At 37.1% G+C, this 72,089-nt stretch overlaps 5 protein-coding genes and 1 pseudogene across 5 annotated transcripts; 4 read left to right on the top strand and 2 right to left on the bottom strand.

The window, feature by feature from the left end:
- The first annotated feature begins 27,785 nt into the window (after positions 1-27,785).
- On the top strand, positions 27,786-35,498 carry LOC137725036 (laccase-11-like; annotated as a pseudogene).
- A 10,437-nt stretch (positions 35,499-45,935) lies between these two features.
- Positions 45,936-47,487, bottom strand: LOC137725035 (protein EI24 homolog). Its single transcript, XM_068463645.1, has 6 exons — positions 47,414-47,487; positions 47,019-47,071; positions 46,602-46,715; positions 46,401-46,464; positions 46,131-46,216; positions 45,936-46,050 (listed from the first exon to the last, which is right to left on the bottom strand). The coding sequence occupies exons 3-6, from the start codon at positions 46,679-46,681 to the stop codon at positions 45,936-45,938; spliced, it is 345 nt and encodes a 114-aa protein (XP_068319746.1). The 5' UTR covers positions 46,682-46,715; positions 47,019-47,071; positions 47,414-47,487.
- A 1,460-nt stretch (positions 47,488-48,947) lies between these two features.
- On the top strand, positions 48,948-49,600 carry LOC137725034 (protein ALP1-like). The gene is made up of 2 exons (XM_068463643.1): positions 48,948-49,050; positions 49,143-49,600. The coding sequence occupies exons 1-2, from the start codon at positions 48,948-48,950 to the stop codon at positions 49,598-49,600; spliced, it is 561 nt and encodes a 186-aa protein (XP_068319744.1).
- Positions 49,601-49,740: 140 nt separating this feature from the next.
- Positions 49,741-51,142, top strand: LOC137727144 (uncharacterized). The gene is made up of 2 exons (XM_068466083.1): positions 49,741-50,097; positions 50,195-51,142. Exons 1-2 carry the CDS (start codon positions 49,741-49,743, stop codon positions 50,729-50,731), a joined length of 894 nt encoding a protein of 297 aa, XP_068322184.1. The 3' UTR covers positions 50,732-51,142.
- A 1,777-nt stretch (positions 51,143-52,919) lies between these two features.
- LOC137726958 (syntaxin-112-like) lies at positions 52,920-54,899 on the top strand. Its single transcript, XM_068465906.1, has 2 exons — positions 52,920-53,155; positions 53,414-54,899. Exon 2 carries the CDS (start codon positions 53,440-53,442, stop codon positions 54,331-54,333), a length of 894 nt encoding a protein of 297 aa, XP_068322007.1. The 5' UTR covers positions 52,920-53,155; positions 53,414-53,439; the 3' UTR covers positions 54,334-54,899.
- A 3,011-nt stretch (positions 54,900-57,910) lies between these two features.
- On the bottom strand, positions 57,911-61,746 carry LOC137726275 (laccase-11-like). The gene is made up of 6 exons (XM_068465177.1): positions 60,280-61,746; positions 60,043-60,194; positions 59,702-59,946; positions 59,479-59,607; positions 58,470-59,393; positions 57,911-58,347 (listed from the first exon to the last, which is right to left on the bottom strand). Exons 1-6 carry the CDS (start codon positions 60,436-60,438, stop codon positions 58,217-58,219), a joined length of 1,740 nt encoding a protein of 579 aa, XP_068321278.1. The 5' UTR covers positions 60,439-61,746; the 3' UTR covers positions 57,911-58,216.
- Positions 61,747-72,089: the final 10,343 nt, after the last annotated feature.

The following is a 72,089-nucleotide window of genomic DNA, read 5'->3' as shown; positions in this document are numbered from 1 at the left end:
TGATGTTCACTTCTAAAAGAGGTTACTGACCATTTCTTTTTGTAAATATTTTTACTAGAAACCTTGGGGATGTTCCAATCTCCAAAGTCGACACTGTCATTTGTTTGAAATTCTAATTTTTGTACTTCATTTACTATGTCTGGAATTCTACTTAAACTAGATCTGGAGCTAGTACTGGCCATTGAATTAGATCTAAATAATCTACTCATAATGCTCAAAATGCAGGTTTTCAATAAACAGAAATCTTACTGGCTTTACCTTCCTCGCATATTTGCTAAACTCTCTCACCGCTCATGCCAATCCTATGGACTTATTGTTTGGAACATGCCTTACTGTTTGGGTTAAGAGTAAACAATCCTAGTTAGAAGGTTAACAAATAACATAAACTGTACAGGAAAACTGAAGGATGAACAAAATGTAGTGATTATAAAGATGATAACTCAATTACCACTTATTTGGTATCAGGGCCAAGTGAGTGGTAATTGAGTTATCATCTTTATAATCACTACATTATGTTCATCCTTCAGTTTTCATTTACAGTTTATCTTATTTGTTAACCTTCTAAGTAGGATTGTTTACTCTCATCCCAAATAGTAAGGCGTGCTCCAAATAATAAGTCTATAGGATTGGCATGAGCGGATCACATGAATGGAGAGAGAGTTTGGCAAATATGCGAGGAAGGTAAAGCCAATAAGATTTATGTATTTTGAAAACCTGCATTTTGAGCATTATGAGTAGATTATTTAGATCTAACTCAATAGCCAGCACTAGCTCCAGATCTAGTTTAAGTAGAATTCCAAACATACTAAATGAAGAACAAAAATTAGAATTTCAAACAGATGACAATGTCGACTTTGGAGATTGGAATATCCCCAAGGTTTATAGTAAAAACATTTACAAAAAGAAATGGCCAATAACCTCTTTTAGAAGTGAACATCACGTTAAAACAATTGAAAGCGCTTATGCTCTTAGCAAAGAACATGAAACATGTCAGCTATTTACACCAAAACAAATCAAAACTCATTGAAAACATGGTTACATTTACATTCACATAGGTCTAGTCCAAATAGCAGTCAAGCTCTTAACAAGAAGAGGCCTTAATACCTCTATTTTGTTATGTCTCCAAGATGCAAGATTCACTGATGTCAATGATAACATCCTTGGAATGATTGAGTTAAGCCTTTACAGCGGACCAATTCATTTTGATTGTTTCCCAGATCTCGCGATAAGTGTTTCATATCCTCACATGCTGAAAGCACTCACATTAAACATCAAAACCTCAGGGTACCAAGTCCTTGATGGAGTCCAACCATTAGCCTTAATTTTTAGAGTTGACTACAAAGTCACAAGAACAAACATGAATTTCCAAGCCTTAGTCAAAAGTCCTAGAAACCATACATTCCTGATACAAACCAATCTAGAAAATGCCAATATAAAAATTCCAAGAACTATTAGGTGGTCAGATATCAATCTACCTTTAGATTGGTGTTTGATTAATGAAAGCAAACTAGTAAGCATACAAAATAGCTTAGTCAACTTAGACAACATAGAACAATATTTTGACAGCACATTTAAAATCAACTTCAAACCTCCAGCCAGATAGTCTAGTGTCCATTTACATGAGTTAGCCCAACCACACAAATCTTTAGAGCCAGATAGAAACTCTTTTTCTGGATCCACAACAGCTGACATAGTGGGTCAAGATCAAGATCTAATCAACTCCCTAGTCAACAAGAAATTAAAATCAATAGAAACAACCTCTCAGGTTACTCATCCAAGATACTAACCTAACACCCAAAATCAAGGATAACAAATTTCTCCAACAGAATCTGATTTCGAATCAAGTCAAGTCAACCACCAATTACTAGTCATAAATAAACCATTCAAACCTCGATGGAAGAAACTCAATGCTGACATCGAAGCAATTGAAAACATTCAGAAAAATATACAAAAGAACAAAATTGGACATTTACAATAAATGGACCAATTTCATGAAAAAGCACAGATTTCAAGTATTTTTCTTCGATTTCGTTGAAAAATATTACGAATCTGTAAAGAAGTTAGAAGTTATCACCAAAGAAAATTGGGTCAAAGAAGACAAAACCATAGTCTTCTCTAGTCACCCTTTAAAAGAAACAATTTTAATCACAACCGCAAACACACAGGTATCAGCTACTCCTTTCAAACTTCCCAAAGAAGATGTAGGAGTCAAGCCATTCATTGAACAAAATAATTTCACAAACCAGAGTCTGTACACCATAGGAAAACAGCTAGATAAAATAGAAACCAAAATAGACAGAATTTCACATCCCAAACCAACAATTAAGGAAAAACCCTTAGTCAACTTCCCAGAATCTTCCACTGAACAACCGCTTTGAAAACAATTTTCACAAGTCAAAAAATAGATCAAATGTTACAAGAATTAAAACAAGAAAAAATAGTCAATGTCTTGCGTCATGCAGAAGTATCTCAAGCAAAAACAATTTCTGCATTATGGGATTCAGAAGGTAAAAGTGAAACGAGTTCAATTAAGAAAGTAGAAGAAGCTTTTCAAAATCTTGAACTAAAACGAATCATAAAAAAAATGAGTCGATCCAACAACTCTTACCAAAAATTGGTATCCAAGGCCAACACCTCCAGATATTCAATTTGAGGAAAGAAACATCCAAAACCAATTCTCAGTCTCAGCTGATAAACTCTATGAATGGAACATAGATGGATTATCAGAACAAGAACTTTTGAATAAATTACAACACATCTCCATGGTTGCTAATAGTTATATCACTAATCATAAACTCAGTCAAACTCAAGTTCTCGACCTCTTGGCCACTGGATTTACAAGAATGCTCCAATCTTGGTGGGAAAAACATCTCACTGAACAATCAAAAAATGAAATTGAAAATGCAGTAAAAAAAGATGAAGATGGTACACCCATCTTTGATGAGCATATAGGATGAGGAGTCTCAGATACAGTCAACACATTACTTTTTACCATTATAGAACATTTCATAAGGACACCCAGTAATGTCACCTCCATAATTCATGACCAACTTAGTAACTTAAGATGTCCAACCCTAAGCGATTTTAGGTGGTACAAAGATGTTTTCATGTGCAGAGTCATGCTTAGAGAAGATAGTAATTAACCATTTTGGAAAGAAAAATTCATTAATGGATTACCAAATCTATTTGCCCATAAAATCATAAACGTTTTAGTTAATGAAGAAGGTATCGTACCATATCATACCCTTACTTATGGAAATATTATTAATATTATCCAGAAAGAAGGATTGAAAATGTGTATTGATATGAAAATTACGAAACAAGTCAACAAAGACAAGTCAATAGCCAAATACAAATTAGGAACATTTTGTGAACAATATGGATTACCTCCTATTGGTCCATCCAACAACAATAAAAAAAAAAAAAAAAAAATCAGAAGCCTACAATAGGTATCCAAATAGGTACTCCAGTATAAGACACCCCAAATATAACAAATTCAAAAATAAGAATCTTGAAACAAATAAATTTTACAAGAAACCCAAGTCCAACAAGTGGAAGAGGAAACCCTCAGGAAAAATCCATTCCAAAAACCAAGAACAAAAAGAAAATTGCTACAAGTGTGGCAAATTTGGTCATTATGCAAACAAATGTAGAGTTAAGAAAACAATCAACTAGTTGAAAATCTCTAAGGAAGAGAAAACTCAGTTAATCCAGGTCTTAGAATTAAGAGACACATACCATAGTCAATTCGAGGACGATTTAGAATCTAATTCATCTTCTCCCAATCACTCCTCAAGTAGCCTTTCATCCCATGACATAAAGATAGGATGCACAGATACTTGTTGTAAGAGAATTTCAGTCCTCAATAAACAAGAAGAGCAAGAAAATCTTCTTATCGAATTAATTAGTAAAGTAGATGACCCCTAGTTAAAATCATTTTACTTAAACAAGCTTAAGAAGTTAGTCTCCCAAGAAGAAGCTAGTACTAGTCAACCACAAGCAACCCCCAAAATCTATCTTAGCACAACCTTGGAAAGGTTTAATAAGGATAAGAAAGAAATTACAGTCAAAGACCTACAAAGAGAAGTCAACAAAATTAAGGAAGAAATTAAGTCCTTAAAATCAGAAAACATAGAAATCCGCTCACATCTCAATAGTATCCAAACACAAGCATTCCTTAACAATAATGATGAAGAACACAATAGTTCTTCCTCTGACCAAGAATCAGAATCCGAGTCCACAGAAAACCTAGTTTTAGGATTACTCCAAAAATTAGGATCCATAAATGGTATTCTAAAATAAAAATAATAATTGAAGACTTCTAGTTACAAACAATTGCCTTAATTGACTTAGGTGCATACTTGAATTGTATTCAAGAAGGTTTAATTCCCACTAAGTATTTTGATAAATCAACAGAAATCCTTAGTGCGGCAAACTAGTCACCAATGCAGTTGAAATATGAAATCCCAAAAGCCCATGTTTGTCAAAACAAAGTTTGTTTGGATAAAAAAACATTTTAGACCCAGTCATTTTAGGTCTCCCCTTCATAGCTCTCCTATATCCTTTTACGGTACACCATAACCGTATAATCACCAGAATGTTAGGACCAAAAATCACATTTGAATTATGCACGGAAATAGATCTCAAAAAAGTAAGACAATTACAAAAAGATTGTATCTCGAAAACCATCAATCTAGTCACCAAAAAATCACAACAAATTAATTTCTTAAAAGACGAAATTAATTACAAAAGAATTGAAGAAGAATTAACAAACAAATCTTTGTTACAAAGCATTGACAACTTTCAAAAGAAACTTGTTAATGAAATTTGTTCTGACATTCCCAATGTTTTCTAGCGCAGAAAGCAACACATTGTTAAACTTCCTTGCAATAAGGAATTTGATGAAAAGAAAATACCAGCAAAAGCCAGGCCAATTCAAATGAGTCAAGAAGTTATGGAATTTTGCAAAGTAGAAATTCAAGAACTTCTCAATAAAGGAATAATTAGAAAAAGTAAATCACCATGGTTTGTCCTGCTTTCTATGTCCAAAAGAATGCTGAATTAGAAAGAGGAACACCTAGGTTAGTCATTAATTACAAACATCTCAATGAAGTCTTGGAATGGATACGGTATCCAATTCCTAACAAAAGAGATTTAATTAAGAGACTTAATAAAGTTGTAATCTTCTCAAAATTAGACATGAAGTCTGGATTTTGGCAGATTCAAATTCATGAGGATGATAACTACAAAAAAACATTTGACACGCATTTTGGTCATTAAGAATGCACCCAGTGAATTTCAGAACATCATGAATGAAATATTTAATCAATAGAGTCATTTCTCAATTGTTTATATTGACAATGTTCTCATTTATTCCAAATCGACAGATGAGCATTGGAAACACTTAAATATGTTTGCTAGGATAAGTAAGTCAAATGGATTAGTTGTATCAGCAACCAAAATTAAGTTATTCCAGACCAAAATTAGGTTTTTAGGATACAATATCCATCAGTCAACCATTCAGCCAATAGATAGAGTAATTCAGTTCGCAGATAAGTTCCCAGATGAAATCATCGATAAAACCTAGTTACAAAGATTTTTAGGATCCTTAAATTATTATGCAAAATTTTATCCTCATCTTAGACAACAATGCAAACTTTGGTTTGATCATCTAAAAGAAAATCCCTCATTATGGTCCAATGCTTATACTTCCATAGTCAAACAAATCAAATCACATGTTAAGACTTTGCCCTGTTTTGGCATTCCAACTCCTAATTCCTTCAAAATTGCTGAAATTGATGCCTTTGAAATTGGTTATAGGGGTATTCTCAAACAGTCAATCTCTTCCAGATCTCCTAAACAAATTGTTCATTTCCATTCAGGAGTATGGAATCCAGCACAAAGTAATTGTAGTACTATTAAGAAAGAAATTTTATCTATAGTATTATGTATTAGTAAATTTCAAGATGATTTATCAAATCAAAAGTTTTTAGTCAGAGTCGATTGCAAATCTACAAAACATGTTTTACAAAAAGATGTTCAAAACATTGCATCAAAACAGATTTTTGCACGATGGCAAGCTATATTATGTATTTTTTATTTTGAAATCGAATACATCAAAGGTAGTCAAAATTGCATCCCTGATTTCCTAACCAGAGAATTTCTGCAAGGGAATAATGACAGCAAGAAAACCTGATGTCACATCCCGACCCGGGCCCCCACCATATCTCGGGCTTGACTCCACTATAACACGATATTGTCCACTTTGGGCCCCGACCATGCCCTCACGGTTTTGTTTCTGGGAACTCACATGAGAACTTCCCAGTAAGTCACCCATTATGGGATTGCTCTCGCGCCCAACTCGTTTAACTTCGGAGTTTCGATGGAACCCCAAGCCAGTGAGCTTCCAAAAGGCCTTATGTTAGGTAGATATGGGAATATACATATAAGGCTTACAAGATCCACTTCCCTGGGCGATGTGGGATGTTATAATCCACCTTCCTTAGGGGCTCAACGTCCTCGTCGGCATACTTTCGACCAGGGATTGGCTCTCATACCAAATTGTCACATCCCCGCCTGGGCCCCACCACATCCCGGGCTCGACTCCATCGTAGCATGATAATGTCTGCTTTGGGCCTCGACCACGCCCTCACGGTTTTGTTTCTGGGAACTCACACAAGAACTTCTCAGTGGGTCACCCATCATGGGATTGCTCTCGCGCCCAACTCGCTTAACTTCAGAGCTCTGATGGAACCCGAAACCAGTAAGCTCCCAAAAGGCCTCGTGCTAGGTAGAGATGGGAATATACATATAAGGCTTACAGGACCCACTCCCATGAGCGATGTGGGATGTTACACCTGATCCGATGAGGTTTCAAGCCATTCTACCACCACCACCAGTAAAACAAGAATCAAGCCCAGATTCTTCATTGACCTTAGCCATTACCAACTGTTTCACTCCCTTAGGCTCCATAATACGAAACCTTAGGCCAAATTACCAGTCACGTCCCAATTACCAAACGACATTAGTCAGTCAATATGATCCTTATTCAACCCTTACATACCAAATCATCATCATCCCAACCAGCCAGTTATACTAAAAAATCACCGTATGTCAAGAAAACTCCCAGTGAATATCTTTTTAGCATCTTTTTCAATCTCAATTAGGAACAAGCACCAGATAAATTAGCCAAAACCATCTTTCCACCAAATTTCCATTATCACCCTACAACACCACACAAAACACTGAAATATTATCAAGCCATTCTCAGCGAAACAGAGTCCATCTCTATCAAACCACTCCTTGTTTAATTCTTTTGAGTAATCGGATCCGTTTCCTCATTCCAGAATCTTTTCCCTTTTTCCACTCTATTCCAAAGAGTAACTAGGACCAATTTAGTCACAAATAATTGATTGAGTAGTAACTCGTAAACCACCTAAAAAGGAATATTTATTTTTATATCCCGACATAAGAAGTCCAATTGGATCAATACTAGAAATGGTAATCCATAAAAAAACACTAATATTGATATTTGCTAAAACAAGGTCATATCCAAAAGGAACTACTGTGCAGGAAAGGCCGAAAACCAATTTCAGGGAACAGTGAAGCTTCATAGGGTCTTTCTGTTCAGGTGTTGGTGGTTCGCATCTTCATAAACATGTTTATTTCACTAAGCCTCTGGCAAATACAACTCTTTTGATATCTTGCTCGGAGGACAAGCTACATCCAGTACTAGACCAATGATTTGAGCAATATGCCTTAAGTTTTTTGGGTTTGGGCCTTTCTTGCACAGCTTAGGTGAAAGGCAAAGGTCTCGTGGGGGGAGGAGGGCGATCAAGACCTAGGGGCCAAGGACAGTCTCAGGTAGAAACTGGACCACCTAATTGACACCAACGAGAAAAATCTCCTTGTGCTTCAAGACCCTATAATAACAACAACGAATGCACTAAACTATTAGGTGGAGTGGAAACTACCGCAGTTAAAAAGTTACATATTGAGATTAGAGAATCGAGCATTTCTGGAGATCTACAAATGGGTTATATGCTATTATTTTGATGTTACCGCTGAACAGTACTTGAAGCCATGCATTATTCTCAACAAATAATGATATAAATATTATAAGACATAACAATCAACAAAGAAATTAATGTGGTTGAGCTTGTAAGTTGGCAACGTTTCACTTGGGATCATGAGTTCAAAACATCTAATAGTCATCATTTTTATATTTTTGTTGGTAATAAGTCTGGTGGCCGCAAAAAGTTTTTGGTGATCTGTAACACTATGTTTGGATGAGGGAAATGAACTTGGAATTTTAGTAAAAGTCAGAATTTATAAATCGACATGCACTAATTCCCTTATTTGGATTCATAAACATAGAAATTTAGAATTTCCGCGTAGAAAAAAACTTGTAATTTGGGACCTCCAATTCCCAAGTTCAAATTCTATGTAAATAGGTGCCATTTTCCAATTTCTATTATTTACACTATGTTTGGATGAAGAAATTTAAAATTACTAAGGAATTTCAAAATGACAGAAATTGAAATGACGAGATTTTATTTTCTATAATTTGTGAATTTTCTTGTTTGGTTAAACTAAAAGAACAATGGAATTGAATACGGAATTTGTTATTTTTAAACTCTAAATCATGGAAATTGGAAAATGACACCTATTTATATGGAATTTGAACTTCGGAATTGGAGGTCCCAAATTCCAAGTTTTTTTTCCACGCGGAAATTCTAAATTTCTATGTTTATGAATCCAATCAAGGGAATTGGTGCATGTCAATTTATAAATTCTGACTTTTACTAAAATTCCAAGTTTATTTCCCTCATCCAAACATAGTTTTAGAGTTTAAAAATAATAAATTCTGTATTCAATTCCATTGTTCTTAGTTTAACCAAACAAGAAAATTTACAAATTATAGAAAATAAAATCTCATCATATCAATTTCCATCATTTTGAAATTCCGTAGTAATTTTAAATTTCTTCATCCAAACATAGTATTAATATTTAGGAGAATTTCTGGTGATAAGCTAGGTGGGCTTAGGTATTGTGCAATAGGGGCAAACATGTAAATGTACTATCTTTAAAATTTTCATGACCCACAAAATGTGGCTTAATGCACATAAAATTGGTTGGGCTTAGTACGTACTTTTCCTGAAAGTTCGTGTTTTTTCCTAAAAGCTCCATCTCACTAGCTTGATTTTTAATCCTAATTTACCTTATATCAAATCTGATAAGGACCTAATCAGATTCGAATCCGATGCTAATCGGATATCAATCGATCAGTCAGATCTGATGATCCAAATAGAATCCTAGAATCCGTTAATCTATTTATAGGTCTAATTGGCATGTGTTTATTTTATTTTATTTTTTAAAACAAACGATATTATCTACACTAAAAGGGTAGGAGAGGTAGACTAAGCCTCAAATAAGTTAGCAATAATACAGTTCAAATTCGTTTTTGGAAAGTTCGAACCTAAGACCTCTCAGTTATAAGTGAAGAGGAATACTAAGTGACTGCATGTGTGGCTTTTAGAATTCAATCAATGTGATTTTTTTACAGTGGATAAATGTGATTAAATAAGACGGTATGGAGAAAATTGACAATTTCCAATGATTTAGTGGAGAAATTGACCAAAAATGTAATTTTAAAATTGAAAGTGAAATCAATAACAATGGTCAATAATGTACAATTAAGTTCTGGGGAGATTTTATTTCTTCTTTTATTTATTTATTTATTTTGGATAGAAAATATCAGAAATCTGTAAATATTTTTGTTGTCTCAATCATTATATTTGTAACCCCACAACTAAATAAGTGAATGCATGGCGTACGCATCATTCGCCCACACAAACCCTTCGAGAAAGACTACTGAAACAAGATACTTTGCTCAATTTCTTACTATAAACTTGGACAGGATACGTATAATTCACACGTCCAAACAAATTATATTATTCAAAACAAAAACAAAATAAATTAAAATTTACGGAAATTTGCCATGCAGAGGCTCATGGTCGTGGTATCATGAGATGAGTTCAAAACTTCAAAATTGTTTTTGGTTTTAATTCATGCACTTTCCAATATTTATTTTTCAACTCTGGCATCCTTTTTTTTTTTTTTTTGGTTTCAATTTAACTCTTTCATCTTTCGTTTTTCATCGAAAACTCTCTCATCTGGTACATTTTAGTTGATGAGTGAGTCGATATTATATTTTATATTTTATCCTAATCTTAGTTATAATTTATTGGTTATGTTTATAGAACTTTGATACTTTGTTATGTATTTCAATGTAAGATATTCGACTTCCTCTTAAGCAAAAAGTGATCAAACGGATGAATTTGGAGTGATTTCAATTGGAGGATGTTTGTGAGTGTTTCAAGATGATTGTATCAAACAACTTGGTAGAAAAATCTGGAATTTTGATACAATCATCTTGAAACACTCACAAATATCCTCCAATTGGAATCACTCCAAAATTCATCCATTTGGTCACTTTTTGCTTAAGAGGAAATTGAATGTCCTAGATCGAAAAGACATAACAAAGTATCAAAGTTCTACCAAAATAACCAATAAATTATAACTAAGATTAGGATAAAATATAGGGTTCTTTAGATATAGATCCTTGCAACTCTTATTTCCTAGATAAAAACCCACCTAATTCTAAACATTCAAATAAAATCCAAATTTGAAAAAGCCTGCCAAATAGAAAAGTAATTGACCTATTATTACAAAATATTTACAACTTGTGCCACAATATTCAAATCAAATCAATAAATATTATTACTTACCTTAATTATAATGAACAAATAATTATTGCACATACTATTACCCTTATTTATATATATTTATATATATAAATACATTCAAAAGTATATCATGCTACTAAAAGTTCAATATACATATAATTTACCTATATGTACATAGTACTACTATACGTTCAAATATATATATATGCACAGTACTAACATATATGTTAATGTTGTAGTCCTATTAGATTAGAATGTGATTGTGTAAATCCTAGTATATCTTGGAATATCTCTTATATTCATATTAGGAGTGTTGTAATCCTAAAGGGTAAGTAATTAATCTTCCCTACTACTATAAATAAAGGCACAATGGGGTGGAATAACACACACCCACAATTACACATCTCTCTCTTCTTCTCTCTATTGCCGCCACACCTCTCTCTCTATGGCCTCTATGATTGTTCAGTAAATTATGCCTACAACACGTTATCAGCACCCTCTTGATGCTGCACTAACAAGAGAATTTATTCTTGAATCAAGGGAGTATTACGTTTTAATCATTCTTCTTATGATTAATTTAATTATTTTATTGAATTGATCTACCTTCTAATGATTCAATTTAATTTTTCTGCATCGAACGTGATACAATGCATTGGAGCATTGGAGATGCAATTCTGGCTTTCCGAGAAGGATCTTCTACAAATACAAAGGTTTTTATCGTTTTCTGCCAATCATGTACGCTTAAAATAAAGTAAGATATTTGAAACAACCTTGAAGTATGAAAACATTCCCCATGATGCATGAACCCCCTACATTTATATTTTCCTTCCGATATATATATATATATATATATATATATATATATATATTGTATATGTTCCATATATTTTTCAATATATATATACACACACACACACACACGTTTCATGCGTTATGCAATTAAATTGCTATGTGGAATTTGTGAGTCAAAGTATAAAATGAAATTAAAAGAAAATTTAAGGTTTCCTAAACCTTAGGGGATTTTGAAAAAAAAAAAAGGGAAACTATTGCGATGGACCTTGGCAGCAGCTTTGCTGTGAGCACATAGACACCCTAGGCCTCCGGCCTGGTTGGTTTGACTCGAGCCCGTAGCCCACCTTCATCAAGGAAGCCTACAGCTTTCCTTTTGGACCTACTCTATACTCTCAGCCCATACGAGCAAGCTGTCATGCTTGCTAGGCACTTGTCCAACACGTACCAAGGCTTGAAGCTTGCTTTGGTGTTAGCCCACATAATTAGGCTTGGTTCCCGCATGATGCCAGCCATATGGCGAGGCTCCCACACCTCAACTCACAGGCCAGCTATCACTGGGCCTTAACCCGTGCCCCCTACCCCCTTTCGGCCTAAACAAAAACGGGATGGGGTTCTTCCCACTCCCGTAGGACCTTGGGCCTATTTTTTTCATTGGACCTGTGGCCTGCATCCCACTCCCTAACTCTTTTGCTCACGACACCTAGCCCAAATATTTTTGGGGCTATATTTTCAACCTAATCATATTATTTTGCTTCCACTATCGATCCCGTTTGGTCCCGATCTATTGAATTAATTAAAAGTGACATGCAGTCCATTAATCTGATAATTAATCCAAAATTATTGGCCTGAAGATCACTTTTGGACATTAACAATTCAATAATTCATTTTTATACTTTGAACCGTTGACTCACTTTCGTAGTCCCGAAGCACTCACACTTGAGCTCCCAAAGAAATTCAAATCCACTACACTTAGTTGATATTGCATTTTGTGTTCTTGCATGAACCTCTCTTTTATCAACTAAACGTTCATAAACTAATTAAACATGTAGTTTCAAATTTAGTGCCCTTGAAACCCTGAAGATTTCATAAAACAATACACCCATGAAAACCCGACGTTTTTCATGAAAACCATGTCTTAGAACTCGAATGTTCTAACTTTGATGCTTATGGATGATTCATTCCCATAGCACCAATCACAATCTTGTTCCCTTCAATTCAATGGATTGTTGAACTGTCACAAGTTTGATTTCCCTTATTTGGACGTTTCTAATAGAAACCACTTTATGTGGGGTACAAGACGTGAATCTCCACTTGACTATTAAGAAGCTGAGAAACCATTGTATCAAACAATGGCATGGAAAAGCTGAATAAACCTCCGCCATGATCTTCATTCGAAGACTTATGCCCGAAGCATTACCAATGGAAGTACCTCATGACCGAGGATTCCATGGCTCTTTGGCTTGCTCCTATGGATTGTCTAATCATGACAGACATTGCCTAAAGCACACCATGATTACGTTTATGAATGAGTACAATTCTGAAGTTTATAAATCCGATCGAATTTTGACTAGAGAATACTTTTCTCGTCATTCCTTGTTTCTAACTTTCTCCTAAAGCAGTAGTGTAGAAAGCGAAAGTTTATCAAATTCTCAGATTTGATTCCTACCACAAACATATGGTAGAATCAAGGCTTGCCAAGGTGTGGCATCATGCCTGAAGCATGATCCTTGGCACCTAAGACCTAAAATTTTAGAATAAGGGATAATATTCCCGAACCTTAACCCTGCAGAATCTACTTCCGTCTCGATGGAATAGATCATTGGTTATGCACCTGTTCGTGCCCCTACCAATGTTCCTAAGGAGTACCATTCTAGTAGTCAATATGTGAGATTGATTTTGCTCTACCGAACATCGTTGGAAGAGCAGAATTTTGACATGATTGCCTTGTTGGCCGAATCCACCCCAGTAACTTTGGTTTACTTTGTAAACATTTTTCCATGTTCTTGGATTCAAGTTTGGTGTATGTTTTACTTATGGATAATCTTATTGATATTGTCCTCGAATATGAGTTAATTGAATCATGTTTCTTAATACATGTGGCCGATTTAATTAAACACGTGATCAGGTAGGAATGTGGGAAAGTTAGTTGTCTGGATGAATGTATATTACGCACACTAACTTTACACCTAAATCACATCTCTAACAACGACTACAGGTTTATCCAACCTGATTAAGAGCATTGGCACATTCCTCGTTGTATGAATGGTACCGAATTACCATTTAAAGGACCCTAAATTCTCCCTATCGTTGAGTTTTTAAGGATATTCGAGATGACAATGATCATAAATGAAACCATTGAAGAAAATAGAGTGAATATCTTTGCACCACCTCCAAAATGAGTCTGAAGCTTTGCTTTGGGGCCAATAGGCTGTCTCCGAACTAGGAATACACCACATATGGCCGGCCTGGAGCCTGGTGATTGAGCAGTTTACTTACTTTGATATAACCATTTGGGACACTTAGGTCGAACAATGATGCTACAACGCATCTCCTTACCCGAAGTAAGGATCTTGTGCCTACAAGCATACTTTGCCAAAACCCGCTTGTTTTAGGAAACTTGATTTTTATATCATCCCTGGCAAAGATAGGAAACGACTCATTTTTCATAGTGGATTCAAGGGAATATGTGTGGACTAATCCAACCAAAATGCGGACCATATAAATACTTACGGTTTTGGTTGATGAATTGATAAACTAGCCACATGTTTGTCCACACACATTGCTACTAAACCTTATGGACGATTAAGGGCTTACCACCCTACTTATCCCTTAAGGTCCAGGAGATTGGATAATGCCGGAGAGTTTATATCGACGGTTTTTTTATAAAGTATTGCATGTGTTTTGGGTTTATAATTGAACATCGAATTCCCATATTCACCCCAAATAGCCTCGCCTAGTGATCATAAAGCGTAATTTAAATGATCACTTGGATTTTGGTGAACGTAGCAAGTTTTCGATTTCTGCCTAGGGCTATGCAATCTTATACGCAGCTATGTTAGTCCGCCTTGAGGCCCATTGCCACCCAACCTATATGACATTACAGTTCGTTACTGGGTACGAACCTGACGATTTTCGTATTTACACATTTGGGTGCGCATTCCATGTGCCAAGTTGCGCCGCCGCAACGTACCAACTTAGGTCCTCAAAGAAGGATGTGTATTTTTTGTCGATGATGATTCTCCTTCACACTAGCTATCTTCGAGCCCTTGCATGCGATCTCTTTACCGCTCATTTGCGGGTTGTCACTTTAATGAGACAATGTTCCCGCTGTTAGAGGGAGATAAGAACGTCAACGTTCTTGGAGAACGGCGTGAATTTGTGTGGACGTTGCCCACTATGTCCCATCTCGATCCCCATACCGCACAAGCATGATAAGCAAGTGCGATGAATTCTAGATTTCAGAATGTTGCTCTAAATGCATTCTTCTGACCTAGCTAAAGTGATGATATCATATACCAGCTGCAAACATGCCTGGAAGGATAGTCGTACTCAATGGACGTCGAGTCAACATCCTTGGAGGGTGTGTCATCCTTGTTGGACGGTCCGGTACACCGGCGGATAGCCAATCAATATGTGTTGGCTTGGAGCATGACAGATCACTCAATTCATAAGATTTACTTCCCTAGAAGAGGAAGACACGACATAACAATGAATCCATACTTGATCGCTGTCTCAAATCATTTCCATCTCATGAGATTAATCTGGATTACTCCCGAGACTTGAAGTTCTTGGTCCAATATACTAGTTTGGATGAGCTAAATGGAATTGAAATGAGATTACCATTAATGATGTTTTCACTTATATGGTAGTTACCGAGATGAATGAAAAGCGACGATATCAAACCGTGTTCCGTTGATTAAGTGACAACATAGAACTGATTGGACAACCGAAATTACAATCTAGGTCAAATTCTTTACCAAAGTATGTATTAAACCTATCATTCCTACACTGCCCAAGGCAACCCTATTGTGTTACAAGTGGGAAAGGAAATGTTATGAGATGAATGAAATAGTGTGATATGATGCACGCCTTAAGACACAAGGTTTTTTTTCAAACATCCTGGATAACAGCATTACGAAATGTGGTTAGTGTTTTCTCCATGGGGATATAGATACAGAGATTTAAATGTAAGTTCTCAAAGAATTACATGAACTAGCTCAAATAGTTCCAAAAACCACATGAACTGGCTCCATGGGGATATAGTGTTTTCTCCGACGAATGTGGTATACCTGTCTAAGTGATTCTTTGATCAGTCAGGGATATGAATTATGCCCTTGTGTGTTAAACTATGAAGTCTTATTCTGAATTACTAGAGTGACAGTTTATGTCGTCGACACGAATCTCACTAAGACTCCGGAAGAGCTTGAGAAAATTACCTCGAACCTGAAGATGGAATTTGAGATGAAGGATCTTGGGAAAACTCTTTTATGCCTTGACCTGAATTTGAAGCATTGTTCTGACGGTATTTTGGTCTACCAATTGAACTACACCCCGAATATGTCACCCTTGAGTATACCTTTGATCGTCCATACATTATATGCAAATGAGACCCTTAAAAAGGTTATGGAATCCGAAATTCCAAATCTAAAATTCAACTTTGTGCTTCGTTGTACTTAGCTCATTGTATTAAGATAGGACATCTCATTCACTGTTGGTAAAGATGCAGCACCGCGCCTACATGCATCCACTGAATTGGTATTAAAGACGTAACCTGAAGGTATTACGAGGGCAAATCCCAACACATCTAGAGCGAATCCAACCCCCCTGATCCTCGAAATGATGCTTGCCTTGTTTGTTATGCTAACGCTGGTTACTTATCAAACTCGCATAAGGAAAAATCCCCAAATGGTTATGTCTTTACTGTTAGGGATATCGCAATATCTTGGAGGTCCACGATATGACCTTAGTTGCGAAATTTTCGAATCGTTCCAAGACTCACCTCACTTCACTATGCCACAAGTAAGACATGGTTAGAAGTTCTTGTTGAGCATATTTGAAGTACTTGTTGTGTTTTCATCCATCATTGAGTCCCAATGACGATCCATGAAGATTATGCCGCATGTATCCACCCGACCAAGACATGATACACCAATAAATTCAATGCCAAGACATATTATGTCTACGTTTACATCAGCAATGCATCAGGAGATTGAAGTCATCCAAGCCGATCCCAGACAACCTTGCCGACCTCTACATGACGTCACTACCGAAGTCAACCTTCCAGAAGCTTGTTCGAAGAATTGGTATGCCTAACTATCATATGCAATGCTTGTAGTTCTCCTTTGGAAGTTATGTCAAACTCAGGGGAAGTATCCAGAAGTATATTGACTTGATCTTAATGTACTCTCTTTCCATACGATTAGGAGCATTTTTCCCACTGGGTTTTTGCTAACTAACTAGGTTTTAACGAGGCACCCATCTTGGGCTGATCATACCCTTGTGAGCTATTCTACTTGCATCCAAAAGACTTTTCTCCTTAGACTATGGGTTTTTCTCCCACCTTGGGTTTTACCATAGCAAGGTTTTATGAGTTTTACCTTTTTATGCATTCTTCCGTTGATCTGAGACTCTTATTCGCACATTGTGCCAACGACTTCATCAACTTTACTTCATTGCTAAAGGCCTGATGTGCCATTTACTTGAGTATTTACAGGGAGTGTTGCAGTCCTATTATATTAGGAATATGATTGTGTAAATCCTAGTACATCTTGGAATATCTCTTATATTCTTCTCTCTATTGCCGCCGCACCTTTCTCTCTATGGCCTCTATAATTTTTCAGTAAATTATGGCTACAACTATTAAAAAATTATTATATGTAATTAATTTATCTATTTGTAAATTTATGATTAGCAAATAATAGATTTTGTAGGTAAATTAGTATTAAATAAAATAATATTTCTTTATTATGTAGGTAAATTATTTTGCATGTATTTTTCATATATTGGGTTTGTTTAGTATGTAGGTAAATTATTTTTCATGTATTTTACATAGATAGGGTAAATTATTTTGAGCAATATAACATTTTAAAATTTGAATTGTAGGTGCACCAGTTGAATCAAATAACATTTTTTTAGGTAAATTATTTTGAATGAAATTTTACATATATTAGTTGACACACCCCGACCTGGAATGTCCACAAGAACTCCGAATCGAGCTGTGCTGGCTTCTTCACCTTCCAAGTGTCGGCCAGCACAGCTCGATTCGGAGTCCTTGTGGACATTTCGGAATGGTTGACCCGGCTCAAGAAAAATACAGCTACTTAAACATTCCAAAATTATTTCAGTAATAAGCATTTCTTCTCATGGCCTTGCAAGCATTTGTTCTCAATAAACAGTATAAGCAATCAGATATTGAATAAAAATTTGATCGCAAAACTTAGAAGCAAGATTCTTGCTTGCTTTACCATATATTAAGGAACTTTAAATTTAAATAGTAAAATGAAAGCTATAAATCTGTGCTGTAAAATTTGTCGCTTTTATAAAATGCTTATGGACCGAGCGTACGTGTGGGAGCCACTTTTTATAGAGGTTTTGACGATTCTGTAAAGATATATTAGTTGTTCCAAATGATGACTAGTGTAAAGTTCCAGATGATGGCAAGTGTGCGTAGATTAGGTTGCCTATGTGATTAACTTTATTGTTGACAGTTAGCTTACTTATAAACTAAGAAAACCCTATATATATATATATATATATATATATATATATATATATCTTTGTAAGAATTCATTGATTCAATATACAAGCTACAATTTCTTCTCTCTAAAACTGTTATTCTCTCTCAATTGTTTCTCTCTCCATCAAGAACTCATATGAAGAACACTCATTTCCCTACATTCTAATATGGTATTTCTCTTAATCTTGAGCTGCTTCTTGCTTCCGCATTCATGATATGTATGTTTTGGTGTGATTTTCTGCTCTCATCTTTTTCTCCATAGAACTGCGAATTCTCTTCTCTGTTAAGTTGATCTGTAAAGTTTCTACAAGATTGTGCTCGCCTAGTGTTCGATCAATTGTGTGACTACAAGTTTTCTGGATCGGTATCAGTTTTCTTCTCACAAATCTATTTACAAGTCGAATTCTTCGTGTAAGTTTTCAAAATTTGTCCTCTGAAACCCTAATTTTGTGAATCTTTTGCAAATTCTCAATTTCTTGCATACTTTCCTCCACTGTTCTAAAAATCCCCGCCTAGAGTCACCTAAGCGCTAAGCGATTGGCCACTACCCCGATTAATGCCTAGGTGTTTGAAAATTAAGAAAGGACGCCTAGTCATGCTGAGGCACCCGCCTAAACCGTCTAGTCACCCGTCTAGCCCGCTTAGACACCCGCCTAGCCCGCCTAGGCACCCGCCTAGGTCACAACTCACTTATACAAAGAATATATAACTTTCGTTGTGTATTTCATTTTATTAATAAATTGTAAGTGACTTGTTGCATACTTAAATGAACACACTTTATATCCTTGTTCCTCATGTTTTCATTACGTTCCAATACTTTATAAAATATATATCATTCTATTTTTTAGTTTATGATGAAATTATATATATTTTAAGTATAAGCAGACACTTATTTACACGGAATATAATAGATTTAATTAAATCCGCCTAATCCGCTTAGGTGCTCGCCTAGGCCCTACCTAGCCACCTAGGCGTTAAGCCGCAGCCTGTTGGAACCTTGCTTTCCTCTGCAAACATGGTGACTACAGCACAATTACAAATTGTACAGTCTCCTATTACAAATCTCATCCTGAATGTCTCTAATTTTGTTATTGTGAAACTTGATGATACAAATTATTAATTAAATTTATCATTAGGGTTTCAATATATTTCTCTATATTCTTCTCTCATAGGAGGCAACACAAATATATACATACTCAATCCTTGTACTACAAGGAATATTAAAGACATAAAAAGAGAGTTATAGCCAAACTAGGAAACACAATTACATTCCTATTTTATTATTGTTGACTCACGCCAACACTCCCCCTCAAGTTGGTGCATAGATATCACCTAGGCCCAACTTGTCGAGTGAGTCTTGAAACCTTCTTGCAGAAACTGTATGAGTTAGAATATCTGCCAACTGTTCTTCTGTCTTCATAAACGGAATGTCAACCTACTTAACATCCAACTTTTCTTTGATAAAATGTCTATCCACCTCAATATGTTTGGTCTTATCATGCTGCACTAGATTGTTAGCTATCTTCCGTGCTGCTTGATTATCACAGTATAACAGCATAAAACCTTTTGGTTTAAACCCTATATCAGTGAGTAGTATTCGAAGCCATAGAAGCTCACAAATACCATGTGCCATTCTTTTGTACTCAACCTCGGCCGAAGACCTTGCCACCACATTTTGCTTCTTACTTCTCCATGTCATAAGATCACCAGTTGCAAATGTGAAGTATCCAAACTTAGACCGCCGATCGGTGATATTTCTAGCCTAATCTGCATTGGTATACCCTTTCACTCCCATATGCCCATGCTTTCTATACATCAACCCTTTTCTTGGAGCTCCTTTTAAGTAACACAGAATCCACATTATTGCTACCATATGATCTTTACTAGGAGCATGCATAAATTGACTCACCAAACTTACTACATAAGCAATATTTGGCCTTGTAAGCGACAAATAAATCAACCGCCCAACCAATCTTTGATACCTTTCCCTATTCATTAGGACTTGATCTTGATAAATTGCTAGATGATGATTCTACACAATAGGTGTATCCACTGGTTTACACCCTAACATACCAATTTCAGACAAAAGATCCAATAAGTACTTTCTCTGAGATAAGTATATTCCTTCCTGAGACCTAGCCACTTCAACTCCTAAGAAGTATTTAAGTCCTCCAAGATCTTTCATCTCAAACTCAGAAGACAAATGCCCTTCCAGACATTCGATTTCCATTGTATCATCTACACATATGATAAACAAAATTACCTTAACATCCTTGCGTTTGATGAACAACGTATGGTCTACGTTTCCTTGTCGATACCCATACTTCTTCATTACTTGGGTGAACCTCCCAAACCACGCTATGGGTGACTGTTTAAGGCCATACAGTGCCTTCCGAAGTCTACACACTTTCCCACTGGAGTTCGCAGCGCCATAACCAGGAGGAATATCCATGTATACCTCTTCCTCTAAATCACCAAGTAGAAAAGCATTCTTAACATTAAACTGTCTTAGAGGCTAGTCATGGTTCACCGCAAAAGATAATAAAACTCTAATAGTATTCATCTTTGCAACAGGAGCGAAGGTCTCGTGATAATCAATCCCAAAGGCTTGGATAAAACCTTTAGCCACTAGCCTCGCCTTGTGTATATCAATTGTTCCATCTTCCTTATGTTTAATAGTGAACATCCACTTGCACCCCACAGATTTTTTTCCTTTGGGAAGTGGGACCACACTCCATGTATTATTCTTTTGTAGTGCTTTCATTTCAACTTCCATTGCTTCTGCCCATTTCGAATCTTTCAAAGCTTCCTCAACTCTGGTAGGTATTTTGATGCTTTCTATTTGCTGAACAAATGCACAGTATTTCGGTGAAAGTCGATGAGTAGAGACATAGTTTGAAATGGAATACCGCACATTTCCTTTTGGAAAGTATATGTCTGGTGGTTTTCCTCGATTTTGTTGAGGAGGCAACATATAAGATGGTTCAATAATTTCGAAGTGGGTACTTACCTCGGGAATATCCGTTGGAGTATGAGGGAGTTTGTTACTGTCTTTACTCACTGGAACTATTACTCAAACTTGGGCTGGCAACAGCAGATGGACAGACAACAGCAACAACGTCATCATGCAACCTATCATTATTCTCACTGGGTACAACATGTGGCCCACTTGGGCAAGCATCACAAGGTCTAACCCATTCCCTCTGCCATGGTCAGCACGACCATCAAGGCAGTCACAGTTAGCTTCATTTGGACTAGTTTGGTCAGTAGCATCTGGGCCAATTTGGTATAAAAGCCCATTTGGGCTATTTACAGAAGCAGTAAGCATAATATCGAACTAGCCATAATCTTCAAATAAGGTTGTCTACCCTTGAGAAGTATGGCTAGGAGGAAAAAATAATTCATCCTCTGAGAAGGTAACATCCATGAGACGTACGTATGTCAAGTGGATGGATGATAACATCTATAGCCTTTTTGTTGAGGATTAAAGCCAAGGAACACACACTGCACTACACACGGATCAAGTTTGCTTCTTTGATTTTTGTGAAGATGAACATATGCCATACAACCAAAAACTCAGGGTTCGAGATGAAGAGTGGAAATGAGCAAAACATGATCAGCAAGCACGGCTAAAGGGGTTCTAAAAGAGAGAACACACAATGGCATTCGATTCATGATATAAATAGCATAAGTGACTGCATCATTCATGATATAAATAGCATAAGTGATTGCATCAGCCTAATATGTCTTAGGTGCACAGCTACCAATAAGAAGGGCACGAGTAATCTTAAGGATGTGTCGATTTTTTCGTTCGGCAACTCCATTTTGTTGTGGGGTATAAGGACACGTAGTTTCATGAAGAATGCCTTTTTCTGTAAAAAACTGAGAAAGATCCTAATTAAGATACTCACCACCATTGTCTGACCGAAACACTTTAACAGGGAGTGAATACTGATTATAGACCATGTGATAAAACGCTTTGAAGATGTCACCCACATCACTTTTATTTTTCATGAGGTACAACCAAGTCATCCTAGTGCAATCATCAACAAATGTTACAAACCAACACACACCATGCTGAGTAGTAACCGAAGATGGGCCCCGCAACATTATGCACACCAAGTCATCCTAGTGCAATCATCAACAATTGTTCTCTGAGTCAAACTTTGAGAATAAAATGCCCGATGACTTTTAGCTAATGTGCAAAAATTACACTTTAATGATGAATCTGGAATATTACGAAATAATGACGGAAGTAATTTTCTTAAATAACCAAAAGAAGCATAACCAAGACGACGATGCCATAACTGAACAATCTTCAACCTTTTAGTATTACGACCTTGAACTTGATGTACACGTCCTTGTGCAACATCATCAACATAGTACAACCCTCTCCGTTTAGTACCACGCCCAACGATTGCTTGAGTCCGGATATCTTGAAGTAAACAAAAAGATGAAAACATGAGCACAACACAGTCTAATTGTTTAGTGACCTGTCCCACAGATAACAAAAGGCTAGAGAGTGAGGGAACAAGTAAGCAGTTGTGTAGGAAAAGAGTATGAGTGAATGTTATCGAACCTACCCCCATAACTGGAGCAATACCACCATAAGCAATGACTGTACTATCTCGTGGTGGTTGTGTTGTCGAATTAAAAAGAGTACGATCATAAGTCATATGATCAGTGGCTCCAGAGTCAATAATCCAAGCAGTGTCAAGATCAACAGATGCAATTAAAGTTGTGCTCATGTTTCCTGGATCATTGGATTGCCCTTGAGAATTAATTAAATTTAAAAAGGATAGCTCCTGGCCTAGACTGTCTAAGTCCAAATTCTGTACACGGCTGCTATCTGTCAATAGCCAATTGGGCCTACACCCACCTTGTTATTCTTGTCCATATTAGATCGCTGTTTTACTGGATATTGGGCTCTAAGCTTTACAAGCCCAGCCCATTGAAGATCACTATCGCATGGCCTGCTAGATGATTCATTCAAGGGAGTTGCTGACTCCAAGGAGGTAATCATGGCTTGGTTGTCTGTCATGGAAGAAAACTGTTGGTGCTTTAGTGTTTTAGATTTCTAGGTTTTTTTTTCCTTCTTCTTCTTCTTTTTGGCATTGTCTCTTGCTTCAAGACAATGAGATGAAGATTTCTTCCTTCTTTTAGTGGGGTGAGTGGCGTCTCTTGCTTCGAGACGTTGCTAGAAATTTTTCCTCTTTTTTTGTTTTTGGGGTTTTCAGAGATCGGTAGCTAGGATAAGGGAGAAAGAGATAGGCCGAAGCCAGCATTGACACCAAGTTAAATTTATCATTAGGGTTTCAATATATTTCTCTATATTCTTCTTTCATAGGAGGCAACACATATATATACATACTCATTCCTTGTACTACAAGGAATATGAAAGACATAAAAGGAGAGTTATACCCAAACTAGGAAACACAATTACATTCCTATTGTATTATTGTTGACTCATGCCAACATTATCTTGTATGGAACTATCAAATTCGTTTGCTTCTTGGGGTTCTTAACTTTGTTGATGGCACTCGCACATGTCCTACAAGATTTAAAGATGATTCAGATGTTGAAGGTGTTGAAACTGAAAAGTTTCAGATTTGGAAAATGCTTGATCGTGCTCTCATGCAATTGATTATTGCAACACTGTCTAGCACAACCATGTCCTGCATCATTGGTTGTCTCAATTCTCATGATATGTGGACTAATTTGAAGGATAGATTTTCCACAGTTACAAAATTCAGTATCTTCCAATTAAAAACTGAGTTGCAGAATATAAAGAAAGGTTCTGATTCAATTTCTCAGTATCTTCAAAGGATCAAGGATGTTAGGGATCATCTCTCTGCAACAGGAGTGATCTTTCAAGATGTTGATATTGTTATTTTGGCACTTAAAGGCTTGCCTACTGAGTACAATACTTTTCGAAAATTTATAAGTGGGAGAGAATTTCACTAAAGGATTTTAGGTCCCAATTATTGGCAGAAGAATCTATTGTTGAAAATAACTCTGTGAGTGAAACTTTTGTGTTAGCCATGATGACAAATGCCATTAAAGACAAAAGAAAGGCTCTGATGCTTGGAGAATGATCCACTCAATCTCAATCACGTAATTACAATGATAGTGGGTTAAAAAACACTGGCAATCTTCTAACTACAATAGGATACAGTTCTAATTACTGAGGTAGAGGAAGAGGCAGAAATAACTACAATTCCAATACTAGAAACAATTCTAGTTTCTCAAATTCCAGGAATTCTTGGTCTAGGAAAGCCTCATGTATCTACATGTCCTAATCATGGTTATGAAATTTCAACTTGTCCAATTTGCAGCAAAATAGGGCACATTACTCCTGGCTATTTTCAAAGACAGTCATCTACCTCTACTTCATCCTCCAAGCCATATTGTCCAATTTACTAGAAATTTGGACACACTACTTTGCAATGTTATCACAGGGCTGACTTTTCATATCAAGGAAGGGCTCCATCTCCCAATCTCTCTGCTATGCATAAAACCTTTCAACCATCTTCACCTCAGGAACAATTTTGGGTGGTTGATAAAGGAGAAACTTCTCACATCACTTCTGACTTGACAAATTTTAATCTAGCAACCCCATTTCCTGGCATAGATACAGTAACCACAGCTAGTGGTTCAGGTTTGCAGATTTCACATATTGGTTCCAGTACCTTAAAGACACCTAAATATGCATAGTGTTCTAAAAATTGGCATGGGCGCTGGGTGGTGGAGCCCTGACTCGATTTAGGCCAAAGCGTTTACTTAAGGCCGGAAGGATTTAGGTGGCTGCCTAGGCCCTCTAGGTGGCGCTATGTGGCAGTCTAGGCGGCTGCATATCCTAAACTTGTTGCAACTCTCGCAATAAGTCTGAAACTTTCGATGTCGTAAGTAGCAGCAAAGCCTCGGTGATCTTCTGTAGCTTGTTGTCTATGAACAAATGAGAGAGATAGAGAGAGAGATGAGGGGTATTTGACATTTAATTTGAAGTGGCATGAGCTGCAAATTCACAGATTTAGTTTGAGGCTCTAAAAGGGCTAAGGAAGAAGAAGAAACAAAGAGGTATAATAGAAAGGGTTTTTTCAATTTTCAAGGGGTCAAAAGCTGTGATGATCTGGGGACTCCACCTTTAGGAATATGAAAGAGGTGGAGTGGCACACGGTTTTGGAATTATGAAACCACCCACTATGTGGGCTTTTTGTCTTTTCAAAAGTTTGAGATTTATAAATATAATATATATATATATATATATATATATACACATATATAATTATCTAAATCTGCCTAGCCCGCCTAGGCGTCACCTAGGCCTCGCCTGGCCACCTAGGCACTAGGCCCCAGCTTACTGCCCAACTAGAGCCTAACGTCTTTTAGAACCATGAATATGCATTTGAATTGAAGAAAATTCTACATGTTCCCCATATATCTCAGCATTTATTACCTATATATAGACTTTGTAAGGATAACAAATGAAGATTTATATGTGATAAGTTCTGTTATTGGATTTAGGACAAGGTCATGGGGAGAATCCTCCTCCAGGGACTATGTAGAGCTGGCTTATACCCCATTCCCTTCTACATTCCACAACATCTCATAAATTAAGCACAACAACCATCTGCATTCACTGCAAAACAATTATGTTTTCTTGGATAGCAAGTCAAAATAACTTTGTGGCACCACAGGCTAGGACACCCTTCTAACATTGTGATATTTGGAATGTTAAAACAATCCAATATACCTATGCATGTTTCTCATGTGTCTTCTGTTTGTAAATCATGTTTAGAGGGAAAGTTTACAAAACTCCCTTTTGTTTTTCTTGCAAATAAAACTGTAAAACCCTTGGAAGAGATACATAATGATGTTTGGGGGCCTTCATCTACTATTTTAGTTGAAGGTGACAAGTACTATGTTACTTTTGTGGATGAATGTACCAGATTTACCTGGATTTTCCCATTGATAAATAAAAGTGACGTATTCAGTGTTTTTGTTCATTTTTATCAGTTTCTGAATAATTAGTTTTATGCACATGTCAAAGTATTTCAAAGTGATGGGGAAGGTGAATACTCTAGTGACAATTTTAAACAAGTTTTGCTTGACAAGGGTATGATTCATAAAAAATCATGCCCCTATACCCCTGAGCGAAAACATAGACACATTTTAGAAACATCCATCACACTTTTACAAAATGCTTCCATAAGTATTGGTTTCATGCCTATGCTGCTTCTGTGCACCTTATCAATATAATGCCCTGTCAAACTTTACTCATGTCCTCGCCATACAAATGCTTGTTTGGTAATCCTCCTCAGATTTCTCATCTTAAAATTTTTGGTTGTGCATGATATCCACTTATAAAACCCTACAATAGCACTAAGTTGCAACCCAAAACAACTCAGTGTGTGTTTATAGGATATGCATGCCAATATAAAGGGTATTTGTGTCTTAATCTTCATTCTGGCAAGATCATGGTCTCCAGACATGTCTTGCTTGATGAATTTGATTTTACATATTCAAACTTTAAACATTCATCCACCATATCTCATAGGATGTAGCATAACTTCATAATTTCTATCAATGTGCTAAATCTTATGAGCGTCATGCTAATCTACGAGTATTACAAAAAACTCTTTATGAAATGTATGAATGGAAACTAACAATTACACACACACACACACACACACACACACACACACACACACACACACACACACACTATATATATATAAAAGAAAAGACCCACTCACAGATAATTGTGAGGTCGCAACCATTCGAACTAAGGAAGTCAGAGTCTCCAATAATAATCTCACCTAAGCATAATATTGAAAATCATTAGTAAAACTCCACTAAGACAATTAAATTTGGGAAAACGGAGTGTGGATTTGGAATCAAGACATCGATATATGCTAAAAAGGGTCCCCAGTAAATTTTGTAAAAGTCAATAGAAAAATCAACGGTCAATCCTAAAAAGTCAACTGAGATGCCCTGGTGGTCAACTACGTTAAAACTTTAGAATTTCATTACATGGATGATAAAAACGGACTTGGGGCATTAAAATTAGCCTACGAGCGTTTCCGAGAAAATTTCTAAAAAGTCAACATAAAGAATATTTCAGAGAATATTCTTAGAATATTCTAAGCCCATTTCAGACTGGGCCAAGCTGGAAATAGTGGCCCAATTGTTGAGGAAGAACACTGGAATTTGGCCAGGAAATTCTTCGATTCTGTTTAAATTCAAACTTTACTAAACTTAGTCATGTCATATACTAAAACGAAGATCAAGGAACAAGGATTTGAGTAGTACCATTAGTTGCCTCAGCTATGGTCGGATTTCGCTGGAAAAGGGCTTGAAAACCGTCGGGTTCTCACCAGAAAAACTGGGTTTGAGTTCTAGGATGCTTCCTGCACTAATCGTCACTAGATTTCTTGTTTAAGCTCAAAATCAAGCTAGGGATTGGAAACTAAAATAATAAGGAAGTTTGAGTCCTTACTGAGTCGAGAATGGGAGAAATCGCCAGGTTTTTCTCCGGTGTCGATATGCAACGCGCACAGAGGGAGAGAGAGCGTGATGACGTTTTCGATGAAGGGAAGGGCAGGTGTAGGTCGATGATGATGGTGGTTGGTAGTGGTGAGACTCGTCAGAGCAGCGAAGGCCGGTGATTGAACATCTCTGCACTTCCAGAGAGGGAGACAGGCGGGAGAGATGAGGGAGAGAAGGGGAGAGTTAGAGAGAGAGTGTGATGAGGTGGCAACATTTGCGAAGAGGTCGAGAGAGTAGGGGGACACAGGATAGGTGGAGTGGAGTGTAGGTGTGGGACCCACAACATAGAAATGTTCATAAGAAAATAATAAAATAACTAAGGGTTAAATATCTAGAATTGTAAATTTACCACAATGCCCTTCAACTTTGTAAGTCTGTAAAATCTTCTTCATAACTCCAAATTCGATTCTACTTGCGCCGATGCGTTCGGTAGAATAGTAGCTTGTACACGTCTCGAAAAGATGGTCAACTAACTTTGCCTCTGGGGCATTTTCGTCGAATCACTCTTTTAAAATTTATAAAATTGTAAAATTAGGGACGAGTAGTCACAATCTACCCACCTTAAAAAATTTCGTCCTCGAAATTTGAAATCATTTGCAATATATAATATACTCCAAAAGATAGGAAGAAAGTATATATAAGGAAGAAATCAGGCTAAAGCAGTTGCATAAAAGAGAGTGACATTCCGTCACGATCAGATTGCAATGATTCTTCTTTCAAGCCAGACCTTGTATCTATGGCAAAGGCTTTTTTTTTCTGAATATATGCCAATCAGCATTCTTGTGAGCCCAGAAGTTTCAAATGTCATACACTCTCAAAGCAGCAAGCTTGGTTCTTTTTCTCATGGGTTAACATATTCTGGACACCCCGTAGCTTGTGCAGTTGCAATTGAAGCACTCAAGATCTACATAAGTAGTTGAAGGGCACTGAAGAATATGTGAAGGAACTCAAGTTTAAGCACAAGTAGTTACAACTTGTAAATGTATTGATAGCTGATGGTGAAAAAAATATGTAGACTTTCATGTAAAGCAAAATCCATTCCCCATTTTGTTTATGAGATGAATAATATTTTCAATAAAGCATCTTTTATCTCTTAAAAAAACTTTAGACAAGAAAGTGGAAGTTTTCATAATTAAATATAAAAAAATAAAAAATTAGTCTTGGCTAGTCTGGCATTACATCAAACACTTCACAATTTTAGTACTGCTTGGTCCAAGCCTAGCCAATCCAGCTTAGTCACTAAAGCTAATCCAGTCTGAGTTAGTCTGGTGTAACAAACGCACCCTCAGAGTTTACGCAGAAAATAAATGGTATTGTTTCTTGAAAATGGTGCAGGAGAATGGTGGAATAATGACGTCGAAGAACTTGTTAAACAAGGAAACAAACTGGGATTGCCACCAAACATGTCGGATGCACACACCATCAATGGGAAACCAGGTCCGCTGTTTCCATGTTCTGAAAAACGTAAGCTAGTGCCTTCGAAAGAGAAATTTTTTACACTACACTTTTGAGGTGATTCGTATATATAATTTCGAGTTTTATATGCTATCTCAGATACCTATGCATTGGAGGCTGAACAAGGAAAGACGTACCTACTACGAATCATCAATGCTGCACTCCATGATGAGCTATTCTTCGCCATTGCTGGCCACAACATGACAGTGGTTGAAATTGACGCAGTCTATACCAAACCATTCACAACTCAAGCAATACTGATAGCACCAGGCCAGACTACAAACGTACTTGTTCAAGCAACCCAAGCGCCTGGCAGATATTTCACGTGGCTACCAGGCCATTTATGGATGCACCCGTGTCGGTTGACAACAAAACTGCCACCGCAATACTACAATACAAAGGCATCCTGAATTCCGTACAGCCAGTCCTTCCTCAACTTCCAGCACTCAATAACACGGCCTTTGCATTAAACTACGATGACAAGCTAAGAAGTCTAAACACAGCACAGTTGCCAGCCAATCTACGTCTCAAAGTTGATCGACATCTCTTTTACACGATTTGCTTAGGAATCAACCCTTGCCCTACTTGTCTGAATGGAACACAGCTCACTGCTTCTTTAAACAGTATCACTTTTGTGATGCCAAAAATTGGGCTGCTTCAAGCTCATTTTTTCAACACCAAGGGAGTATTTACCACAGATTTCCCAGATCGGCCTCCAACGCCTTTCAATTACACTGGTGCAACGCTTGTTGGTATTTGACAGTTTACTAACTCAATACCAAAATATGTGGGTGATAAGTTTACAAACTCTATCACACCTCTTTCACTTTACACTCTCAAATAAAATCGGACAAAGAAAGAAATAGAGAAAGGAGGGAAGCAACAAGTTTTGGCAAAACACTTGGACTTTGATATATGAAAAAGGTTTACAAACTGTTGGAATAAGAAAGCTTACAAGCTTCTTCACAATTGGAAGTGGGATGGGATGGGATGATTTACAATGCTTGAGAGCTTGGGTATATATAGCAAACCAAATGATTAAACTAAGATTATTTATTACCACACAAAACACATTAATTGCACCTAATAATTTTTATTCAACCATACCTAACATTGCCTAACTTTGACATTGATTTTCAACAATAGCAACCTGTTTTGATTTGAATTTCCAACACACCTCCTCAAATCAAAACGCCTTCATTCCTAGCATTTCACGCAGTAGCCGGAATGTTTCAATTGGCAATGGCTTTGTGAAGATGTCTGCCACTTGTTCCTTGGTGTGACAGTAGACAAGTTCAATTGTCTTTTGCTTCACATGGTCCCTTAGAAAATGGAACCTGGTATCAATGTGCTTGCTCCTTCCATGTTGAACAGGATTCTTTGCAAGTTTGATTGCAGACACGTTATCTACGTGAATCACAGTCGATTCCACTTGTGGATGACACACTGACTTCAACAGATTTCTTAACCAAATTGCCTCACACACGGTTGAGGCTACAGCAACATACTCGGCTTCACATGATGACAAAGCAACAATTGATTGCTTCTTTGAAGTCCATGAGAAAGCTGTTGATCCTAGAAAAAACACATAGCCAGTTGTGCTTTTCCTTTCATCTTGGTCACCTCCCCAATCACTATCTGAATAACCAAATAATTTTGCATCTTCACCAAAATTATAAAATAGACCATAGTTTAGAGTACCTCTTATGTACCTCAAAATTCTCTTGGCGGCCAGCCAATGAGACTCCCTTGGTGTTTCCATGTATCGACTCACGAGTCCAACACCATAAACTATATCAGGTCTTGTGATTGTAAGGTACCTTAGGCTTCCAACGAGGCTTTTGTACACTGTTGAGTTTACAAACTCACCCTCTCCTCCTTTGGACAGCTTCAATCCAGTTGCGACTGGGGTATTGACAGTGTTGCACTTGTCCATATTGAACTTCTTCAATATGTCTCTCATGTACCTTTGTTGAGAGATGTAGATACCATCACTTTCTTGCTTCACTTCTATGCCAAGAAAGTATGACATTAATCCATTGTCAGTCATCTCGAATTCACTGAACATGGATTGCTTGAACTCATGGAACATTGCCTCATTGTTTCTTGTAAACAATAAATCATCTACATAGAGACAAATAATTAAGAACTCCCCTTTTTCACCATTCTTCATGTAAACTGAATGCTCGTATGGACATTTCTGAAATCCATTTTGGTGAAGGTAGTTGTCGATCCTTGAGTTCCAAGCTCGTGGTGCTTGCTTGAGGCCGTACAAAGCCTTCTTCAAACGATACACCTTATCTTCTTCTCCTTGTACTTGGAAGCCTTCCGGTTGTTCCACGTACACTTCTTCCTCAAGTACTCCATTAAGGAAAGCTGACTTGACATCTAGTTGATAAATTTTCCATTTATGATGTGTGGCAAGAGAGATTAGCAATCTTACCGTGTCAAGTCTCGCAACTGGATCATAGACTTCATCATAGTCCACTCCATACTTCTGTTTGTAGCCCTTTGCTACAAGCCTTGATTTGTATCGATCCACACTCCCATCTGCAGTGCGTTTGATCTTGTAAACCCACTTGACACCAATAGCCTTCTGATTTGGTGGGAGCTTTGTCAGCTCCCAAGTGTCATTCTTCTCGATGGCATGGATCTCTTCTTCCATGGCTTTCTTCCAACAATCTTCTTCCACAGCTTCATTGAATGAGAAAGGCTCGTGGTCTGCATACAAGCAGAAAAGGTTGGTTTCTTCTTCTTCTTCTTGTCCATAAATCTCTGTGAGACTCCTTAACCTCACTGGAGTTGAGGAGCTGCTTTCCTCACTAGATGTAGGACCACTCCTTGCAATTCTGTGCACTGGAGTTGTTGTGATTGTTTGAGCAGGCTGTTGCTCAATCGGTGGTACAACTTCTGGTTCTTCAAAATCAGTGGAGACGATCTTCTCTTTACTGACTTCTTTGTTGTTCCACGTCCATGTCTCTTCCTCACTGAAGATGACATCTCTACTAACCACTAGTTTGCCAGTTAGTGGGTTGTAGAGCTTGTATGCCTTGGACTCTTCACTATAGCCCACAAACACACACTTCTCATCTCTATCATCAAGTTTCCTCCTCTTGGCTTCTGGAACTTGAGCATATGCAACACACCCAAACATTCTTAGGTGTGTAACATTCGGCTTGTATCCACTCCAAGCCTCTTGTGGTGTCATCCTCTTGACACTCTTTGTTGGACATCGATTCAACAAATAAATCGAACAAGCTACAGCTTCTGCCCATAACTCTTTTGGCAAATTCTTCTCCTTAAGCATGGACCTTGTCATGTCAAGGATGGTTCGATTCTTTCTTTCGGCTATCCCATTTTGCTGTGGGGTATAGGCAGCAGTAAGTTGATGCCTAATTCCTTGCTCCTTGCAGTATGCTTGGAAAGCATTGGAGGTGTACTCTCCACCTCTATCTGATCTCACAGCCACAAGCTTGTGGTTACTTTCTGCCTCTGTGAGTGCCTTGAACTCCTTGAAAATTTTTAGGGCAGCTGACTTCTCCTTGAGAAAATAGACCCAAGTCTTTCTACTGAAATCATCAATGAAGGTAATAAAATACCTATTACCTCCATAAGACATGGGATCCAATGGACCACATATATCTGTGTGCACCAACTGCAGTGGTGCCTTTGCTCTCCATGTATCACCAACAGGGAACGATAGTCGTGCTTGCTTGCCAAGCACACAACCTTCACATACTTGGCGTGTGGCTTCAATCTGGGGTAGACCACGAACCATTCCTCCACTTGACAGCAACTTTAGGCCATTGAAATTAAGATGGCCAAATCGAAGATGCCATTTCCATGACTCATCTTCCATTACACCGATGTTGCAGCTTCCAATCTTTGTGATCAAATTCAACGGAAACATCCGGTTCTTTGACATTCGAACACGTGCAATAAGCTTTCTCCTTGCATTCCTGAGAGTGAGAAGCATGTTCTCCATATGTATAATGTACCCTTTCTGGAGCAGTTGACCAATGCTCAGAATGTTGCTCTTCATACCTGGTATGTAGTAGGTATCGGAGATGTATTCTTCTCTTCCATCCTTCTGGATGATCTTGATCTTCCCTTTGCCTTCAACTGGCAACTTTGAGGAGTCACCAAGACTTACAGATCCATAGGCCCCTTCTTTGAGTTCGGCAAAAGACTCATTCTTTCCACACATGTGATTGCTTGCACCAGAGTCCAAATACCAAACATCTTGTTGGCTACTGGAATCATGGTGTGCTAGTAAGACTGTAAGTTCTTCATCAGTATTTCCACTTGATTCTGCCATGTTGACATGCTCACCATTTTTATGTGAACATTCATTGGCATAATGTCCATATTGCTTACAGTTGTGACACTGGATATGCGCCTTTCCTCGAGTAGATCTCCACTCCTGAGACTGACCTTGATTTTGTGCATAGCCTCGACCTCTTCCTCGGGCTCGTCCTCGGCTACGGTTGGATGAGCTCCCACGACGTGAGTTCCACTGCCCACGACCTTTATTTGGTTTGTCAATATTCAACTTTGACTCCAAAGCTTGCTCTAGCGTTGTGGGGCTTGCATTCTTCTGAATGCGTTGCTCGTGAACTAGGAGGGATCCTAGTAGCTCTTCTGCGCTCATCACCTCCAAATCCTTGGATTCCTCAATGGCAGTCACCACATGCTCAAACTTAGATGTGAGTGACCGGAGTATCTTCTCCACAACTCGTACTTCATCGAGTCTCTCGCCATTTCTCCTCATCTGATTTACTATCACAATGAGCCTTGAGTGATAGTCGGAGATGCTCTCCCTTTCATTCATATGAGCAGTTTCAAAATCTGCTCGAAGTGATTGTAACCTCACTTTCTTGACTCGATCTACTCCTTTGTAGATTGTACTGAGTGTATCCCATACTTGCTTGCTCGTTGTTGCTTCTGCAACCTTCTCGAACGTTGAATCTTCCAAACCCTGGTATAGAAGATACAGCGCCTTTTGGTCCTTCTTTCGTAAGTCCTTGAGAGTGTTCCTTTGATCCGCAGTATATACGGCTTCTTGCTCGGCAGTGGGTACAACATACCCACTACTGACAACTTCCCATAGCTCCTGTGATCCAAACAATGCTTTGAATTGGATGCACCATCTTTCATAATTTTCTTTCTTCAATGTGGGAACTTGGAGTTGCACTAAGTTGGACGCCATAACTGCTGCACCTGCCAGAGTGGTATTCTGGCTCTGATACCAATTGTTGGTATTTGATAGTTTACTAACTCAATACCAAAATATGTGGGTGATAAGTTTACAAACTCTATCACACCTCTTTCACTTTACACTCTCAAATAAAATCGGACAAAGAAAGAAATAGAGAAAGGAGGGAAGCAACAAGCTTTGGCAAAACACTTGGACTTTGATATATGAAAAAGGTTTACAAACTGTTGGAATAAGAAAGCTTACAAGCTTCTTCACAATTGGAAGTGGGATGGGATGGGATGATTTACAATGCTTGAGAGCTTGGGTATTTATAGCAAACCAAATGATTAAACTAAGATTATTTATTACCACACAAAACACATTAATTGCACCTAATAATTTTTATTCAACCATACCTAACATTGCCTAACTTTGACATTGATTTTCAACAATAGCAACCTGTTTTGATTTGAATTTCCAACAACGCTCACTGCCAACCTTGGAACGAAACAAGGTACGCGGTTTAGCAAGATTGCCTTCAATTCGACGGTAGATTTGGTGCTACAAGACACAAATCTTCTCACAGTGGAGTCGCATCCCTTCCACCTTCATGGTTACAATTTCTTTGTTGTTGGATCTGGAATTGGGAACTTTGACCCAAAAAAGGACCCGACTACATTAACTTGGTTAACCCTCCTGAGAGAAACACAGTGGGAGTTTCCACTGGTGGTTGGACTGCCATAAGGTTCAGGGCTGATAATCCAGGTAAAGACATCAACATAATAAAGTAGTGTTATGCACATTAAACTGTAAATTTACTAAATTAAGCAAGACTGCAATTGTTTTTAAATATATTTTACTAATCTTTTGGACGGTAATTTGATCATCTTTAGGTGTATGGTTCGTGCACTGTCATTTGGAGCTGCTACTAGCTGGGGTTTGAAGACTGCATTTGTGGTGGAAAATGGGAAAGACTCTGATCTCTGTCTTGCCTCCACCTGCGGACCTACCTTCATGTTAGTTCCAAGTTCCACATAATGGAGAACTCACGGTGGAGTTTCTTGGAGAGCACAAACTAGTTAGTTTTCAGCCTTTTTGGCTGACAACTTCTTGCAAATATTCCTGCAAACTGCAGGAGTTCAGCAAGCAAAACTCTTGTTTTAAGAACAATAAAAACTGTTCAATATATACGGATTCTTTTAAATGTAAATCCTGTTTCATTCAACAAACTTCTGGGACGACATTTACCCCAAGGCTTCAAGTTTAATCTTGAGAACTTAAAACACATGCATAAAATATATTTTAGGAATTTCTTTCGAAACTCAAACACAGAAAATCGTTACAGAAATAATATTTTATGGACCGAGTCACATGAAAGTAATGTTCGAGAAAGCTGAAGTTGTAACAACAAAAGAAAAAATTAGTTCAGATCATAACTAGGGCTTAACCATGAAGATCAAGCTTCAAAGCATTAAAACAAGAAAATCTGTGGAAATTTTAAGTTTGTTTGAATGTATTTTTCATAGATTGATTGAATGTACAAAGGGGGATATATAATGAGGTAGAAGGTTACAAGCAACCCTACCTTGGCAAATCCTACTAACCTGGTAAACCCTATAGCTGTCACTCCTTAAATTAAGGGAGTGCAGCGAGTAACTAGCGCACAACTATCAACAAGTCATCTAGATGTCAATGTTCCTCAAATTAAGGGATTAGACTTAATAGAGAATCCCATGGAAAAAATGAACATAAAATCTGGTAGCATCAGTCACCTCATGTCGTCTAATATCCATATGCAGCATCAGGCACCCTATATCGTCTAATAAAATCATTGTTTCCAAAAATGAGGATTGCATGAATAACAAGATTTGGAAAGATGAAAAGATAACATCAAACATGTTTCCTTGTCGAAAACAAAGAAACAAAAAGAAAATCACCAAAATTGCCTCCTAGGTGACAATTGTAATGAATACAATCACTCAATCAATCAACCAGTATAGTCAACTCCTGTATATTATTCACTGACCAAAATTCCACAAAGTAGAAAAGTCACAGACTCCAGAAAAACTTTGATCTCCAAAATTTCGAGAGGCTAGGATGGAAACTGGAATGGAATGCAGTCACTTCTTTGAAAAATTATAAGGCCGGGAGGTTCAATTTTCCTTTTCTAAGTTTGGGTTAGATTCAAGTGTTTCGTGGCCCCTATTTCTTGAGATCTACATAACTGCGTAAAAACATGACTCCCTGGCAGATCTAATTTCAGTGAATTCACCTGAAAATGGAAAGTATTGGGTGTCTGGAAGTGTTTAGACACAAACCAGATAGAATGTTTGACGGAGCTTGGAAATAATGTGATGAAATAAAAATGAATTGTTGGGTGTATTCAATTGCAATTTGGAAGGATTTTAATTTTCTACAACTATAGGGGAATTTAACGAGGATTTGAAGGACATCCGGATAGGGGTTTATAAAAGTTCATCTCTATTTAATTAGGAATAAATTTTAAAACAAGAGGATTTTGGTGGAAGGGTTTTAAAAACGGAAGGATTGTTAAAATTTAAAACGCTTTATCATCTTCATGGCATCACAGTAGCCTTTCCTTGGCCTTTAGAGCTAGTTGATAGGCCATGGTATCACAACATGTCGACCCGTGTTTGAATCCCAATAGTGAGGGCTATCATGTCCCGATCTTATGATACGTCTAGGATCGACACGTGGCGTCACCACGTAGTTATTCACCTATCATGTCTCACCTCTGAGACATGAACAAAACACAACTCAAATGTCCAATAGCATAGTAACATTACATTTACTTTATGGTTACATCTAACTTTTGTGTTAGACTGCCTACGTACCCTCAAATAGGATCAAGCCATTCGCAGTTCACCATTCATTAGACTCTGACATTTATCATAGTACTTTCTAATCGAAAAACATAGAATTCCATAATCACTCAATGGACCTTGATAAGCATAAATCATTAGATTCCAGACTACATAACGAAACTATTTGACAACCAGGATTGTCATTTTATCATCTACAAACATCAAAGTGTTTCCCAATACAATTTCACAATCACAACAAATAAATGATTTCATGAATCAAGGATGCATAATATGAACATTTAACTATGTTAATCAACTGTTAAAATCATATATCAATTCACTAAGTCTAATAAAGCAAACCTCTATAAGGTTCGTTGTATTTCCATACCTGAAATTCAAAGCAATAGCATTGTAACCCTAAGTTACAAACATAAACATACACCTTAGAAACTTTTATGTCTCCGCATTCTAGACCGACTCAATGGAATCTAAACAAAACATGATCAGGGACCACTCAACAGAATTGATATGAAGTGGGGTATCTGGACCACTCAACGAAATCCCACTCTAGAAAGTGTATGGATCCTCACTGCGGATTAACCAAGCGAAACTATAGACACCCATCTGATCCCCCAATGCACATTAACCAGACTGGACCACCTATGGATCTAATGTGACCAAGAAGGCTGTGAACCCTAATGTAGATTAACCAGGCAGAGTGACCTCTCAAATACGTATGTTTTCCTAATGGAAATTAACCAGGCAAAACCATAAGTAAGCATCTAATAGTGTGGTTCCTAATGCAGATTAACCAGGTGGAGCTGTTCATGGAAATAATGTAACTAGGTAGGCAATGAACCCCTAGTGCAGATTAACCAGGCAGAGTTATCTCTAGAATGCATATGGTCCCAGTGTCGATTAACCAAGTAGGACCATAGGCAAGTTTTCAATAGTGTGGATTAACAAGGCAAAACCACCTATGGAAGTAAGTACTGAGTAGGCATTGACCCCCAATGCAGATTAACCATGCGGAGTCACCCCTAGGGTGCGCATGGTCCCCCACTGCGGATTAACCAGGTAGGAACGCCAATGTACCACTGTTAAATGGTGTAGTCGTATCATTACACATTAAGCATTATACATTCTACGTCATATAGCATTTCGTCAAAGATCACGATTGTCGTCACACACGCACTATATTATACCTAACAATGATTATTTATTCATACAGACGTACACGTCTTACTAAATAACACAAATATCATCCTCGACTCATCGCCTCACACATCATCATTACTCAATTACACATCATCATTACTCTCACCAAGAAGCCCAATAAACACAAAAATCCTGCTAAGGTGCCACTTACACGTAAATTGAGATATACATCAATTGGTAAGTCTTGCTAATCAAGACAGGCCCATGAGGCTTTACTGAGTCTCTAATAATACTAACTTTAGTATTTATGAACGATTCTGGCCATGTTGGCCAAAAGTCAACCCTCGATCAACATGGTTACAAGAACGTTCAACAACCTTAGTAATCCCATTTAGATGATCCACCCACCGTATTTTCGACCTGTAACTTCCTAAGAGTCTCAATATGTTTCTAGAACAATATATTAAAATTTTGTGGTAACTGGCGGTCGAATCTTGGCCAATCGCAAATTTAAATGGTGGTCAACTACGAAACTATGTTAAAACATTGAAACTTTGCTAAATGAATGCCAAAAATGGATTCAGGGCATCGAAATTAGCCTAAGAGGGGTCCTAGCCGAAGCCCATAAATCAACACCGGACGGAATATTTTGTCGGAATATTCGTTGACAGCATATTCCCTAGAATATTCTCTAGAACATTCCCTGGAATATTCTACCCATATTCAGAAACGGGTTGACCCACCGGAAAACTCATCGGTTTCTAGAATTTTGGCCTGTTTTGTGAGCAATTTTAAAAGCTTTCTAACTCACTAATTTCTCTACCAAATTCAATGATCCATATATGGAAATTCATCTACTCAATCAGATGAATCCAAACATGGCGATTAGAGGTCTCACTTAGGTCGGAATCAACGAAAAAAATGGTCGGGACACTCGTGGTCTGTATTGAAGCTCTAGAACCTCCGCCTTTGTTCCATTTTTCATGAAATAAAACCCATGGCTGGGTTCATGGGGGAGAGAGGAACAAGGATATGGTGATTTAATGTCTATTTGCTTGTTCAAAAATGGGTTGGTGGTTTGTGTTTTCTCGGTGAGAGGAAAAAATGAGAAAGATGAGAGAATTCAGAAGAGAGATAGAAAGATAAGTCAAGAGAAGGAGAGAGTTCTAGAAAAAAAATCTACGCCGTAAATATAAACACATCGAAACTATGAATACGGAATACGTAATCTTAAACAATGAAATATGAGGACAGAATTTCACAAGGGCTATGTGTTACATTCAGAAATTCCCCAATAGTGAGTGACACATACGAGACATGAAAATTCGCCATTCGTGAGGGCCACATGATATATTTACATCTAAAGGGGGTGGGAGACTAAATTGATTGCAAACTCGCCATCCCTGAGATTCGAATTTAAGACCTCCCACTTACAATTGAAGAAGAATATAACTAGACCTTAATTTTAAGTGGCATATGAGAGTCATATGTTAGGCTTGAAAATTCGTCACACGTGAGGGGTATATTTAGAGTATGAATCATGTAGAACTATGACTCCTTATATTGTTGTGTGAAAAATAATACAATATATATATACATCATTACATTAATCCTTATTGAGACATGAATCCTACCCTAATTGCAATGGAAAACTACATTTCTATATTACATGCTACAATCATGGAGAAGATTCTAGATTAACGAATTCTATTCAAACACTACCCTATCTAGACGAGCCAAGTCGGACAAGTTTAAAACAAAGGAGACCATGACGAGGCTGATGAAGAGCTTCAATGAGAAGATTGGTCGGTTGACCAACTGAGGGAATGCAAGAAACACGAATACTACCAATAGAAATTTTTCACATACAAAATGGTAATCAAGTTCAATATGACGCATGCAAGAATGGTGAGGGAGATTAGATGCAAGGTAGGTACCACCCAAATTATCACAATGCAGTAAAATATGAGTATGCAAGTGAACACTAAGTTCACCAAGAAGAAAGTGAACCATGAGCAAGGGAGATATACTTAGACTCAACACTTGAACAGGAAACAGTGGGCCATTCTTTGGAACACCAAGCGATGAGATTAGAACCCAAATAAATAAGATAGCTAGTAGTGGAGCAACTAGCATTCGGACAACCATCCCAATGAACATTCGAATGAGCAGATAAAACAACATAAGTAGTTTGAAGAAGGAAATGAATACCATAATCTTTGGTACCTGTTGGAACCAAACGTGCAGATCATGGTCCCACATGGAGAATTCTTTTAACAACAATCAAGTGAGTAGTGAGAGGGGAACTCATATATTAAGCAATAATATGAGTACGATACTGTAGAAAACCGACTAACTCACGAAAAAAAGTGGGAGAAGCAAGCAAAAAGCTATTAGTACTAGTGAGAGCAACATTGGCCACAAGCGGGGTTGAGGCCAACTTAAGGGATCTGAAGAGCTGCCAGTGACGACAATATCATCCAGATAAACTAGTAAAAATATAGAGTGAGCGAGACACCGAAATATAAAATGAGAGGAATCAACAATACTTTGAATATGTCATGGCTTGATTACACAAAAGAGCATTGGCTTGCCACCAATGAGGATGTTTAGAGGCATGTGAGAAACATGTAGGTTCGTTAGTTTCAAGATAAGCTAAAGGAGCATCCGGAAAATGATACTGCACAATGTCATCTATACTGATTTTGGGTTTGGTGATCTATAGAAACCAAATAACCTTAGAGTGAGCGGATGTGATCGTAGCCGCTAAAAACCGTCTCCAACAAGCAGGCTAAATCCTAATTTGCATTGGCCTAAATCCTTGTCACCCTTGTTAGTGGGCCAAAAGGCCACTAAGCTTGCCAAACATAACAAGCTCGATAGCCCAGTGCTAATTTGTGGGCTCCACTTTTCTTGTTCCCATCTCTCTCTTCTTTCTTTTCGAATTTCTTCCTACGTTTTCTATCTCTCACTCACTCTCTGTACTCTTTCCTGCTCTTTCTCTCAAAACCCAGCCTTCTTTCATGGGTAACTATGAAATCAACCTCATGACAAGCAAAAAGAATCAAGACAATCTAAAACTAAAAAAATAATCCCATTTGAAAGGAATCAACACAAAAACCCTAAATTTTCATCAGGGGATTCTTCTTCAATTGAAAGGAATCTGAATCTTCTTTTAAAAACAAAATGAGATCAACCTCTTGATAGACAGATAATCAAGACAATCCCAAACTAAGCCCTATGTCTGATTATGCTGAAGTGTTGCTAGTTCTTCAGAGCCTTTCCTACCAGATTTCTTTCTCGTATGAAATTTCTAGTGTGATCGATGTTCTCCCCAATATGAGATAGAATGGTAATTAAAAAAATATATTTTAGATGGCTTAAGTTTAATAAATTAATGTATATTTAGACCTTTTGGCTGGAGATGATATATGAATATGGTATAATATTGTTTATTAAAAAATAATTTGTTGTAAGGCTATTAGATGGGGCTATGTTTAACTCTTTCGGTTGAAGATGACCTTAGGCATTAGACATTAAAAATGGAGTTTTAATCTCTTTTTTATTTCATCGGAAAAAAAAAATTATGTGATATTTTGGTCTCTGTTTCCTCTACATGTGTTGAGAGAGAAAATGGACCGAATTTAATTTCTAAATTATTTAGGGTCTGTTTAGTACTTTAATTGAATCAAACTTTTTAAACTTAAAAACAATTTTCAAATTTTAGCTTTAAAAACTTGTTTGATAGAACTATTTTAAAAAAATTGAACTCAAAGCCTTAAAAACTTCTCTGCTTCATTTACAGTAACACTTTCCAAAGCCTCCCGAATCGACCTCACTCGCTTCTTCAAACCAGTCTCGGAATTATCAACGTCCATATCATCACAAAGCAAAACACCATCTCTAACCTCCTCAGCTGCGGCTGTGTGTTCGCCATCGGCAGGCTCCGAATCCAAATCAATCCCGCCCTCCTCCAACTCCCCTTCCTCCTTCTCAGCGTCCATTTCATCGCCACTATCAACAATCACCACTCATCCACTTCCTTCGCATTGCTCCTTTCGGACGAAATCACCGACGGCGACGACGACGATCGGTTCAATTTCCCATCGGGGTCATTCATCTGCAGAAGCTGATTGAGCGGCTTATTCTGTACGGCCTGAGCCCAAGCGAGGTTAACCAAGCCGGACCTATACCCCCGAAATCCCGGGTAGTTGTAGATGTCGCGCATCGTCCAACCGCCGTTGGATTTAGACTGATCCTTGGGCGGCGGTGGCGGCGGAACCACCACCTTAACTTCCTGCTGCTTCTCCTGCTTGACAAAATCTTCCTCACTGACCTCCTCCACTGAAGTCGAATCCGAAATTTCACCTTCTTCTACGTCTTCAACCACTTTCGCACTTTCATCATCTTTCCCCATCACACCACCCCCTAAAATTTCCTCGATTTCTTTGAAATTGTTCCACCCAAATCCTCCAGCGACCATAAATCGCTAAAAGATCCAAATTTTCCCACCACCAAAACAATTTCCACAGACTAATTACATAATCTCTTTCACAAAATTGATTTTTAGGGTTTAATTTTTCCTCTTTTTATATTTTTTTTTTTTCCAGAGATCTGGAAATTTAATGCCGTAAATTACGATCGGGATCAAGAAATGAAAAGAATTCGAATCTTCGTAGAAATTTCTGGCTTTTGGCAGTGGTTATGGCGGTGGTTAGGATCAGGAGAAGGAGGAGAGTGGTGGTGGTGGCCATGGAGGAAGAGAAGGTCGGAAGAGGTAGAAGACGACCAATTATTTATTTATTTAATTTTTTGTCTCCGAAACAAATTTTCTTTTTTGAATTTTAATTTCCACGTCGACACCTTAATGACACGTGATGTCTAGTTATTATCTACATAGGCGCTAAGTCATCAGTTAACGGAATACTTAACAATCAGACTAACGAACGTATGAGACTGTCCTAAAATTAACACTTTAGGTATGATTCTGGGACGAAAAAACTTCATTTACCAAATGTTGAAATCATAAAACTTGAGGGTAGTAAACTGAGATTTACCCTTTTTCTTTGTCCCTCGTCCAATCTGCTCCCGTCCTCCTCTTTATCTTCTCATATACCCTCTTCTTTCTCTTACCTCCAATCATTTCTTACTTTATTTACTCCTCTCTTTTCTTTCTCCCTCTCATGCGACTCCCTCTCTTTGGAGCTCTTTGTCTAGTTTAAGTTTTAAGATTTAAAATTTTTAAATCTCATATCAAACAAGTTTTTGAGTTTTAAAGAAAAATGTTTTCAAGAAATATTCTTAAGAAATGTTTTGAGAAATGATGAAAATTTTAGGATAGGATACCAAACAGACCCTTAACTTCTACTTAAAAAATCTCAGCTTACTTCCTTTTTTAGTTGTATGAATTGTTACTGTTTAAAAATTGTTATTTCCTTGTTTATCAATAAAAAAATATATTTAGAACCTATTATACTCATTGTCTCCTCCTCCCAGGAACGACTTATATGCTACTCGTACACCATTATGTTGGTCTCTTGTGATACTAAAATATAGGTATGTGTAAGTCTTTGTTCACCTGTTATTTTTTCATTGACGCATGATGTTATGTGTTGGTGTACTTGTGTCATGTAGATTATTCTTCCTCCTCTCTCTTGTCTCTCTATTATCGGTTTGTTTGCTTATCACCCTATGCTGCATTGATTCTTCTAGAAATACGAATAAATTTTGGGAAATTTGTTAAATTGTTTGTTGGGACTCAAGGGAAACTTTAGTGCTCATTTGTTGGGACTCTAAACGTCTTCAATAGTCCGGCTTTTTATCCATTTTAGACTAGCAATTCAAAAAAAAAAAAAAAAAAAAAAAAGGGGGTAAATTACACTAAATCACTCAGGTTTGAATTCTATTGCAACCTTATACAACATCTTCAAAATATTTCACTTTCATTCCTCAAGTATTATTTCATTTCAATACGATACATCTGTTACTGTTTAAAAATTGTTATTTCCTTGTTTATCAATAAAAAAAAATATTTAGAACCTATTACACTCATTGTCTCCTCGTCCCAGGAACAACTTATATGCTACTCGTACACCATTATGTTGGTCTCTTGTGATACTAAAATACAGATATGTGTAAGTCTTTGTTCACCTGTTATTTTTTCATTGACGCATGATGTTATGTGTTGATGTACTCATGCCATGTAAATTATTCTTCCTCCTCTCTCTTGTCTCTTTATCATCAGTTTGTTTGCTTATCACCCTATGTTGCATTGATTCTTCTAGAAATACGAATAATTTTGGGAAATTTGTTAAATTGTTTGTTGGGACTCATGGGAAACTTTAGTGCTTATTTGTTGGGACTCTAAGGGCCCGTTTGTTTGATAGGATTAAGGAGGACTGGACTGGACTGGACTATAGTCCCTTGTTTGGTCTGCTGCAGGATTTGGTTTAATGAGATTAGGTGGGATTCGCTCGGATTAAACACCTCCTTACGAGGTCTTAACCAGGATCCCCAAAATTGGGCGGACTCGTAAGCCCAGAGAAAATCGCGAGGGTGACTTCCTGCTCGTCCTCCTTGCCGTCGCTCATCGTCGTCTTCCCTCATCGTCGTCTTGCCCTCGCTCGTCGTCGTCTTCCTCACCCTCATCTCTGCGTCTTCCTCGTCTGCATCTGCTCGCCCTCATCTGCTCCGAGTTGTCTGGTAAACTTCGAATCTTCGATTTATTTCGTCATTTGTTTTGCAGATCGTGATATTATTGAGCTTTATTTGATTTTGTTGTTTTGGGTTTGAGAAATTTTGAATCCTAGACCTCTGCACTTGAACAAATTAGGGTTTTGATTTTTAGGTCAAATTGAGATTGATTAGAGCATCTGAACTTCACTAAAATTCACTGTCAATCTGCAACCTTGGTAGAAGTAGCCTGCTTAGCATGTTGGGTATGTTGATTATGATGTTGTTAGGATTCGGAAGTACATTGGCTTTTGTGGGTTTTATTTGGCTTAAGAAATGGTTATCGGCTTGGTAAATGGTTATCTGCAACCTTGGTAAATGGTTGTCGGCTTAAGAAATCATATGTGGGTTTTATTTGGATTAAATCCTATTTTAGGAGTTTGCTGCTGCAAAAGCAGATGTAAGTGAGATGAAACATGAAACTGGGTTTGGCAGTTGAGAATTGAGCTGAGAAAATGGGGTAGTGTTTCACTTTATCATCCTTTTGTGTTCAATCTGATGTTGTTAGGATTCGGAAGTACATTGGCTTTTGTGTTTTGGTAGTTATAATGCTTTGACTTGTTCGCTTTAATTTTGGATTTCCATATGAATGTTCATCTGTTGAATGCAAATTATGTTACTTTTGGTAAATGGTTATCGGCTTAAGAAATCAAAGTGGCTTAAGGATCAACTTTGTTGTTATAAAATTGCCTTTGCTAGGTAACTCGTGTATACAACTTACAAGTACTCCTATATTAATTTGTTTAGTGAATATGATAAATTGTTGTATATTTACCAAAACCAGCAAAAAATGCCCAATTAGATTCAAAGAAATCCAGCCTTTTTTCAAGACGAACTTCAGAAAAATTCCATTTGTACCTAAAAGAGTTCAAAAGGAGCATTAGCACACACTTATCTAGGAAATTAGATTAAGCCAAAAAGGTATATGCACCACGTACTCGAAACAGTAATAGGCATACATCCAGGACAGAAGCAGAAAATTTACTGCCTTCCCCACATATGGTATATATCCAGTCACATATACCTGCAGAAGCCATCGATTCTGTCATCCAAAAAGTGGCACATAAGCCATGGAGCATATTGCAATTTGAATATAAACTCCTCTCTCTCTATCGTTCTCTAAGTCTAATAAGTATGAAAACTAAATCCTGTTCCTCCCTTTATGAATCCATACACCCAAATAAATAAAGAATAAAAGATATCTATACCTCTAGGAAGAAACAGGTCAAAAGAAGTACTGAATACACCTGCTCTCCTATACCAATCATGACCCTGCAGATTAAACAGATGCATACACAACTCATGAGATACATAAATATCTATTCAACAAGAAATGTCTGAAATAATAAATATATAAAACAATAACAATAATAAAAACCTTAAGCTCTATTTAAGAATAAGTTAATTACCCTTCTACGCCAGCAGGTCTTTCCAAACCAACATCATTTTGTCTGACAGGATCCAATGTGGTTGGCGTGGATCTCCCCATTGCAGAAAATCCATACTTAGCAATGTCATTGTACCTTTAGTTAAAATAAAATTGTAGATTTGGATAATCACATAGTAGAAATTGGAAAAAGAAAGACATCGGGAAGTGGAAATGTCAAGACATGCAGAACTTTAAACAAAATATCATATATTAAAAACTATTGTCACTCCAATCCTGATAACCACTAAGGATCATAGTGAACTTTAAACATTCTGCATTGCAAGAAATAGATGTATACCTTACCTGTGCTCAGTTCATACCTATGGTAATTAAAACAGAATCAAGTAAATAATGTAGGGGTAAAACAATTAAGCAAAAGGGGATAATTTGGTAGTACCAGAGGTTGCTCAGGATAATGCTGAATATGTACAGTGGGTAGAACCAAGTTACCTGCAAAGCAAAAATAAATAAATGAAAATTATGTATTCCGTGAATTGAGAAAGGAATTGAATCCCTTCAGTAATTCAGGCATCTATAGTGATAAAGAAATATTTTGTAAGATAACAAACAAACCAAGATTACATACCAGTACAATAATCAGAAACAAGAGAATTAAACATCCAATATTACATGACACATACACTTTCTTTAGCCATATCACGAAGATTACAAAACTTAATGAGGCAAAACATTACACAAAAAATGCATATTCATCCATTTTGCCACTAAGAAATATTCAATAGAATGCCATCCATGCACAAAGTGAGGATCTTAAATTGGCTGCATACTTACATAAAAGAGTTGTACGAGTCCATGCCGCAAGACGGAATAAAATTTCAATATACCAACAAATGAGCAGAGCTCTTGAGAACTATATTCTGGGCATCTATCAGGTAATATCCAGTGTAGAGTTGGGATGATGACTGAGTTAAGGATAATTATACTGCAAAGAGACAGAATAAGGAATTTGAATGTCAATACTAACGCATGCAGATTTAGAATGCACTTTGTCCAGCAAAACACTGAAAGCACTTTTATATGTAGCTTCTACGTTATGTGATGTCTATGTAGAGGTAATACTGGGAAATGGAAACTAAGATAACCAGATATAAGCATCTATAAGCATCTAAAAGCTATTATCGATTTTATATTACATATTCATCCATGATTCGTACAATATCAGTACTTGCACACATTCTTTCTTTCACATCGGAGTAAGTTAAGCTTTTGAGAACAGCATGTCATTGAAAACTCATGTTCAGGTAACGTTGCAAGGTGATGTCCAAACCAGGTTGAACTAAAATTTGTGGTCAGGAGCTGTATCTTTGTCCATTTGTTTTCACCTATGAGGAAATGTATCTGATATTTTGAACATTTCTGAATCTATTAGTGGCTATGATTTATGCATTGTTGGAAGAGATGTTTCTCTTAGTCTAGTTGTGCAACTTCCTTTACTGATATTTGGAAAATGTCTTAGAGTTTGAATCTTGATCCCTAGTTTAAAACTACTCGAATCTTCTGCTTCATATTATCTGCCAGATGGAAAGCGTGCAGTAGCATAATGTCCTTAATATTTTTTTCCTTTTTTTTTTTTGTTTGGATAGATATGGATCGAAGGAAGCTTTTATTGATCTTATTGTTAGAGATGTCTCATTTAGAGACGATTTGCATTTGTACGATTCTTGTGTTGCTGATGCTAAGGGCAAAACAGAGACATGTTGAACGACGCACCTTGACTAACCGTTCACTTGTTAGACGAGAGATTAGTTTGTGTTATCTGAATGGTATAATAGGGAATACTGATGTTGAATGTGTCAACGAATTGAGAATGGATAGAAGGACTTTTGGCATATTATGTGACTTACTTCGTCAATATGGGAGGGTAAAAACGGATGGTTTGGTCTCTGTAGAGGAGCAGGTGTGTATGACTTTACAAATACTAGCACATCATACTAAGAATCGTAGTGTTGGTGGTAGATTTTATAGGTCGGGAGAGACTATAAGTAGGTATTTCAATAGTGTATTGCAAGGAATTTTGCGATTACAAGGTGTCCTACTAAAAGTCCCTCAACCTGTGCCTATTGATTCTACAGATCCTAGGTGGCGATGTTTTAAGGTATGTTGATAATTATTTTCATTTTCCCTAAGCTTTAACTCTTCATTCCCTTTGTATAAATTAACAAAAGCTTCCATTTTTTTTTAGAATTGCTTGGGAGCATTAGATGGAACACACATTGATGTGCATGTACCTGAAATTGACAAACCAAGATACCGAACTAGAAAGGGTCGAGTCGCAACTAATCTATTAGGTGTGTGTTCAGGAGATATGCAGTTCATATATGTGTTTCCGGGGTGGGAGGGTTCCGCATCAGACTCTAGAGTGCTACATGATGCAATTACTAGGCCTAATGGTTTTAAGGTGCCAACGGGTAAGATTATTAGTTAGTCTCAACTTTGTAAGTTAGGTCTAGTTTTGTTTGTGAACTACAAAATACTAATATAAGGTCTTTTTTTTTATTAGGTTATTATTACCTTGTAGATGGTGGTTATACAAATGGTGAAGGATTCCTTGCACCCTATAGAGGAATACCTTATCATTTATCTGAATGGGAAGGACGAACACCTTCTAATAAGGAAGAATATTTTAACATGAAGCATTCTAAGGCAAGGAATGTAATTGAACGTTGTTTTGGCTTGCTAAAAGGAAGGTGGGGGATACTAAGGAGTCCATCTTTCTATCCGATAACGACACAAGGTCGAATAATTACCGCTTGTTGCCTACTACACAATCTTATTAGGCAAGAGATGTCTGTAGATCCAATGGAGAATGTGCCAATAATAGAAGATGGACAAAATACAGAAGAAGGTGAATATGTTGGTAGTGTTGAAACATCTGACCAGTGGACTGCAAAGAGGAATGCCATGGCTCAGGAAATGTATAATGAGTGGAGAACAATTAGGAACCAGCAACCGAACTAGCTATATGTGTTAATGATAAGATTTTATTTTAGTTTTCCTTTTTATCATGCATATGTTGGATATTATTAAAATGATTGGATATTATGCAAATTGATTCTTTGTATTGTATTTTAGTACATTCAAATATTTTTTGTTTAGGTATGGATAACCACAATAATTTGAATGCTTCTCAAGAGCCAAAAGGAAGAGGGCGTAAATGGGAAGCATTTGAGGAAGAAGTATTACTATCCGTTCTTGAGGATTTTGTTGCTCGGAAGCAACGATGTGACACAGGTGCTTTCAAACAAGGTACTTTGATTGAAATAGCGAAAGCTGTCAATGTTTTATGTCCTAATTCAAATATAAAGGCAACTCCACATATTGAGTCAAAGTTGAAGAAATGGAAAAAAACATATAGTTTGGTCCTTGACATGATAAACACAAGTGGATTTGCATGGAATGATGTCAAAAAGTGCGTTGAAGTTGACAGTGATGACGCATGGCTTTCTTATGTGCAGGTTCATATCCTATTTTATTTATACATTAGTTATATTCTTGCTGCTATATTTGTTATGCATGCTAAATTTTAGTTTTGCTATGTTCATATAATCTTAGAAAAATAAAGAAGCTGATGGATGGAGAAGCAAACCTTTTCCACTGTACGATAGATTTGCATATATATTTGGAAAAGATCGGGCTACGGGTAATGTAGCCGAAACCCCTGCTGAAATGATGGAGGAACAAAGTCGTGATCAGGTTGGTGCAAGTGATATTGGAGGTGAAAATGTTGTATCTTCAATGAACCAACAAAGCCAACAAAGCACCCCATCTGAAAATAGCCAAAGAAAGAGGAAAAGAGCTATGGGAAATTCAAGTGATGGAACCGAGGCAATTATTAGTGGACTGAAAGAATTTTATGTTGAAAGTGGGAAGAGGATGCAAATGGTAACTGAAGCTTTAGTTCAAGGTACTGCAAATCATACTGACATAGCTAACGAACTTGAAGCAATGGGTCTTTCTCCTATGGATCAAATTGATGCATTGACTCTTATTTTGGAAAAACCACAAAATGTGGGAGTGTTCAGGGCAATCAATTCGGGACTCAAGAAAGTGTTCGTCCAAAGGCTTTTAAGCGACAAAGCAAGCGGATGAGTATATTATGTGGTGCCCTTAGACATGGATGTATTTTATTAATCGTACAATCTTAGGTTATGGCTTCTAACTTAGCTTTGCACTATGACGTATTTTGGCTAATGTTAACTAGGATTTTGTAAAGTATGGAGATCTACTTTGGAATGCTATACTATAGTTAACTGACATTTTGTAAAATATCCTGGATGAAAATTTAGTGAATGATGTATTTGTCGGACTAAGAAATCCTTGGATCAAGTTATGTTGATATAAGTATTTGATGGCTAATGACGTTTAATGTGTGATAAGAAGACAAATGAAATCAACTTTTAAGGGCAAGTTGTGGATTGATTACAATAACAATTCAAGAGATTAAACTCAGGGCAATGTGCCCAAATATTTGTAGTAATTTGTAAGATTGTTACTCCCATTTCAATTTCAATGCTGCTACACCTATGCCAACCCCAATTCCAATTCCAAACCCTCCAATTTTTAGGGCGTTGGACACATGTATTGGAGCTATTAAAATAGAACAATAATGTAATCCTAGTCTAAGCAAACACAAATATGGTGAATAATCCTGTTTTCATTATCCTGCTTCTTAGTCCGACACTGCACCAAACGCTTCACTAAGTTAGTCCAGCTTAGTCTAGTCTAAGCCAGTCCAACTTAGTCCCTGCAGCTAGTCCAGTCCGAGACAGTCCGGTGCAACAAACGCACCCTGAAAGTCTTGAATAGTCCGGCTTTTTATCCATTTTAGACTGGCAATTCAGACAAAAAAAAGAAGGGTAAATTACATTTTATGATCTCAGATTTGAGGTCTATTATAACCTTATACAACATTTTCAAAACATTTCATTTTCATACCTCAAGTACTATTTTATTTCAATATAATACATCCGTTACATTTGTCATCCATTGATCCGTTAAAAGTGAATACCACATTTGTGCCACGTGGCTACCAAATTTGTACCCCCACCTCCCCCGCAACCCCCCACCCCTCTTCTCCCTCACGAGCCTCCCAACCACCTCCCTCTCCTCCATATTCTTCACCTTCCCTCCCATCCAAAAACCTACCCCTCCCAATCTCCATAACCACCAGCGCACTATCCCTCCCAATCCCTAAACCCTCATTCTCTAAATCTCCCAATTCTTCTAATTCTTCTTCTTCCCCAAATCTCTGTAAAAAAATCTCTCTATTTTTGCTCTCAATCCGGGGAAAAAAAAAACCCCAGAAATTTCATGGATTTCGAAATTTTATTTCCCAAAATCTACACGGATTCAAAAATTCAAAACGGGAAGATGACATTACCAACGCTGCAGGACGTAGGAGGATCCTCCTGTAGATCCTTGAGTTCCTTCAAGATCCGGTTGGACGCTATCTGCGAAACCCTGGATAAATCAACACACATAGATCAAAATCCATAACCAAAACCCATGCGACACAACCAATAGCTTACACACCTACAAACAGAGCTCAATTCTCTCTCACTCTCTCTCTCTCTCTCACACACACATAGAAGAAGAAGAAGAAGAAGAGATCGTATTCGTACCTGATAGGACTAGTTACAGAGAGAGAATGAGACAACGGTGATGATGGCAACAAATCGAACCCCCCAGATCAACTCTGAGTACCGGGATGTGGGGGTGGGGTGGTTGCAAGGGAGGTGGGGTTGGGGTGGGATAGGGTGGGTTTTTGGATGAGAGGGAAGGTGAAGAGAGTGGAGGAGAGGGACGTGGATGAGAGGCTCGGGAAGAAGAAGAGGTGGGGGGGGGATAGCAGGTAAGGTGGGGGTGGGGTTCAAAGTTATCATTTTTTTTTTGTTGTTTTTTAATTAATTTTTTTTGCCACGTGGCACAAATTTAACGGATCAATAGATGAAAAATGTAACAGATGTGTTATATTGAATAAAAATAGTATTTGAGGTATGAAAGTGAAATATTTTGAAGATGTTACATGAGGTTACAATAAATCTCAAACCTAAGATAATAAAATGTAATTTTACTAAAAAAAAAATCATCAATTAAATCATGATCCTTCATTTTTCGTACTAGTGAATAGTTTGAACTGTGGAAGGAAAACTGCCAAATCTAAACTATTTAAAAAATAAATAAAATAAAATAAAAAAACGGAAATATAAAGGGCAGGCAACACATGAAATCCTACCAAACGACATCATCAACATAACGGCTACGTGGAAGAAGTGGAGCGCTGTTAGAATTTGAAATTTGAAATTTAAGAGTGAAATAAATAAAATAAAAAAAAGAAGCGGAAAACCAAAATCCTACAAATGCTGAAGGCTTTTCTACTTCTTTCAAACACTCTTCTTGAAGCACCCACACGCTCCCATCGATCCTCAACTTTCAATCCCCGAAATTCCTTCTCCAGATCAAAAGATTACAGCACTTGATTTCCTCATACGCACTAGAATCGATTTCTTCAAGGTGTTCCTTCTTACCCCTTTTTTTGTTTTTTGTTTTTTTTTTTTTTAATTTCTAATTTTTTGTTAAATAATTTTGTGCTTGAAGTTTGTATTTAGAACGTAAAGAGACATTCCTGAATTAGATTCGATTAATTTAATGATCTTTCTTGTTAATGTTTTTGTTTTGTTCCAAATTCTCATAAATCAAACAATTGGAAGACGTAATCTCTTATTCTAACATGGTTTTTAACGAATTGAAGTCCTAAATTTTTTTATCCAGGTTGGTATTCGAAAATCTCCCCGAAGATGAATGATCTAATGACCAAGTCATTCCTCAGTTACGTGGATCTCAAGAAGCAGGCTATGAAAGATCTCGAGTCCCAACCCGACCTCGAAATGGGGAAACTTGACGCCGCTGACGAACAGAACCTTGCCGGATTTTTTGAACAAGTGAACGCAATGAAGGCTGACATGGAAGAGATCACAAACCTCCTTGTTGACCTTCAGGACCTGAATGAAGAAACCAAGTCCACTCACAGTGCTAAAGTGCTCAGAGGGTTGAGAGACAGAATCAATGCTGATATGGTTACTATTCTGAGGAAAGCAAAAAGCATCAAAGCGAGTTTGGAGTCGCTTGATCGTTGTAACGTGGCTAATCGAATTGTGTCTGCGGCCTACAAGGAAGGAAGCCCTGTTGATCGAATGAGGATTTCCGTGACGAATGGTTTGAGAATTAAGCTGAGAGAGATTATGAATGATTTTCAGATCTTGAGAGAACAGATTGTTAAGGAGCACAAAGACGGTCTCAAGAGGAGGTATTTCAGTGCCACTGGGGAGGAAGCGAGTGATGAAGTGATTGATAAGATGATTTCGACAAATGGGCAGGTCAAAACTTTCGAAGGAAAGGCGGAGCTGGTGATGGAGAATCAGGAAAGGCATGAGGTCTTGAAGGACATACAGAGAAGCTTGACGGAGCTCCATCAAGTGTTCCTTGACATGGCTGTGTTGGTTGAAAAGCAAGGCGAACAGTTGGATGACATCGAACAGAATGTGGTTGGTGCTGGGGCTTATATTAATGATGGAACTAATGCGCTTTCTAATGCTAAGAAGATGAAAAAGAGAAGAGGAAAATGGGTTTGTTGGATTGGCGCTATTGTGTTGCTATTGTTGCTTGTGTGCCTGGTTTCCATCTTTGCTTAATTTCTGAAATTTTGGAGGTAAAAGTTCATATTCAACCATGGTTTGATTGTTACTGTAGATGGAATTTCGGCCGGTGGATTGCATCATTGCTTTACATTTGTCATCTAGAATGCAATGCGTGATGACATGGATCAGTTTTCTTTTCTGGAATATTTCTGATGAAATTTCTTCATCCTTGCACGTCTTTTTTCTTCCCGTTGTTTGTATTTTTCGGAAAGGAGGTTCTTTTGTTTGGATATGCTTGGCGTAGTTCTTACTTGTGATCTGAATGCCCTTTTGTAATTGGAGATTCAATTTGTTAGAATTGTTCATTGAAGCTGATGTTTGTTTCCTTTTCATGTCGTATCTATAAATATGTTAGAAAGTTATCTGTCGTCTTGGCCCAGGACTTGGAGAGCTTTAGGAGCTTTGGGCTCATAACCTAACATGTAAGGTTCGAAGTGAGGGTGTTCAATGAGTTCATTAGGACAGCGAGAGCTTGAAATTACTTTTAGTAGATATGGAGGCATACGAAGATTAAAATCTTTTAAAATCATGTTTTGGATACTTGTTGTACGAAAGCTTTGTCGGGTTTTGACCATTTATGTGATGACACATAGTTGGCAATAAGATATTTGTATCTTTTTCCCTCGTCCGGCCAGTAATTCCCCAATTGTGCCTGCAAGATAACTGAGAACTCAAAATATTGGACACATCAATAGGAGGAGTAATTAGTATCATCAATAACCTCAACCTCAAGTGGTTGCACCATTGCAGCCATGTTTGGTGGTTATTTGACTGCCACAGAGCGCTGCTGGCTGAGTTGGCAGTGCTGCAGCCGCTACTGGCTGGGCTGGCAATGCCGTGTTATCTGTTGGCATGTTTGGCAGTGTTGTTGGCGCTGCTGGATATGCTTGTAGTTTGGTCCAGTTCTGGTTTTCATTCCTTGTCTCTCCCTGAAGAGTAGGGTTGGAGGAAAACGAAGGATGAGGTTACATCCCTGGTGACATACATCTGTCAAGTGGGGGATGATAGCAACAGTACCCTTTTTGATGCACTTCATACCCCATAAAAATACAACAAAGAGCACAAGGGTCAAGTTTGATTTTTATGAAAGTGATCAAATCCGACACACCCAATGACATGGGTGGTATCATTAAGAGGGACGGTGAGGCTTGTAATAGTTTTTAAAAATCCAAGATTTTGGATGGCATCCAATTGATAAGATATGTAGCAGTTTGAATTGGGACATCCCAAGAGGAACATGGGACATTCGCACAAATTAACAAGGCCCGGCTAGTTTCTAAAAGATCTCAATGTTTTTGCTCTACCACCCTATTCTGTTGAGGGGTCTGAGGACAAGTAGTTTTACGGAGGATACCAAGATTAGTCAAATAATGGGCAAAATCATGATTAACATATTCTCTTCCAATGTCAGAACGCAAAATTTGCATTTTAGCATGAAAATGAGTCTGAACCATGGTGTGAAACACTTTGAAAGCCGAAAACACATACACTTTTATTCTTAAGAAGATACAGCCAGGTCATTTGTGTGCAATCATCCACAAATATCATAATCCATCGAATGCCAGAAAAAATAGTAATTAGAGATGGTCCGCAAACATCAGAGTGTATTAATCCAAAAGGAATAACGCTTTTATTAGAACTCAACGGATAAGAAACACGGTGACTTTTAGCAAGAATGCAAGTGCCACACTTAAAATCGGAACTAGAACATTCAACAAACAAATCCAAAAACATATTTGTAAATAACTGAAAGACCGATGACCTAAATGGTGATGCCACAACCATACTTGATGTCTCTTGTGATCAATTGTTCCTTGGACTAGATTAACATGGCCCGTACTGACATCATCCACAAAATAGAGATCCCCCTAGTACCATGACCAATGATCTTCTTCGTGAGAATATTCTAGATAAGACAAAACTTCAAATACATTAGTACACAATAATTGAATTGATTAGTACCTTGACTAGGAGACATCAATTTATGCTTTATTGGAGGCACAAGTAATATATTAGGTAAAAAGAAAGCCGAAGTAAGATGCGCAATGGCAGTTGCAGTAGTAGGAGAGGTTACACCACTCACATTGGTGATTTTATGTCGTAGTGGAGTGGTATCACATGCTAGATCATGAGGGTCATAAGTCATGTGGCTCGTAGCACCAGAGTCTATGATCCAATCACACTGAATATTATCACTATTCACATGTAAGGCATAGCCACAGTTACTTGATAACTCCAAAAAAAACTCAATTGCAATAGAAAAATTAGGAGGATTATCCTGAGATATTAAAGATAATTGAGACATCGAGGTTGTGAGATTCACTTGTCCTTGCTTGGTATCTTGCTTCTCTCGTTCCCGTTGTCTTTGAAGCTTTAAGGGTTCCCACCATTCAAGATAGCCACATAGTTGAAAACATTGGCTACAACCATGTCTCTCACTGCCATAGTAGGTGTAGCCATATGGGAATAGATGGCTTGGTCCGAGGGAGCCATGGGCCTTGCTGGGTCGTGGGGCTGTATGGCAGCAAATAGGGACCCCTAAGTTGGGCTTAGGCGCTGCAGTCCTAAGCTCAGTTTAACGGGCTTCTCTTGGGCTCGAGACGGGAACTTGAAGAAGGAGAGGCTCTCATTGCTGGGCGTGCAACCAAGGTAGCCCCACTACTCAAAGTTCTTGCACTATTGTTCATCACCGCATGTCTCATTGCTTATTTTCGAAGATAGGCAACAGTTTGTTCGACAGAGGGAAGGGGCTCAGTACATAGAATGCCATTACGAATTTTATCGAACGTGTCTAATCTTGCAAGCAATGTATAAACATGATCCGTCTAAACAATTTTATTATAAATTTCAATGTCAGTGTTGCACTTCATTGGGATTGGGTTGTCGATAATCAATTTCTTGCCATAGGGATTGAAGGTCATTATAGTATGCCTCCACTAGTCGTCTATCACACCTCATGCGAGAGGCCTTGTAGGCAAGATCGTAAACTTGAGAAATATCGGAGCCATCATAGTACGTGTAAGCAACGGCATCCCACACTTCCTTCACCATCGGTATTCGGAGAAAATACCCAATTAGATTGGGTACCATAGAGATTATTAGCCAACCTTTCACGATGGCATTCTCTATGCCCCACTTAGTGAGAGTTGGATCATCAGTAGGGGTTGAGGATTATTTCCAAACAAGTATTCCAACTTGTCTTTACCAGCAATAAACATCTTAACAATCAAGGACCGAACTCCATAATTGGCACCGTTAAGTTTGATACCAATCAATGCAGCGGATGAATCGTGATGGATGATATGTGTTACAACTTGTGGTAGAGTCATCGGGATTATTAGTGTTTAGGGTAGTAGTAGTAGGTATAACATCGGTTAGGGTGGAATCCGTGATGGGGATTTCACCATGAAGAGGCAGCAGATTTTCTATGAAGGCTCGAAATTTTTCTGAAGGGAACAGGCAAAGCAGAAATCTTAGGATCTCTGCTCTGATACCATGCTAATTTAGAGCTTATTTGGGCTTTCAATTCTTGATATCATTCTTCTCACAAATGAGGCAAATATATATAATGCAAACTTGATTTACAAGGTAAGAATATGCAACAATATTTATCCTAATTATACGGACTCTAACTGGAACAAATCCCCCTAAGTACACACGAAAGTCAAGTCACTCTAACACTAAATTCACATTTAAAACAATCCGATACACATTACATTCTTTTATTGGTCTTAGAACAAGAGTTCTGCTTGTAGAACTCCTGCACTTCGCAGTAATGTTTGCAAGAATTTGTCAGACAAAAGGCTCAAAATAAGTAATAGTTCATTTTCTTCGAGAAACCCAAATTTGAGTTCTCCCCGTACGTACGTGCATGGAACTAACAAGGTGGAAGGTCTTTAGGTGGAGGCAAGACAGAGTGATCAGAGTCTTTCCCATTTTCCACTACAAATGCAGTCTTCAAACCCCAGCTGGTATGCAGCTCCAAATGACAGTGCAGGAACCACACACCTAACGATGATCAAATGCCGTTCAAAAGATTAGTAAAATATCTAAAAATAACAAATAACTTGCTTAATTAGTAAATTTGAAGTTTCATGTAGCACACTATTTGGTTATGTCGATGTCTTTACCTGGATTGTCCGCCCTGAATCTTATCGCAGTCCAACCACCGGTGGGAACTCCAACTGTGTTTCTTTCAGGAGGATCCACCAAATTATACTTAGCCGTGTCGTTCTTGGGGTCAAAGTTCCCTATTCCAGAGCCAACAACAAAGAAATTGTAACCATGAAGGTGGAAGGGATGAGACTCCACTGTGAGGAGATTGGTGTCTTGTAGCACCAACTCTACTGTTGAATTGAAGGCAATCTTGCTAAGCCTGGTGCCTTGTTTTGTTCCAAGGTTGGATGTGAGTGGAGTACCAGTGTAATTGAAAGGCGTTGGAGGGTGGTCTGGGAAATCTGTGGTAAATATTCCTGTGGTGTTGAAATAATGAGCTTGAAGCAGCCCAATCTGTGGCATCACAAAAGTGATATTGTTTAAAGCAGCAGTGAGGTGTGTTCCATTCAGGCAAGTAGGGCAGGGGTTGATTCCTAAACCAATTGTGTAAAAGAGATGTCGATCAACTTTGAGAGGTACATTGGCTGGGAGCTGAGCTGTGTTTAGACTTCTTAGCTTGCCATTGTAGCTCAATGCGAAAGAACTGTTATTGAGTGCTGGAAGTTGAGGAAGGATTGGCTGTACATAAGTTGGGATGCCTTTATATTGTAGTATAGCAGTGGCAGTTTTGTTGTCAACGGAAACAGGTGCATCCATGAATGGCCTGGCAGCCATGAAATATCTGTTGGGCGCTTGAATTGCTTGAACAAGAACATTCGTAGTCTGACCTGGTGCTATCAGTATTGCTTGGGTTGTAAATGGTTTGGTATAGACCGCATCAATTTCTACCACCGTCAAAATGTGGCCAGCTATGGCGAAGAATAGCTCATCATTGAGTGCAGCATTAATGATTCGTAGCAGGTACGTCTTTCCTTGTTCAACCTCTAATACATAGGTATCTGAGATAGCAACAAACAAGAAATTACAAGAAGCATCTTGAATATCTGGTGTCTAAGAATCTCTCTTTAGAAGGAGCTGGCTTACGTTTTTCAGAACATGGAAACAGAGGACCTGGCTTCCCATTGATGGTATGTGCATCTGACATATCTGGTGGCAATCCAAGTAAGTTCCCTTTCTTAACAACCTCTTCGACGTCGTTATTCCACCATTCTCCTACAGCATTGACAAGAAACAATACAATTATTTTCTGCATATAATCTTAATTTTTCTACCTAAATTTCAAAAACTTGTGGTCGCACTCTCCCACCTAAGACAATGTTAGCTTCACTGTAAGGCTGAGGAAATGGAAATCCAACCCCTTGTTTCGGCATGATGACAATCGCTCCGTGGACAGTAGCTCTTAGCCAAAAGATGTGAGCATGCCACCAAAGTGTTCCCCTTTGCCCGGTTACAGTAATATTGTAGGTATAGCTGTTCCCTGTTTTGATAGGGCATTGTGTGATGTAGGCGGGCCCGTCTGCCCACCCATTGCGATATTGCTTCAGTCCATGCCTGCAAAAATCCACCAAATTGTTCATCAGTACAACCCAAATGTTCGTATTAATCATGCTAAATTAGTCAAATAAATTCAAATATAAATATTCTTACCAATGAATTGACATGTTATATTTTGCATGGTTGGTAACATTTATAAGAAGTGTATCTCCTTCACTAGCATAAACTGTAGGTCCAGGGAACCTCCCATTTACTATAACAATTGGCTTCGAATGGCACAACCTGCTCACATTCTTCACTTGAACCTGAAAATGAACTTATAAATCAGTAAATAAATGGATAAATAAACTTATAGTCTGCATGTTAAGGCTGCCATTACGAATTACTCACATCGAATTGATACTTCTTCAAAGCAGCTTCACCCGGAGTTAAAAAGAACCCAACAAAGCATAAGAGAAGACCAGAACCCCAGCAGAAATTGTTGGTTTTCACCATTTTTTTAGACCGGATTGTTTGTATACAATGGAAAATTTTGTAGGGATCGGACATGATAGAAGGTCAAGGTCTAATGGTTTTATAAGGCTGGCCAAAGTTCTAAAAAAATTTAAGCATTCTATCGAGGCCGTACAGGTTGGATATGGAAGCTTTGAAGCAAACGACTGATGGGGACTTAGGACTCTGGTGTTACGAAAACTTGAGTTGCTGATGACCATAATTAATCTTGTTACTTTAGTGCTTGGGAAAGTATATTTATAAGCAAAGAGAGCTATATGTGAATCCAAACAAAGCTCTATGAGCTTTAACGTCAAGAAAATGGTTGCCGTCAAGTGTATTATATTTCTTGTTAATATATGCACTTCCTCATCTTCTGGGAGCATCATATTGATTTGTTTGCAAGCATACAAAGGTTTAATTCTACCTAAATAGGAAACTTCCTCTTATTCTACAGTCTAACATATTATGTTGTTAAAATTGTTAATTCGAATTCAAATTGTTAGATTAATATAGATCCAACTATAAAGTATACGTAGGTGGTCAAAATTTAAATCTTTTAGTTTAAATGCTAACAAGAACAAGAGCTTTCCATTTAATACGGGAAGGGAAACAAGAAGAACCTTGCTTCTAAGCCTTGGAATCAATTGTTTATTCCATATTTGGTTGTTATACTGCATGCTTATTGAGGACAAAAGCTTGCAATACCATCTCAAAATGGTAACTGATCAACATATAGTTGGTGCCTAGTTGTTTGGTAGGAACATTTAAACATTTCACCCTATTTTTCTTCGGTTGGGTCACTTCTCGAGCTCCTTAAAAATTATTGTTCATTCTTATGAAAATTCCTGGATCCGACCTTGCAACGGGAGGAGCTCTCAGCGTCTCATGTGTGACATTGTAGTCTTAAATGTTTCATAAGTCGTCCACTGCTCAGTTAGTAAAAGTAGAAAGATGAAATGTTTTTCCACTTAGCTTGTCTTACAGCCCAAGTTTTTCCGTCTTACAGCCCAAGTTTTTACCACTTAGCTTGTTTCCCGTACAAACTTATGACACCATTGCGCCAACTCTACTACTTTCACACCTTTCCTTCTCATCCATGATTCCTGAAAATTTAGGCATCTTTTGGTATAAAAGATTTGATTGGAATTGATTACTCTCCGAATTCCAAGGAATATATTTTGACTGTAGAGGGGAATGATTTTTCATTTTAAGGGGATTAAAAGATGATTAGACATGAAGAGGGCTTCTTCCATCTAGGGGATGATTGGAATTGATAAGTTTTCGTAGTGAGTAATTATTCTCCTACATCTAGATTGGTTACAATTTTTTTCATTCTTTAAACATACTTTAGATTAGTGATTTATTTATCCATTCTAATTCAATCATATATAACAAATGAGGTCTTAGTAACCTAATTTAAGTTTTTTATTTATTTTTTATTTTTTATTATTATTATTTTTTCTTTCTCTTTTAAGACTCTATCTTACCACCCTTCTTCATCCCTCATTTTTCCAATTATCAACCACAAAAATTAAAAACTGAAAAATGAATAGTTATCAAACAAACTCTTAGTTTGTAGGTTGGTGGGGACGTTCGTATTTTTTTAAGGGGACACTTTGGATGAGATCCCTAACTATCAATATTTTTTTATTGAAACCTTGTTGGTTTTTAGTTTATTTTATTTTATTTTATTTTATCAAAATCCCTGACATTAATGTAATAATGTAAGTTACTACAGTTTTAAATTAAAAATTAAAAATTGAAATTTGTATTTGTTTATATTAATGAGATTTTAAATAAAACCTGTACTTTGTGGGATTAAAAATAATAAAATATAAAGTATACTCTCTATTATATTGTGTGTGTGTGTGTGTGTGTGTGTGTGTAGGTACATTCATCTAAATTAACAAAAAAAAAAAAAAATATTGTACCAAAACAAAACATGGTTACATTCTTCAAAACCACAGGAGAAAAAAAGATATTAGGCTTAATAACATTAGTAAATTTGTTCGATTAAACTTGACATAGATACTATCACATCCCGACCCATTGTCCACTTTGGGCCCCGATCACACCTTCACGGTTTTCTTTTTGGGAACTCACACAAGAACTTCCCAGTGGGTCACCTATCCTGGGATTGCTCTCACCCGAACTTGCTTAACTTCGGAGTTCCGATGGAATCCGAAGCCAGTGAGTTCCCAAAAGGCCTCGTGCTATATGGAGGTGGACATGTACATATAAACCACATCACCCCCTCTCCGTTGGTTGATGTGGGATGTCACAATCCATCCCCTTAGGGGCCTGACGTCCTTATCGGCACACTCGCACCACACGGCAGAGTGGTTTTGATACCAAATTGTCACATCTCAACCCAGGCTCTAACACATCCCGGGCTTGACTCTGTCGTAACACGATATTGTTTGCTTTGGGCCCCAACCACGCCCTCACGGTTTTGTTTATGGGACCTCACACTAGAACTTCCCAGTGGGTCACCCATCCTAAGCAATCCCAGGATGGGTGACACACTGGGAAGTTCTCGTGTGAGTTCCCAGAAACAAAATTGTGAGGGTGTGGTCGAGGCCAAAAGTGGACAATATCGTGTTACGGCGGAGTCGAGCACGGGATGTGGTGGAGCCCGGGTCGAGATGTGACAGATACATTCTAAAAAACCTATGAAAAAGAATGTACCCATATAAGTTAAATGGATTAAAAAAAATTTGAATGGATTTTATATTGAAAAATTGGGTTTATTTTATATTAAAAATTGGTATTTTACATATAACAAATTGGTATATTTAAGAATGGATACATATAAGATTTAAAAAATTGAAAATTATATGAATGGGTACATTTAAGATTAAAAAACTTGAAATTTTTTTTTTATTAAAAAAAAGAAAAAAAAAAGGAAAACTAATGGGTACAAACTTGTTCTAATTTATTTATTTATTTTTATTTTGAAAATGTTTGAATTGAAATTTAATTAGGAGTTTAAAAGGGGTGTGAGTATTAAAACCCTAAATCAATTACTAATTTTTATTCTAAAAAATTATGTAATAAACATGTAAATTCATTATCACATTAATGCTAGGGACACGAAGAAGGAAATTCCAAGTTGATTTCTGTTACTTTACATGGTTTGCCCTCTGTATATGAATCTTTCATTGATGTGATTCAATTTCAATTTGGTTCTACTACTGTTGATGAACTCCATGGCCTTCTTCTAAGCAGGGAAATTCAATTGACTAATTGTAAGAAAAACTCTTCTTCGGTGCCGATTCAAGCTTTTATTCCTCTGTTGGAATTATTCCAACACCAACCGGTGATTCAGGCTCTCAGGCCTTCTTTACTCAGAGCGGATCCAATTTCAATTCCTTTGGTAATCAGAATTGTGGAAATTTTTTAAACCCTATGAATTTTCAGAATTGTGGAAATTAGAGGTATAATCAAGGCTATCAGGGCAATCAAATGTACAATCGAGGCAATCAAGGCAATCAGAGGTACAATCATGGCTCTCGCTCTCCGTTTAACAATTATAGCAGAAGGATTTCAAATATGTTGCCAAATGTATCATGAAGCTGTAAAGTGCCCTCAACGCATGAATCCAACCTATGGCTCCAAGAATTCTCAGACTGCATACAATGTCACTACTACTCCTACATGGCTTCTTGATTATGGTGCTAGTTCACATATGACCAACTCGTACACAAACTTGTAAAAACCTGAGTTTTACAATGGTCCTAAGCAAGTCTATATCGGTGATGACAAAGGTTTGCCTATACTTAATTCTGGTTCTTCTACCATGAATACCGCCTCTCATTGCTTTGAACTCAAAAATGTCTTGCATGTTCCTACTCTTAAGCAAGATTTGATTTTTGCCAATAAGTTCATACTTGACAATTGGTTTTCTATTCATTTATATCTTTTTCACTTTATTGTGAATGATCTTTCTTCGGAGAAAAATGCTCTTTAAAGTCCTTATGAAAGCTGGATTCTATCCATTTCATGCTTCTATTATTACTGAAAATCAACAAGCTTTTGTAGCATATGCTAAAGCTTCTTAGGATATTTGGCCTCAATGATTGGGCCATCCTGCTTTCAAAATACTAAATAAGCTAGCATCTAAGTCCTGTATTTCAAGTACAATAAATAAGTTTGTGTTCTAGTTGTGCTTTAGGCAAATGTTCTAAGTTGTAATTGCTCCTGTTTCTTGTACTTTAAGTAAACCTCTAGAACTCTTGCACACAAATGTATGGGGTCCTGCATCACTTTTTTTGTAAATGGACATATATTATGCCATCTTTGTTGATGATTATACAAAGTGCACTTGGTTTTCCCCTCTTAAATCCAAGTCTAATGTGTTTGATTCATTTGTTCATTTCAAAGCTTTGGTTGAGAATTTGCTCAGTTCTAGGATTGTCACTTTAAGATCTGATTATGGTGGAGATTTCTTAAATCTTAAGTTCCTAATTATCTCCAAATGCATGGTATTTCTCATCAACTTAGCTGCCCTCACACACCAGAGCAAAATGGTTGTGCTGAGCGCAAGCATAGGCATCTGGTTGAAACTGCTAAGACATTTCTAGCAGCTTCCAAAGTTCATAAGTCCTATTAGGTTGAAGCATTTGCTACAGTTATCTATCTCACCAACAGAATACCCACTAGCACAAAATCATCTCCTCGGGAATCATTTTTTCATAGATCTCCATACTATACATCTTTGAAATTTTTTGGCTATAGATGCTTTCCATGGTTGAAGCTTTATACGACATCCAAACTTGATCCTAAAAGTGAAGAATGTGTCTTCTTGGGTTATAGTCTGAATTAATAAAGGGTACAAGTGTCTTGACTCTCTCACTAGAAGAATGTACATCTCAAGGCATGTGATATTTGATGAAATTACCTTTCCTTTTCTTTAAAAGGAACTCACTGTGAAATTAAGTTCTATTTTCCCCTATGTCACAACACACTAATGCCATCTCCATTACCTTAACCTTTCCTACACTCAACTCAATTACCCATTCTCCTACACCTGTGACTCAACCTATATCTTCACCTTCACCTAGTTCTACATCTACAGTCCTTATTACTGTACATATCCCTATCCATACACCTATACTTGCACCTCAATCATCATTACCAGAATCTCATGCTTCATTGCCTACAACTAACACTCGTGCAATGCAAACCAAATCCAAATCTGGTATCTTCAAACCTAAAACTCTTCTAGCTACAAAGCATCTTTTTCCCTCTTATATGTCTTAAGATTATACACCCTCAACTTATCTCCAAGCATCCAAACACTCTCATTGGAGGCAGGCAATGCAAGAAGAATTTAGTGCTCACATTCAAACTGGTACTTGGTTTCTGGTTCCTACAAGTTTTTCTTAGAATTTAGTTAGTGCAAAATTGGTGTTTAGAATAAAAGGAAGCCAGATGGTACCATTGATAGGTACAAAGCCAGGTTTGTTGCCAAAGGATTTCACCAGCAACAAGGATTGGACTACACTGAAACCTTTAGTCCAGTTGCCAAGCCTGTCACTATTAGACTTCTGCTCATTTTGGTAGCCAAGTTTAATTGGTTTCTTAATCACCTTGATGTGAGTAATGCATTTCTGCACGGAATTTAATAGAATCGGGCTTGGTATGAAAAAGTAACCAATGCTTTACAGTCTTTTAGCTTCTCAATTCATAAAATTATCATTCTTTATTTGTAAAGAAGGATCCAACTTTAGTCTTCATCTTGGTCTATGTTGATGATATTATTCTTATTGGTCCTAATACTCATGTGTGTCAAGATGTTATTTCTCAACTCAGTGGATTATTTCCTATTAAGATCTGAGATCACTTCGCTATTTTCTTGGCATTGAGGTCAAGAAATCATCATCTAGTATATTAATCTCTCAAACCAAGTACATTTTAGACTTGCTTAATAAGGCTAATATGAATGGTTCAAAGCCTTGTGTTACTCCACTCAACACTTCTATGTTGGATCATCATTCTCCTTTACTTGCCAATCCTAAGGAATATAGGTCATTGGTTGGTGGCTTACAGTACTTAACTTCGACAAGGCCAGATTTATCATTTGCAGTGAATTTGGTATGTTAGTTCAAAAAAGTCCAAGACCGTCACATTCTCAAGCAGTTAAGCATATTCTCTAATACCTTAAAGGGACACTCTCTCTTGATTTATGGTTTTCAAAGTGTTATAAACCTCTCACTATCACTACATTTTCAGATGCAAACTAGGTTGGCTGCAGTATAGACAAAAGGTTTACTGGCGGATTCTGTGTTTTTCTGGTAGATTTTCTTATCAGTTGGAGTGCCAAGAAACGACCAACCGTGGGAAGATCTTCCACATAAGCAGAGTATAGGTCACTTGCCAACACTGCAGCAAAATTGACATGGATTTGCAAGTTATTAGTTGATGTTGGTCTTGTTCTTCCATCTCCACCACAGCTCTGGTGCGATAACATTTCTGCAATCGCCTTAGGTTGCAAGGACTAAACTTATGGAAATTGACTACCATTATATAAGGGAGAAAGTGTTAGCTAAACAATTGGTTGTTCTTTTTAGAGGGGTGAAGAAGCTTACGCCCTGGAGTTTGGTGGGAGAAAGGTGTCGAGGGGTGTAGGATTGAAGGGGTGGGACCCACATTTTTCCATGTGTTATATTTTGTCTTTCGCAAGCATAAATGCTTGTTCCATCTTTGTTTAGTCAACATTTAACGGTCAAACAAATAGATTGACTAACATAGGTATAACATTGAACCAGTTCGTAAATTTATGTATATCATTACAATGTTCAAAAGATAATGTAAGAGTTTAGTATGTGACCTAAACTTGAGGGTGTAAAATGTAGTTTATCATTTAATTTATTTTTTCAATCAACATTTTTACTAATCCCCATGTCACATGTATTGGGTAACGCTAGCTAGGGAGACTAAATTGTAGACAAGATTTTGAAAACTAAAGGACATGGAAGTTGAATATTGGTTTATCACTTAAGCATTTGTAAATAGCATTACCCCAAGTGTATTTCTTTGGTACACAAAACTAAAATTATTATTAATTTTTAGTTGACAAACTATTTAATTATAAAAACAAAGGAAGAAACATAGTGTGATTTTAAAATAATTAAAATTTTAGTTCGGGTGTTAGTAAAGTATATGTGGCAAGAAGAGATATGTTAAGTGAGAAGAGTGATAGCATTAATTTCTCTCAGTAGTTTCTAATGGTTTTACCGTTTTGAAAGCATGAAAAGAAATTATTTGAATTGAGGTCAAAACATTTTCCTGTCCTTATTAATTACCTTTGTAAATTTGCCCTTCAGGATGACTTGGCTGCTAGTTGGCTTTAATGAGGGTGCATGTACCATTTTCTGTCGTCCTCATCCTAAACGAATTGGCCAGAGAATTTGCATGCATCTGTATTGGCTCTCTGGTATCCGTCACCATATACCTTAATAGCCAAAAAGCTGTGGAGAGCTCCAAGCATATATACATATATGATACATCTAGGGCAGGGCTCAAAACCATTGAAGAAGGGCTAGATATCAGTTGAGAGTTAGGATAAGATGGCCTCAGGAATGGTAACACTACTGTTGCTCGTGTTATTTTTTGGTTTCAGAAACAATGGCAGCTGCAGCAAAGTCCTGGCCAGCAAAGAAGAAGACTTGGAATTGGAAGGACAACTTCAGATTCTTAACAAACTTCCCGTCAAAGCTATTCGGGTACTCTTGGTAGAATAACGTTTTTAATGGAAGTGTTTGACTTAGTAGAAATTGTACAAAAACACACACACACACACACACCACCATTCAATTGAGATTTCTGCAATTTTGTTTTTATAATATTTCATTTTAGCGACCTTTTAATTAGTCTAATTTTTTATTTTAGCAACATTTTAATTAGTCTGATCTAAATTATGTGAAGAGGAGGGAGCACATGTAGTTAAGAGGGATTAAAGACTCTTGCAAAATTCATATGGATTTTTAAAGAATTTGAATGGATTGTGGTGGAAGGATGTGAAATCCTAGGGGGGGTGAGGTTGGATTCTTTTTAGTATTGGTTATATATACTTTTGGCTCTTAAATCTCACAAAATCCACAACTTATTGAAATCCTCCAAAATCTTAATTTTTTGAATACGCTTGGATTTGGATGGATTTTAAAATCCTTTAGAATCTTTTAATTGACTACACCTAGATTTTAAAGGATTCTAAAATCCTTTAATTGACTACATCTAGATTTGAATGGATTCTAAAATCCTTTGAAATCTTTTAATTGACTACACTAGGATTTTAAAGTCTTTTAAAATCCTCTCAAATCCAAGTTTGACTACACCCCCTAAATTTGCGCTAATCTGTAATTTAAAGCCAAATTTTAGTTCATTTGTAGGTTATTATATCATTTTTACTTTTTATATAACAAATGAAATTTTAAATAGAAATATGGTTTTTTTACTTCTTGTCCACCGCGCGAGAAAAACTTGTATGGGGCTTGACTTGTCACTGGATTTCGCTAAATGACACTACAATCCACTTAAAACTCGCCACGTGGCAAGTCTTAAATATATTCTTTTATCATTCTTTTATATTTAAAATTTTTATAATTATTTTTTTAACTAATTAATATATTATGTTATGTTTCCTTTTTTATTTCTTTCCCCCCTATTTTTTTTCTTCCCAAATCCCCCCCCCCCCCACACTTTGTTTTGCCGTAGGTCTTAGGACTCCCTCCCCTTTCTTTCTTTCTCAGTTTTGTTTCATTGTTTCTTTTTTTCTTTTTTAAAAAAAAAAAAAAAAAATTGGGTTATGCACCCACTCCAAGTTTATCATGGAAAGCAACCATAAGTTTCTTTTCTTTCTTTATACAATAGTTACTGTGCACACTCCAGATTATCGAGTCAATTTTTTTATATTTGTTATCTTTCACTTTGTTTTGATCGTAGTAACTTTCTATTTTCAAGAAAGTACTTCTCTACCAAATATAATTAAGAACTATAGATAATACTATTTGAAATAAAACTTTGATCAAAACATTAGCTATTAAAAAACTTGATATCCCAGGTGAATGTAATAGTTATTTTGACTAATTGTCAAGCAACCAAACTACATAAATAAAAAGAAAAAAAAAATCCCACATTGTCTCTTCAATTCGTCCATCTTCAATCCATGAGCTCTATGTTTCCAGCATCTGCGCATTTTTCTAAGAATTCTTGAAGTTGAAGAGCTAAAGTTGTGTTATCCAAGATGTCTACTGCCATTAACCTAAATCAATAAACAAAATGTTAGAATGATAACACAAATTGTGACTTATAACTCCAAATATAAGTTTCAATACAAACCTGATTGTAAAAGTCATGAAATGATGGACACAAGGTTGTCATATTTGATGGAGCATTGATATACTCTTGATTATGTTGCCTTGCAAGTGTACATAAATTCATTACATAATAATATAGTATGTTCACAATAAAAAGTATAAAGTACCATATTGAATGAGTATTACCAGAAACTACAGTATTAGGTGGTGACAGTTTCGAGGTATATCTAACTTTTGCCACTTTCTTCGATTTTTCCAAAGCACTCTTCAATCTCTTGTTGGTTCCCCCTTTAGCTCTCATTGTTGGAGGATCCAATATATGTTGATCATCATCTTGAACACCGGAAGTAGATAGGCTATTTTTCTTTTTAACCTTATCCGAGGCTTTCTTTGCTTTTATGTCCTTTTCAACCAACTTCATTGCCTCTGATAATTTTTCACTAACAACGTGAGCACCCCAATCACTCATTGACGCTAAGCTAAAAAGACTATTTCCTTTATGCATCAATTGACTGAGACGTAATGATTGAGCAGACTTCAGATTTCCTTGTGGTGATGAGTCATCTAAATCACTACTCAAAAGCATCCCTTCTTTGACTGTTTTGGTCCATCTCTTTAATACATATTGGGTTGGTATACTAGTAAGATATTTCGAGTCAAACACCCTCAAAGCATGACGACACAATATGCCCTTAGCTTCATACATTTTACATGAGCAGGAAACTATGGAAGTATGAGAGATAAACTCAATTGTGTTCACTCTTTTATGACCTTCTTCGGTTGCTTCATAGATAGTAACACCTTCTTCATTACTAACTTCTTTTGACCTTATTGTCAAACAACTCATGTACTCAATTTCAAAGAACTTGAATATTTTATTGGTGTACACCTCAGCTGCATGACATAAAATTCCACTAATTACTTTGAGACGAGGCATACCTTGTTTGCAGTTAAAATCTTCTTGCAACTCTGTCAAACGCATGTCTTCTAGCTTTTTCTTATAGTGAAGCACAAACTCAATAATATTTGTTGTCTTTGTACACATTTGATGGAAAACATTATTTGTACTCTCAACTCTTTGAGTGGATTTCATAGTTGCAGAGAAAGTATCTAAGCTAAAAGCAGGACACCACTTATTACGAAGGTTATATAGCTTATTAAGCCATGGATGAGTTTGAAGGTTGAACTTACTAGTCATGGAATCCCATGGAACCCCCAATTAAAAGAAAAGAAAATAACCCTAGTGGGTTATTCATGTCACATGATCAAAGCAACTATTGTATAAAGAAAGAAAAGAAACTTACATATTCTTGGTTTCTTTCCATGACAAAATTGGAGTGGGTGTAGAACTTTTTTTTTTTTTTTTTAAAAGAAAGAAAGAAACGGGAAAGAAAGAAAGGGGAGAGAGTACTAAAACCTTAAACCTACTGCAAAACAAAGTTGCTGAGAGTACTAAAACCTAAAACCTACTGCAAAACAAAGTTGCCCCGGGGGGGGGGGGGGGGGGAGGGATTTGGGAAGAAAAAAAACAGGGGGAAAGAAATAAAAAAGGAAACATAACATTAATATATATAATATAATATATTAATTAGTTAAAAAATTAATTATAAAATTTTTAAATATAAAAGAATGATAAAAGATTATATTTAAGACTTGCCACATGACAAGTTTTGAGTGGATTGTAGTGTCACTCAACGAAATCCAGTGGTAAGTCAAGCCCCACACAAGTTTTTCTCCCACCGCGCTATTGATATTCCGGCAATTGTTTCATCCTTCATTCTCTCTGTTCTGTCTACTTTTTCTTTCCTGTTCTGTTTGTAAATTTCTCTGTTCTTCCCAACCTATTTGATTTTGATTTTTTATGTCACTCCTTTTGTATCACAGAATCCAGAAGGTGATATTATCGATTGCATAGACATCAATAAGCAACCTGCATTCGACCACCCCTTACTCAAGAATAACAAAATCCAGGTACACAACTTTTTAAGCATCTTCTCATATTCTTTCGAATTTCTTCATTCTTTGTTTCAAAGTTTGAAAAATAATTCATTTATTACCAAAAAAGAAAAACATTTTGTTAATTGTCATGTATGGTTAACTGTCAATCAGTATGTATCGCCTTCTACCTACCAAACCCTAATTTTTCATCTCTAAATAAGCTTCACTGCACTCTGAACATGCATATATAACACATATGTATGTATACAAGCAAAAACAAATTTTAAACAAAACATAGTTTTATTTGAATATCCTAAAAGTTAAAATGTATTAAATAAAAAATTTGCAGGTGCGACCAATTTCATTTTCAGCTGGGATTCAAGACTCAGCTCCTGTGATTCATGATCCAATACACGAATCATTGTCTAAGAGGGAAGCATGCCCGGA

This window comes from Pyrus communis, chromosome 2 (genome assembly GCF_963583255.1).
Source record: "Pyrus communis chromosome 2, drPyrComm1.1, whole genome shotgun sequence".
Lineage (NCBI taxonomy): Eukaryota > Viridiplantae > Streptophyta > Magnoliopsida > Rosales > Rosaceae > Pyrus > Pyrus communis.
Note: the sequence above shows the minus strand (reverse complement) of the source record. Positions and strands in the feature narration are given on the sequence as shown.

Coding starts and splice junctions, on each gene's coding strand:
- LOC137725035 (XM_068463645.1), bottom strand. CDS start 46,681: ATGGGGAGATCCACGCCAACCACATTGGATCCTGTCAGACAAAATGAT. Junction 46,465..46,601: donor AGACCTGCTGGCGTAGAAGG/GTAATTAACTTA, acceptor TTTAATCTGCAG/GGTCATGATTGGTATAGGAG. Junction 46,217..46,400: donor TGACCTGTTTCTTCCTAGAG/GTATAGATATCT, acceptor TGGCTTCTGCAG/GTATATGTGACTGGATATAT.
- LOC137727144 (XM_068466083.1), top strand. CDS start 49,741: ATGGATAACCACAATAATTTGAATGCTTCTCAAGAGCCAAAAGGAAGA. Junction 50,098..50,194: donor CATGGCTTTCTTATGTGCAG/GTTCATATCCTA, acceptor ATATAATCTTAG/AAAAATAAAGAAGCTGATGG.
- LOC137725034 (XM_068463643.1), top strand. CDS start 48,948: ATGCAGTTCATATATGTGTTTCCGGGGTGGGAGGGTTCCGCATCAGAC. Junction 49,051..49,142: donor TGGTTTTAAGGTGCCAACGG/GTAAGATTATTA, acceptor TTTTTTTATTAG/GTTATTATTACCTTGTAGAT.
- LOC137726275 (XM_068465177.1), bottom strand. CDS start 60,438: ATGTCCGATCCCTACAAAATTTTCCATTGTATACAAACAATCCGGTCT. Junction 59,608..59,701: donor TGAAGCTAACATTGTCTTAG/GTGGGAGAGTGC, acceptor TCAATGCTGTAG/GAGAATGGTGGAATAACGAC. Junction 58,348..58,469: donor ATTCAGGGCGGACAATCCAG/GTAAAGACATCG, acceptor GATCATCGTTAG/GTGTGTGGTTCCTGCACTGT.
- LOC137726958 (XM_068465906.1), top strand. CDS start 53,440: ATGAATGATCTAATGACCAAGTCATTCCTCAGTTACGTGGATCTCAAG.